Raw genomic sequence first — 72,089 nt, forward strand, 5'->3', positions numbered from 1 at the left:
TCCTCTTCGAACCTGAACGTGATGAGATTGGTACAGACATCATCGACTGGATGAAGAAGAGATTACAGCAGCAATGCCTACAAGGACAGTGGCACTCCTAGTTTGATACAGGCGATCGGGCAAGCAAACCTGGTCATTAAAAGCTGAATCAATTCTAGTCCATGTTTATGTTCTTTTACATAACAACGGGGATTGATATTTGTGAAAGCTAGATTATCATCATTTTGTATATGTTCATCCTATGGCAAATGGATTCAAAAATTTGATGAAGCAATGTATTGTGTGGCATGACTGCATGATGCGGCTTTAAGAACTGCTTGTATCCTGCCAAAGCCTGCTAAGATTTGGTCGCGATATCACGCTGCAAACTGTAGGCTGAATGCCATTTCCTGGTATTTTAAGTTGTGCAAATGGATGAAACCGAGTGGAGGGTGCTCTGCTGTATACACTTACCGTGGGATAGGCTTGGTGATTGGTACAAAGCCTTGTTTGGGAAGGTCGGAAGTCTAAATTCTGCTTGCGTGCTTGGAGTTTTTCTGAACGATTAGAGTGCGACGATATTTTAAGCATTCATAAAAGTGGGTCGAGATATCTTACCGTAATAATAAATTTGTTGAAAGTGTTGCAAGTTGACCGCTTTAAAGTTAATTATCCGTTTATCTCGAATTTTTTAGTATTCTAATTTTTAAAGTTTTTAAGTTTAAAAAGATATTTTGTTCTATTCTTATTTATAAGTAGTGGGTTTTCTCTATGTTTTAATGTTGGTGGGTTGTTGGGATATTTTCGCTCACAACGCGGGAGGTGGGATTGGTTGGAAGATATTTCTCCGTTGAGACAATGCACAGTATGGGAGCATCCTTCGTTTTTGTTTTTGGTACAGGAGTATGGTTCTTTTATAGCTAGGAGAGTAGCATGGAAATTAAATGCGCTTTTCACTATCTTGTTGTAAATTTTTTTTTTTTAATTTCTTTTACTAGTCATATAGCACGAGCAAATGCATGTGGATTGAATTAACGTTGACAAAAAAAAAAAAAAAAGAAGAATATTCTAGATATAAATTGATTGCAGTATTAGATTTGGAGAATGACAAGTTATTTGTTAAAATTTATATTGATTTGATGTTTTTCTCATTATTTATTTCTTTTTTCTTCCTGAAGGATCATTATTATTACTTCTTTCATATGAAGTAATCGACGATGCTGAAATTTAACCTGGTTATGCTTAGAATGAGCCAGGGCTTGGGCCCATATCTATGGAACTTGGCGAAAAATGAGCCCGGCCAGGCAATCTTAGTCTTAGAGCTCAAGCCCGGCCTGACATCGTTATTGGCTCCATTACATGTGGAAACGATCACGCTGGTTGTTCCTTAGAAACAAAATAGAAAACTGATTATTTCTTGGGAACAAAGTAACCATCCATGTGTGTATGTTTCTACATATCTATGTCTACATGCATACATGGCCAATACCAGATATGCATACATGGCCAATACCAAATCAAAAGATTAATTATACTTTGGCAACTTTATGTGAGGCAGACTTCTGCTTTGCGAAAGTGATAAATGTATATGTACATGTATGTATGCGCGCGTGCACTTGTGTGTATGAATTTATGTATACATGTATGTGTTTAGATTTTAGATCATGTTCACCTTACTTAACAAACAAATTACAATCGAGATGAATTTTGAGCTAACAATGAGCTGCTCAAGAACCTCCTGGAGTGTATATTTCCCTCTTTATTCTAATTGCTGCTCTTTGTTGGTACTATAAAAAAAAACTGATCTGGTGTAACCCAAAAAAAAAACTGATTTAGGAATGGTATGAACAACTTGGAGCACTGGATTTGATTACCACATCTAGCTATGTCAAGGGGAAAGGCAAAGATCAGTAATGTAAGTTGCTTGAGAAGAGAGAACGATAAGGATAGAAAGCAGAAGTGGATTATTTGTCAAAGTAAGACTATTTTAAAGAAAAATTGGGTAGCCCATATCTATTTTTTTAATCTTCGTTGAGAGTAGGTAGAGCTAATTTCCACATGTAGATAAGCTTTTTTGTTTTCTTCCTCCAAAAAAAGAATGATAAGCATATTTTTTTAAGAACAAGGAAAGCTGAGTGACCAACCGGTCACTTCGTTTGAAAGCAACTCTGCTAAAGAAATCCGAACAACATCCAACGAAGTAGACAGCAAGACCAGCCATTCGTTCTCATTTTGACTAATTGTATATGGAATATGGCAATCCACGCAGCCTAGTTGCGGGGGCGATCTCATTCCGAAACTCTGACAAGGTCGTGGCAACCTCGATCGATGAGCCCCGTTCTGCTTATAAATAGACCACAAAATTATCTTGATCTAATTGGTACGTTGGAAATAAATCATCCAGAATTGAATCCAAAATTTCTAGTTAATAAGCAGAGAGTTGTGATTACTTGGATGAGTCCTAGTTCATAATTTATCCAGTTCTATTCTATTAGAGAATATTAAAATTTTCATACTCTAACAACTATGGAAAGGGATATTAATTTGGAACTTCACAAAGACGGACACTTTTTTTCTATCTGTTCTTATGCTATAAGGAGGGACATTTGTTTTTTTATTAGAAAGAAGACGGGACTGATCCCAGGTCATTAGCATATATCCACTTTGTGACGACTTTACCAACTCTAAAATTGATACCTTCAGGCATTTTTCCTTTTTTTTCAGCAAGTGAAAATATTTTAGAAAGATAGGTTAAATAATTTTATCCAAGTAAACTAGGAGAAATATATAGTTACTCCTCTATTCAAATATCCCGATTAATCCACAAATTCTTCTATTACACCTGTACTATCTTCATTCTGTCAAAACACCTTTTCATCTTCGTGATGTTGAGAAAGTGGCGATGGGTCTCCCATCTTTCTACTGGGAGAAAAAAAAGGTGGGCAAGAAAAGACTCTATACTACAAAGGCTTCGACCATCTCAGCATCTCACCAGAAAAAAGTCCATTAATTTGTTGAAAAAGTGATGCCATTTGTTGTGGTAAAAGGCAAATCTATCACTAAGCTGTTTGTAAGAAACTAATTTATAGCCGCAGAAACATTCATTTGGATCCTTCAAGCAGATATCAAATCGCAAGACTAGCTTTTGCATAAAACTAGAATTGAATCAGAAGCTATGACAAAATAGACCATATGCAAACTACTTGCACTTTATTCTCGAATAAAAGTCATTAATACAATATTAATGACCAAGGATTTATTCCCACACACTGATATGGCATGGCATGCATCACCCCCACATATATCTTAAACAGTACTGAGAAAGAAAGAAAGAAATTGCACCATGTATCTTATTACTCACTAGTAGGAGGAGCAAAAGCCGGAGAAGCTTTCAGGACTTCTTCCACTTTGTTGGCCATGAATTCGAGACCAGTCAGCAGATAAGCAGCCAAGCTATCTTGGGTCCAGCCCTCCACCGGTCCGGACTCGAACGACCACTCGAGCTTGCACCCACCTTCTCCCTCCTCCTCGAGAACCTTGAACGTTGAGACGTACCGATCGAACCCCATGTTGCTGTCAGTGACCTCGTAGCCGTAGCTCCGAGCCACGGGATCGAAAGCTAGCAGTTTTTCCTTGGCCCAAATCTCGGGCTTCTTGCCATCGCCCGGCGCCGTAGCGCAGTACCGAATGCTGCCCGGTTGGCCTTCGAGGCCGGCCACCTTCTCGCACACGGCGACGTCGGGGAGCCACAAGTGAATGCTGAAGAAGTTGGAAACGAGAGGCCAGACTTGATCAGCCTTGGTGTTTGGGAGATGGATGGAGGCTTTGCCTTCCCACCTCTCTAATTGGTTCTGCTCCATGTCCAAGGTGGTGAGGCCCAATCTTATGTTCTTTTATGAAGAGAGGATAAGGGTAAGCTAATAAATGGTGGGAATATTTTGGACGAGTGTGAAAAATTCCAGGCCACCGATATTAGTAGCTGAGGACCACCACCAAGGGCATGTTTTGTTTTATATGTGAAGGTTATCATTTTCAATAAAACATAATTATGAGTTGGGCCTTGCCTAACTCCATTCATCAGAAGGTCAGATCTTTTTCTTTGTTGGAGGATATGGAAAGCTTATCTTTGGAACGACCTGCGCCCCTTTTGGAAAGTCACTAATGGTGGGAAGCATGGCATCAATACCAGGGCCGGACCACAAAAAAGATGAGCCTGATGAGATGAGCTAAAGAATCTCATGAGTGACGACATGGATACGGTAGAAGCCATATTATTTGGTTGAAGTACTGCACTTAGGACATCTGAAGCCGATTTTAAACATGATTAGTCGTGTTACCTCCTTGCTTTCGTTCAGAGTTTCCCATTTTTTTTGTGAAGCAAATCAGTCAGCGGATGGTTTAGGCAGTCTCCGTGATCCATTTGATTTTCATTTTGCTTCTTCTTTTCCCTTTCTCTTCCTATTGGGAGGCGCATGTTTTCTGTGCAGTCCAAAGATATGTAGCCTTCTCTCCCGGGTGGCCAGTCAGCTGACTGAAAGACCCTATGATACTGTGGATGTGTGATATGCTACCTGACCTACAAATCAAGCCAACGCTCTCTTGCCCAAGCAATATATCGAAAACAATTATATTTGATCCTCTCACTTTCAATTAGCAGAGATATGGAAATTCTTGCAGGGACTTGCTTTATCATCCTTTTAATCATCACCGTGTTGAGTGCTAATTTTTCATCTGTGGTTTAACTCAAAAAAAAAAAAAGAAAGGAAAAATCTGTGGTCTCTTACCTCCCGAGGATGCCTTTATTTATTTGGTTAGAGTTTTAAAAAAAAATTGCTGAGGAGTGAAAGAGAGTTTTTATTTGGTTAGAGTTTTAAAGAGAAAAATAACGTAAAAAAGATACTTTTCACGTTTTATGAAAAAAGCAAACTCATGGAGGAGATGGATTTGGAGTCTTTTCATGAGATAAAAATTAGTGATCTTTTTTTCTTTTTTAAAATATCTTTCTAATATTATCTTTATAAATAATAATATAATATTATATAAATACTATAATAATATTAGTATAATATAATATTTATATTTATATAATATGATATTTATATTAGTATAAATATTATAATATTTATACTAATGTGGTATCTTTATTAATATTATATCATATCTATATTAATATATTAATATTATATTCGATAAATATATATTAATGTTGTATTAATATAATCAATTATTATGATCTAATATTATATTATATTATATTAATATTAATATTATATTAATATATATACTAAGTTTGGGAGTAAAAATTTATGGTCTTATATCTTTTAAGAATATAATAGATATTTTACATAATTTTTTCATAAAAATAGATGCTTAACTAAATATAAACTACTCTATAATAATTCAGTTTTTCATAATCAATCAAACATATCAAAATTATGTTTTCAAACATAAAGTAACTTCTTTAGAAAAAATTTCTCCGGAAGAATAAGTTCTTCCTGCAAACCAAAGCATCCTAAAATTATCATTGTAGACGGGCAAAAACTTGCTCACCAATGACAGCTTCAATAGATATAAACCCTTTCATATTGCAATAAACCTTTTCATATTGCACTTTTAAATGATTTTTTTTTTTACCCAGAATAATCATGGTATGTATGAACTATGGGTCTACGACAGCCCTGTCATTAACAATAAACGCGAGGACTTGTGTTTCATACAGTTGAGTTATGGGTGCTGATATCCACATCTCGATTTTCATTGGGTGCTGCTGATTGTTTTTATTATTTTTACCTTCACCCTGCTAATTTATCGGTTTCATTATATATTTAGGGTCCGTTTGATTAGGATATGTCAGGTTACAAGATAATCTGATAATTTTTAAAAATTATTTATTTAAAAAGATGATTGCAAAGGTAAATAATTTTTACTATATTTGATTGGTGAAAAAATTATTCTGAAAAATAATATTGAAAAAAAATTACTACGTTTGGTTGAATGTAAATCTACATAAGAATATGATCAAATTTATAAATATATCTATTAAAAATAAAATAATTTTTAATATTAGAATAGTATTGTCATCTCCAATTAGTTTTTATGTAATGACTATAATCACATAATCATTTACAAAATATTATCTCCATCTTAATTTTTTGATAAAAATTTTTTATTGAATAAATTTGAAAAGACATGAGAATAAATTTAATAATTACATATGCAGCTTTATTAGAGATATTTTAGACAAGTATGAATTACCGCCATTCGAAAATTTATCAAATATCGATCATCCTATGATATTTATTTTACCTTTTCTCTCCGAAAAATAAACATGGAGCCCATCAATTTTTTTATCATTTTTTCTTCTCTCTTTTATATCAAATATGATAATCTGGCATGTAAATTATTTTCTTATGTCAGATTATTTCTAACCAAACGGTTCCTTAGATAAGGTAACTTCAGCCACAGCACTAACAATAAATCACCTTTTCCCTAGAACGAAACATTCTTTTTCTTTTTTTTTTCAAGGATTATTGGTTCCTGGGCCAGCGGATTTTGAAAAATTTTGTTTCTCTCCATCGTCGGTCTCGAACGGATTTATCCAACAGATAACTGACGACGACTGGCATCCAAACAGCCCCTAAGTGATTTCTAAGTACAACACAAGAACAGCTTCACCTGAGTCTAAAATTCCATATTTTACTCTTTTCGTGGTCTCTCATTTGAGCACAAAAAAATATACCTTCACGATGATTGACTGCCGCTTTAGCTTTTTCTACTAGCCTCGGCTTTTTCTACAAGCCTCCAAGTTCCCTTTTGTTGTAGGCTTGTAGCAAGTAGGTAATGCATCAAGGTAATAATACCTATCAGCATTATGAGGTGGATGTGCCTCAAATTGATGAAGGTTCCAGTCCAAATATGATGGGTCTGTTAATCGTTTCTGGGAATATACGTTAATAATTGAGTTAGAACGGTAAAAAAGGATGTTTGAAGTGACAGACACTATAAAGTTTCTGATAACTACCACCACACTTTGAAGGAGGTTCGCTTCCAAGACAGGTAATTCTTATTTGCCATGCTCCTACATTCTTAAAAAGATAAGATTCTTTTTTTAAAAATCAAAAGTTCTGCAGCATTTATTTTTAAAATAATATATTTTGATAAAATATTTTTAAAATATCATGATTCAAAAATTATTTCTGAAAGTATCGTCTCGAGGTCACGTAAGATAAATGTATGGGTTGAACCCATAACTTTTAAATCCACATAGACATCCGACACGAATTTTGATATTTAAATTTATAAGTTAAACTCATGATTTAATGATAAAATTAAATTTATGATTCAATCTATAATTTAGTGATAAAATTAAATTCATGGATTTAATTTATGAATTAAGCTGTTTAATTTTTTTATTTAAAATTAAATATTTGTGGCTCTAAGCCATATTTTCAAGTTAAAAAAAAAATAAAGAAAGGAAGAAAGAGAGAGATGGAGGGGGGGGAGCTTGGGCACATGCGAAGGGAGGAGTAGGGGTGGAGGAGAGATATATTAAATAAAATATATATTAAATAAAAAATAATAATATATTAAATAAAAATAAAAAAATATGTATTGAGTAAACAAAAAAATCTTGCTGCAGCTTCGTACTTCTCCACCTCTCACATATTTATTTATTAAATAAAATAATAAATAAAAAATAAAAAATCGAAGACGGCATAGAACTGCATCGCAAAATGAGATCGCGGGACTATGATGCGAAGAGTGGGTGATGAAGCTACATGGAGTCTCATGGAGTTGGGGCAGATGACGAGACGGACGTAAAAAAATCTTTTTTTATTTTTTATTTATTATTTTATTTAATATTTTATTTATTATTTTATTTAATAAATAAAATAAATAAAATATATGGGAGATGGGGAGGGTGTAGCCGCAGCAGAATTTTTTTATTTACTTAATATACCATTTATTTTATTTTTTATTTTTATTTAATATATATATTTTTTAATTTAATATATCCCCTCCCCACCTCCCCTCCCCTTTCTCTCTGTCTGTCTTTCTTTTGACTTGAAAACGTAGCTTGGGGCCACATATTTTCAACTTCAAATTAAAAAAAAAATAAACAACTTAATTCACAAATTGAACCTATAAATTTAATTTGATCATTAAATCATAAATTCAACTCATAAATTTAAATATTAAAATTTATATCAAATGTCCATGTGAACTCAAAAATTATGGATTCAACGCACGAATTTATCCTACGTGACCTCCGAACGGTAGTTTCTAAAATAATTTCTGAACAATGCTATTTTAAAAATATTTTATTAGAAAAAATATTATTTAAAAAAAAATCCAGTTCTACCGGTCATACATTTAAAAAGCTGTCATAGAACCATGTGTTTTTTTCTTAAAAGAAAGAAAGGCAAAATAAAAAGGAATATTAAAGCAAGAGCAGAAAAAGGAAAGATTTAGCATATATAGCAGCCCTTTACACTTCCAGCCAAAGACTAACAAACTGATACAACATAGATCAGCTAATGCACCTTTCTTTTTCCCATTACTAGCGAATACCCCTTCCCTTTTCCCACTACTGAGTCCACGTCCATATTTCGGAACGGCACTCAGGTCAGTGATCTCTTTTTGAGAAACGACTGAAGAGCAACATGATTCTGAATCTGCACCAACTTTTAGCCCTTATTCCGAACTTACATTGTTGTCAGATAATACAACATTATTGCCTGGTTCAGAACTGGTTTCGTTACTGGGGTATGGTTCGATCTTCGTGTCTTCATGGGCAATGCTGCTACTAGTTTTGGCTTCTGAAACACCATCCCCTTGAGACTCAACCGATTCACTGTTTAGAGACTGAGCTGTTCTGCTCATTATTGTGAGATGAATTCGCAGATTCATTACTGGATATTGATTCAGTCACTGTTCAGCTGAACCATTGCCATTATGTTCATCCTCAGCAACATTGATTATTCGAGACTCAGACTTCAGATCACTCGGCTCTCTGTTACCTGCCCTGTCTGCATTATCATCTCGAGATTCAACTGCCTCACCATCAAGAGTCACATGGTTTGGATTCTCTGAACTTTTCTGCTCACTGCTGTCAGAGGAATCTGCAGCTTCATTATTGGAGGTTGTTTCACTCTTTGTTTCTTCAGTAGAACCATTGCCATTAATTTCAGCATCACTGGCATTGCCTTCTTGGGATTCACCTGCATCCACATTAGTAGCCTCACCATTTGCTGGCTTATCGACATTTCTGTCTTCAGAAGCAAGTGATGAATTTGCAAGTTCATCATTGGACTTTGAATCACTGTTTTCTTGTTCATGCACATTCTCAGGAGTAACTTCAGCATGGGAAGCCTTATCACCACGGGATTCAACTACTACATTGTTTTGCTCAGAAGCAAGGGATGCATTGGCAAGTTGATCATCAGATCCTGTATCAGTCCCTGCATCTTCAAAAGAATTAGTATCAGTAATCGCCTCAGGAATACTGTTAGCCTGGGATTCAACTGCTTCTGTTTTAGGAGTCTCCTTGTTGGCTGGCATCACTACTTCAGTGTTATCTTCAGCAGAACTCAAGGAGTTAGTAACCTCGTCCTCAGATCTTGTGTCCTTTTCCTCAGTTTTTCAGCACCAGTATTGTCTTCTTGGGATTCAACAGTTTTCCTTTCAGGAGTCTCATTGTTGGTTGACACTGCATCATTTTCTTCACTGGGAAGGGACTGACCGGAATGCTCTTCATCTGATCCTACATCAATTTTAGCATCTCCAACCTCATTTCTGCTAATTTCAGCATCTGCAGCAATGGTGCCTTCAGATTCTACTTCCACCTTTTTATGGAAATCATCATTTGTTGATACATAATCATTGCTTTGATCTTCAATAAGAGATGAATTGGATGATCCTTCTGCTTCAGGCATTGCTCTATCACTTAATTCACCACCTGTTTCAAGATGCTCACTGTTAAGTTCTGCAATTTCACCAGTTTCAGTTTGACTGGTGGAAAGCTCCTCTTCATCTGAACTTGTTGCTTCCCCATTATCACTGGTTGCCCCATTCAGTAAGAAGGTTTCAACAACACGGTCATCTTTTGGAAGCACATTTTCTTCAATTGAGTCATCTCTTTTATCTCTATTTCCATTTTGATCAAAAGAATCATCAGTATCCTTTTGACTGGGAAGTCTTATAACTTCCTCTATGGCTTCACCTGTACCATTACCAGCACCTTTGTCTCCACCATTAATATGAGAATCAGCATTATTATCTTCACTGCCTCGTTGCTCCTGTTTACTTCCTATTGTCTCAGTATCTTTGATGTCTTCTCGAGATTCCTCATGTTCTTTGTTAGGAATGGCTTTTTTACCCTTATCATCAGGGTACTGATTGAGAGCATCATCCTGACCTCCTCCAGCTTCTTTTGTTTCAGATGTCTCCTCGAAGTTTCCTACATGGTTGTCTATGACAATCACATTCTCGGACCCAGCTTTTGCTTTACGCCCCAGATGAATGTCTCCAGCTCCACTGCTAAGCTCATTTCCATCATTTTCAGTGTATCCATTATTTTTATCATGTGAGCGCTTGATCTGGTAGAGCAACCATATGGCAAGAGCTAGAAGCACAGTTACCTGTACTATGTTTTTAACCTTAGATCCTTTTGATCTCTGGTGCCGGCTATTAGACTGGAGAAGCATCACTGACACCCGAACAATTTCTGCAATATTAAGAACAAATTTTCGAGGTTATTAAATCAACTACGTGGTCAAACTAGTTCAATAGGGGATTTAGTTCCCTGTTAAACCATTCTGTCTTGACAGCTGAACCATATATCAATCAATAGGCAAAAATTCAAAGATCTTCAACTTGTTTCTTGACCTTACATGTGTATCTGGGGATTAATGAAAACACCATGTATTAACACCAAAGATTTCCTAGTCTTGGAGAACTAAATAGTATACTAGTCTGAGGAATCAAATATTCCGTTGATGGAATCAAAATTGATTATACCATTGCAGAGAAAAGTAAAAGGTGGTTTCTGATTATAAGATTTACTAACAAATTCAAAATTTTGCTTCAGGGTCGGTAAGAATGATTTAGAGAATGGACAGATATTTGCTAAATACAAGCAAAGCATTAATAGCACTGGCAATAGAATGAGAAAAACAAATGTCTGAATCAATGATCTCTAAAAAGTTATATTCAGTTAGTCTCCATATCTTTAGGTTGTGGTTTTAACTGAGAGCAGAGACAAAAAAACTAGAATCTGGAATTCTATGAATCATTCACGTCCACCTCCCAAGGAGAACCTATTGTTCCATCCAAATCCTGAGGAACCAGAGAAGAGACAATTGGTCCTAATTTCCAAGTTCTAACATAAGTAAAATGCTTACCTAGCCTTATTTCTGTTTTCAGGTCCAGTTCTATTTACAAAGATAGCTCTCAATGGCTGACGTTAATGGTCATTTGATATAAAAAGTAACCCCTCCAACTTCTCCCTCCCATAAAATAGCAATAACCTCGTAAGCCATTTTATGAAACTCATTGTATTAACTTTGAAGCATCCCGGATACTTATTCTACTACTAAAGCCAAACTAGCTGAAGTGTATGCATTTGTGAGGCTCAATTGATTTCGACTCCACTTTTCCAATTTCCAAAATAACTTTTAAATATTACAAGTTACATGAATGCTCCTCCTTTCTTCAACTTTCTTGTGCTCGCATGCAGCTCCACAACATGGACCCACCATGCCATGTTTCTCACATGCATCACACATATTGTGCTCTATTGATATATTAATGAGACATGGACTTCATGTGGACTTTAAGTTCCGAAGACCTAAATATATGTGATAAATAAAATTATTTCGTCCAATCATTTGAGAGACTCCAAACTTCATATAATCACATATATCATAACCCCAAACAAAAAATGAAAGCTCAACTTATCCAATGTCTAGAGTACAGAGCCACTTTCCTCCTATGGACCTATGAGGAACTAATCAAAGAAATTGCCAATAGACAGCATCTGAGCTCTTAGGCAACCAAGCGTCATAATTTATCTTGCACAAATTCTTCCCAAAAATTCCTTCAAAGGACAAGATAACCTTTGATCCTGTAGTAACTATATTCAAGAAAATGTACATGGCAGAGCATACGTTCGGATCCAATATATCTTTGTAAGATTAATAGCAAATTAGATGTTACGAAAGATGCTTTCTTTCCTCCAAACTCCACCTTTTTTTTTCTGAGCAATAGGGAGGTGATCTACACAAAACAACCATGAAATCTTGAATGCACAAACGCTATCGATAAACCATTCCAACAAAAGTATTACTTAATACAAAGCAAGGAGATCTCGAGTTTCCCAAGAAAATCATAAATCAACGCAGTAAATCCTACATTATGTTCAAGAATCCCAGATCAAAAACAAGATCCGGAGGTTTCTAACTCATCAAGAACAAGAACAGTTCTTTTTCGCCTAAAACGCGAATTCTCCGACAAACTATAGATCTCGAACATTCATTTAATCACGAACACAGTCTAAAGATCCGGAGAGCTTATCGCAGATCTAAGCATCAATGCACCAAACACAATGTTAAAAGGATTGAGAAATTTGAAAAAAGAAAGAGCGCAAGCGTACAAACCTTAGATAAGCAATCCAGTAGCTTGAAGAAATAGAGATCGGATCAAAAAATAAAAAGCCACTCAGCTGCTGGGATGGAAGCGAGAGGTGGAGATCCCGGAAAAAGGGTCCTCCTTTCCTCCTTCCCTGCATTACTCCTTTTATATATTTAGGGAATAAAAAAAAAAAAAACCTTTTTTCTCTTTATAAGATATAAAAAAAGAAAGGAAGAAAAAAAAAAAACTTTCGAAGACGAGATCCACCGTCTCTAATCCCCTGTCGGTGAGTAAAAAAATTAATAAAATTGAAGAAAGAAATAGCTGGAGTTCAATAAGGAGGCGGTTAATTTTTGCCAAGGTTCCTAAAATGCCCCCGCTCCGTTTAGACCTTTGTGTGCACCCGGATCGATTATTGGTTGGACCTGGTCCATTGGATCAGATATTATTTAACCTTTTTTTTCTCTATTTTTTCTCCTTAACATATGTTTTATCATATGTTTAATATTTTTTTCTTTCTTAACAACAAGTGTTATCATAATATTTAATCTTATTTTTTTCAAACTAAGTATCATTTATCTATGATCCATTTTGAATCAGATCCAACCAATAATTTTTTGTGCACCTAACCAATACCTATTTCTCTCACCCTTATAAGTGAAAGTGAATTGGATCTTATTCCATCCAGCTCCATCTTCATGTCCGAATGTATTTGAATATAGATATAATTTTAATATCTGACTAATATCTATATAATATCTATAAAAAAATATGGATATAAATAGCTAACTAGTCAATCATATTCACATATTTAATTTTATATAATATTTATAAATTTTAAATATATATATATAATCATATTAACATATTATTATTTTGATTTATGATTTACTTAATAATATTTTTAATTTTATAATCATAAAATTTAATTATTTGATTTGTATCTATATTTATATTTGTGATTATTATATTTATTTTTATTTAAAATAAATATTGATATAAATTTATATCTGACTAATATTAATATCTTTATTTACATTTGTTAAACAAAAATAAAAAAATATGAACATATAAGTATCCCACCTGCGTCCGATTCGATTGCAATCCGAGTAGGAAGTGGAGCAATCCGAGTAGGAAGTGGAGCAGATGCACCTGTCGACAAGTTAATCAAAGTGGGTATGTGGCTATCAAAGGCTGTGATAGCACTAGGTAGGCCCCGTAACATGTGAGCTCAATGCGCTCGCAAAGTAAAAAGCCAGTCTTTATTATATGGCTTTGGATTTGCCGTGTGAATCCTCGCTTGCTGTTAGGATGGCGGAGATATAAATATTTCTCCGGGCTCTCACGGATTGTGCATCCAAAGCCCACAAACTTTCAGCTTTGCTACGCAAAGCAGTGCGGAATAATTGTGGACCCTCAGGTCTGCGTAGAATGGATGGAATAAATTTTCAAACACTAACATGTGGTATGATTCGATTCTGTACTAATGGAATTCGCAGAAGGCCCTTTCTGCCAGGTGCTTACAACTGACCAAATACATTCAATATTTTAGATCAAAACCAACACGCATTTTCCTTAAAAAAAAAAAAAGTGGGGAAGAAGAAGACTAAGAGATAGGTCATCTCGATCGGAAATGCTCAAGATATGCAAAATTATATTTTATTGATGGCTAGAATTGCACAAGCAATGCAGACTTCATACTCATCAAAATGCACCTTTCAGTATATTTGAAGAGACTGCTCTAGGTTTACCTACATAGTAGTAAGCAACGTTCCGCGTCGTTTGATGATGGCTGGTTTACAATTACTAAAATTGGATTCAATCGTATGGTTCACAAATTTGGAGAAGCCACTAATTTGCAAGACTTATTCTCTCAAATCGAGATAACCGGTATAACTTTTTGAATTGGATACAGGTTTGTTCGTATTAGTTCTAGATTGGCTCTTGGAATTGATGCAAATATTTTTTTTCAACTAGAGTTTTCTTACGGAAATATATGCATTTAGAGTTGAATAATTATATTGCTACTTCCGCCAAACCTTCATAAATTTCACACCTTAACCTACTAGTCGGGGCTCAACATAGAGGTGTCATGCGAGTTGAGAATTTCGATTGACTATTTTTCTTTTTACCTTTAAAGTAATGTGAAGGAGTACTACTCACAACCATTTAAACTTTGGAGCCATATGCATCAGGGAGTTGGGAGCTGGGAAAGGATCAGAGCTGATCATGGGCTAGACGTCAGATTTAGAATATACTTATTTTTACTCAGATTTCGGGTAGGATCTATTTAAAATTTGATATTTTTAACGTCCAACCCTAGCCTACGACCAGCGGAGGGCAGAGGGGGACATGGAAATCTTTATAAAGTATTTCTGAACATGAAATTTAATACTCTAGTTGGAGGCGTGGGCTAGACTCTAGAAGTGGAAAATACTTCAGCAACAGCCCATGTGCTTCAAATTGTGCACCGCATCACCTTTTTCACCAAAAGCATATAAGCTAAGGAATAAGTACTTCATCTGCTTCTGTTTGGAATAAGATGGACTTGAATCATTGGACAATTCTTGCATTAGGCTAGTTTTAAAAGAGGAAAGCAATTTTTAATCGCTGACTAATGTTTGTAGAGCTCTCTGAGTCGGTCATCGGAGAAAGAAAAACTTGGATTAGAAACTTTTGCAATCTGAAGCAAGAGTATAAAATGTAGCTCTTGAGTCACATCGTGACATTGGTGCCATTAGCATTTCTACGTGACACCTGCAAATATTTTCCAGATTACCGTAAGTGCCGGTATAACTTGCTTTCAAAATGTTGTCATTGATAGCGCAAGATGTTTTAAGCCAGTGATTTAAAGTATGAACGAATAATTCTACCCAAAAAAAAAAAAGTATGAACCAATGGTAAGAGATCCAACTAATAGACAACTTAATTTTGAGGACATGTGTATCCTGGGCCTTTGGGCCAAGAATTTAGTAAACATAAGAAAGCTGTATACTGGATGTGCGGTTTTAGTCGGTATCTAGGTGCGGAACAGAGATGAACCGGGCATTAAAGCCATCACAGGGATAGGTCAATGCACATATCTGTTTATTATTTAATAATTTTAATTAACACTTCGAATATCTACTTGTTGATCGGATAAGTATTATGTAGTGTATATATATATATATATATATATATATATATATATATATATATAAAATAAAAATATATTTTAGAGAAAGGTCCGTTTATTATATTTAGATCCACCTTTATGTGTGATGATAAATAATTTTTAACAACAACGATTAGCATCAATCGTGCATTTCTTTCTTTAATTTTATAAATGATAGTGATTTTTTATGAGAAAATGTTCAACATACAAAAATAAATGCGAAGATTATAAAAGAGATACAAATATATGCTATTTTAGGTCCTACTTGACCGGAATTGACTTGAAACTCTTCAATTCGTCTCAATGTATTGGTTAATCCTGCAGATTAAATCATATCGCTTTTTTTCATGATTCAGCTCCAGCATATCCTAATTTTCACAATTCAATTTGGCATTACTAGAAAACTAAACTAACTATCCTTAAAAGATTTACACCAATAATCATGATCCTAAATAAATCTCTATTAGGATCCTTACCTTAGAATCTGGAACAAATCAATTCATCATGTAGTATCCAAAATGAAAACCTGTTGGATCTGAACTCAGCCCAAACTGGATCAGCTCATGCCGGTTTTTTTTTTTGGTCAATCTCTCTGCGCTTGTCTCACCCTCACCTCAGGCCTCATCCGGTTGCGAGTTGGAGACTTGCAGCCAGTCCCCAGACGTGAGCTCGTTACTCCTTTACATAAATGGAGGCTTTACGAAAGTTATGGGGACCATCATCCTTGACTTCATCAAATGGGGTTTTGGTGTGATGGTGACGTGACCAAAGCCGGAGAAATTATTCAGTACATTGCCATGCAAGGCACCAATCACAGCCATCGTTTCCTATAGTGGTGCACTAATATACTAAAAATTATTGATTAAAATAAATCTAGCTAAACTTAGATTAGAGATGACTAATCATAGTTAATTATGTATTTTAATTATTTTTATTTATGCATGTTTTTTAAAAAAATTAAAATTTTAAATCACTAAATAATATGATGATATTTTATTGAATGATCCGAAGCCTATACGATAGAATAAGTCTAACCAATAATTTTTTCTAAAATACGTGTTTGATAAAAAGAGTTCATCGGAATAAATAGCCATAATTGGTGCCATGCGCCGATATATCACATGCACAGTACAGAGAATATTTTTTTTAATGATTTTATAAAATTCTAGATGAATAACACAGTCTAGACATACTCCTCGATCTTAACAAAAATAAATAAATTAATTTTATTGAATAAAAAAGTGACGATTACGGTGTATATTTTAGGATAAACTAGTGAAAACTCCTCATTTGAGATTAAAATTAAAAGTAGCTCCCCAATTGAGTTTCACTTAAAAGCAACTCCCCAATTGATATAAATGATCAAATTATCCCTGCAGTTATAAACCAACACTAAAACAACACTACGATATTAGAAAATAATACTGTCTTATTGTAATATAATATTATTTTATTATAAAATAATACTGTCTTGTTATGATGTTAAAGTATTACAAAATAGTACTTTTTTATTATAATACAATACTACCTTATTATAAAATAGTATTATCTTATTGCAATATGATACTATTATAAAATAATATTATTTTATTATAAAACAATACTGCCGTACTATAAAATAATACTGTGATATTAAAAAATAGTACTGTCTTATTATAAATCGATACTGCATTACGTATTATAAAACAATACTGCGATATTAAAAAATAATATTATTTTATTATAAGTCAGTACTGTATTATTGTAAAATAATACTATCTTATTGTATAATCGTACGAGAATACAAGGGTATAACGGTTATTTCAATTAAAAATGAGAAGTTATTTTTAATTTATGTTTGAAATGGGAAGTTATTTTAATTTAAATTTTAATAAAAAATTATTTTTTTAATTTAAAATATAAAATAAAATTTTTATCTAATTTATTATATATATATTTTTAATTGATATTGTGTGTACGTACATCCTATGACTGCACGCTACGGAATTGAATTGCATGATGTACGATGCAGAACGAAATTTTTTTGTCCTGCTTGGCGATCGGAAGAAGTGCGCATGCATGACACGAGCCCAATCCGATCCACTGCCAAAAGGTGCCAACAAATAAAGTCACCTCAGCGAATTAACATGGCCCGTTTAGGAAGCTACGGTACTGGCCTTAACCTTTATCGAACTTGAAGAGCAGCCAATTTTTCACAACCCCCCAACCCCTCCCAAAAAAAAAAAAAAAACTGCCATCTCCACATCCTTATGATCAATAGATAGCGATACCCAATTCCAACACGCGTCCCTGAAATGGCCCAAACAGAATCCCACCCTTTTTATTTATTTATTTATTTTTTAATGTCCGAGATGTTGATTGGACCAAATTATATCCTGCACTGTGCATTCAACAAGGAACCAGCATGCATAAAGATATTCCTAAAATGTTTGTGTGTGTATATATATATATATAATCATGTGCTTCATATGACGGTGCATCATACTAATCACATGCATGTATTTTTTTAAATAAATCATCAAGATGAGCATATAAGGAATGGAGCCCGTAAGAATACGCACATATAATTGATGTGATGCATACATGGTGCATGTGGTGCAAAATATAAATTTTTAAAATAAAAAATAGAGTGATATAAATATATTTATGCATGTTGGTTTATGATCGGACTGATTCACTTGCTAAACAGTGGATCTGATCTAGCCAGAAATTTATGCATAGTTAGCCTATAAAGTAAACCATTAGATCTTTTCTCCAAGATGGTGACATGAAAACTAAGAGAGGTCTCCAATGTTTCGAAGTAATCGAGTACAATTGTGATGTTAGTCAAGAATGGAGGGATGAGAGGTCCACATGGAGGGCTCGTGAGACATGCGTCCGTTAAAAAGCATTTCGTTCAATAACTTTTTTGCCGTCCAACTTGCCTAATCAATAATTAAGCCCTCTTTTTCACTCAGCCTTTTCCTTTTCATGGTGCCTGTTAATTGGCCTGCCATTGATAAATCTTAATCCACTCCACACAAAAGAGCGAGAATCACACAGACTTCATTTAGAGAACGTATGAGGGTTGTGGACCCTCTTGGTTTTAATGTGGTTCAGCTTAGGCCAACTGGATGTTGCTCCTACTTTGAAGCTTTATTAGGTTTGCCATCTTGCCCTCCAAAACTTGGTGAAGACGTTCAGAAAATGCCCATCAAGCATCTAAAGGACTCTCACTAACTTTCTTTCTTTCTTTTTTTCTTTCTTTTTGTTTTTTTTGGGATGAAATGGGAGGCATGACCATCCGGATTGTATTAAGTTAAACCAAAAGATCAATAACAACATCTGTGGCAGAATCATCTCAGCTTATAACTGCATAATTAAAGGACTCTCACTGTCATATGGCTTGTTGTTAGTTTGCAGTCATATCTAGTCCAATTTTCCTGCTCTCCTCTTGATTGAGTTTTCTTGGCTCCAAATGCTTGCAAGATGGCATTCTTAAACAATTTTAAATAATCTAGAATTGCATAATGAACATAATCAATTCTGTTTGGATGTATGTGATTTTATGTTGTTTCAAACCGGATTAATTTTGGACCATGATAGCAAGTAGGAACTGATTTTATTTGACCATGGACAACTTCAGCTTCTAATTCCTCGTATGATCAACATTATGGGCATATTTGATTAGCAGAAGTTGGACTCTAGAATAGGATCAAAAATGAGTGAATCTCATTCCAACTGCTTGGTCAAGAAAGATTTTATTTCTGTTCAGATTCCAGAGGGAAAAAAAAATATTCCAATCCTCCACAACCAATCCATATTCTTTAGTACTCCATATTTGCTTAGGGAGTATCGTGGCTAAGATACTTCGAGTTAGCCCCATCTGTTTGATCAAGAGGATCATCAAATTGATATGGATCATTTTGATCACTATGGCTAAGGTTGGATAGAGTTCAGGAGCAAGATCCGTCACATCAAAAAGTCATTTTGCAAGTCAAATATCTGAAGGCCATAATTTGATAAAAGGACGTCTAATTTCAATGATCTTTTTTTTGAAATTAGATAATTTTTCGAGATCTAAGATATGATATCATCTCATTAAAGAGATGATATCCTTAATGATTAAGATGAAATTTTTTCATTTGAATCCCAAAACGAACTGATCAGTCCAAAAATTTTCCTTTTAGATGAAACTTTGATCGAGCATAGCGTTTAATCCGAAAAAAATCTGATAGAGCAACAGAAGAAAGAGTTGATGTAGAAGTTGAGATCTACCTCCCGATAGAGTTTTAATTTTTTTTAGATTATTTTTACTAAGCACACCTATTTCAAATAAAAGAGTTCTTTTGGAACTAAAAGAGAAATATGATCTAATTTGTATGAAGACAAAACTCGTTATTAAAATAGAGGACATATACCTCATTTTTAATCAATAAAAAAATAAATAAAAAGTGAAAGAAAAGGGACTTGAATCTTTACTTTCGAAATTCTCCTCTTCTTTTATCTTTTTCTTTTGAGAGTTCCGAGTTGAGCAGGTTGAAAAAAATCTTTCTTCTTCCTAACCGAATCACTATTTATAATTTATTTTGTTATCTCAAATTCTATTCAATGTAATAAAAAGAGCTAGTGCGGGCTGGCCACTTCAACCTCCTTGGATCATTTGCACATAAAGGAACTCTATGGCACAAGAGTCTCTTGGTGGCACACTTAAGTGGACTATTGGTGTTGTTCGTTTTGCCCTTCTTTTTTTTTGTCGGCGCACTGGTGAACCGCCCCCAATAATATAGTAATTCTGGCGGGCCACTTTCACAAGACAACAAAGTCTATGTGCGGAACTAACAAAACTGTGCCCCAAGCTACAGAGTTTAGGGCATTTGTGAGGATTGAGATACCAAAAAAGCAGAGGAGTATCTTACCAGATCCAATATAAAGAGTTCAGGCAGATAATTTAATGTCACTCAGGTAAAGAGCAAGATATAAAGGAATTCGCCCTTGCATTATATATAGAAAAATTAAAGATAAAAATAATGCATGTTGATGTAGATTGCTTCACTGAACAGCTACAAGTCCATCTTTTAGAAAAGTGCTCTCGAGGAATAGTTTGTTTAAGATATCCCAAGAGATCACCACTTAGGAAGGGCATTCCGGGCTAGTATACTTGGAAACCCTAGTCCAGTTCACTTTGAAAAAAGAATCAAAAGCCCTCGGGTCCCGGAAGCAAACAGTTAGACACTAATACTGTTTGTATTTCCAAATTTAGTAGTTGGAGGAATGCTCCTTAGGACATGCCTTCTTTAATCGTTCATCCTTTCATTTCTCATAATGAACCGAACTACTAAATTTCATGAATCATGACCGGATATTCTAATCATACCTGAATATTTCTCACCAGAGATTACCAGGAGGAGCCTAAAGTTGAGGCAGCCTCTCTCCTTGTTATATAAAGTTCTGGTCTTCTAGAAGCATATAATGCATCTATGGTGGAGTTGTGGGATCACCCATCTAGCTGTGTGAGAAAGAGAGACTTCAATTGCTTATCCACTCAAATAGTTCTAAGTTAGAGGTACTGGCCTACGTCTCAAAGAGTGCTCTCTTGCTTTGTGTCTGTTCTGAAAGTGGGACAATAGGGTACGTCTTCCTTTTGCTTTAGTTCGGGAAAGAATGGCTTGCATAATACACAAGGTTCCGCTGGCACTGCTTTAGCTTTCCTAGCGGATAAACTTTCAGCAACAGTCCTGCAGATTCTCGCCAACATAGATCATTATTGGGGTTTATTATGAGTGGCACACGGAGAGCAGGCTAGAGGAAGATGATGATGAATAGCGAGTTCTCGATATGGCCTTAAACCATACCAGGAGCACTTCAGAGTGTGTTTGATTGGAAAGAGTTAGACTCTAGAACAAGAATAAGAATAAGGATAGAAATAAATGACTACCATTTTAATCATTTGGTTGGAGGAAGGTATTATTTTCATTTCGATTCAAAAAAAAAAAAAGAAAATGCTGCAATCTTCCAAAATCCAATCTCTACGGCTTTAGTATTCAAAATTCATTCCAATTCCAATTTTCATTCCAGTTATGAACCAAACATATTGAAGGATATGGCCATTCCAACTCCTATTCTACTCCATTCTAATTCTGGTTTCAATCGCGAGTTGAATATAACCTCAATAAGCTTGTTTTCAAGCGTAACTCTTTATAACTAGCTTGAGAAAAGCATAAAGAGTACAGTAGGTGCAAGACAAGGAATGGGCTCATATTTTATGCACATTACCAATCTATCGTTAATCACAATGAGAGCAAGTTGATCAGACATTCATCAGATCTTTGATGTCTAATGGATCTTGTGGCCTCACTTTTTTAAGCAAAAACGTATGTTTGCTAATGTGCATCTTGTGTCCTCACTTTTCGATGCATCTCAACGATGGCGCAATAGCCAATGTTGACGGTCAAATGGTCTGATTAGTGCCGGCCGGACCCAACTAGTTTCCAATCCTAATCAGCATAGGATCACCTCTGCAGTGGTCTATAGGGTTGGCTATTTGTTTTTTTTGGTAATATATAGGGTTAGCTATTTGATGACCAGTGTTGAATTGATAGTTTGCAAGTTCTATGATTGAAAGTTAAAAGATTAGGGTCCCAGAAAGACGATGAATTAGTGGCAATCAACTGAGGATATATAGAGACGGTAATTTTAGCCAACCCATAGGATATCTGATTTGGTCCAATCCAAATAAGATAGATTTTATCTGATCTCATTAGAACTCGGGATAGATGTAGATTTTAAAAAAATATTCGAAGCGGATTTGGTTCTGGTCTGGATAATTACATGTCTCATCCTGAATCCGATCTAATATAATCTTAATCTAAATTTTTATTTTAAAATTATAATTATTTTATAATATTTATATGATGGGTTTCTTTCCAATCTAATCCAATTTGATCTGATCCATTTTAGATAGTTAATCTGATTCGATCCGATCTGCATTTCTTCTTGACCCGACGTGAGATGAGTTTGGATGGACATGGATATGAAGTTTTTAATTATGAGACATATATGTATATTGATCATAATCTATATTTGATCCATTGCCATCCTTAAGGATAGAATATCAGATCCATTTGAAGGGATCATTGAGCGACTTATAGTTTATAACTATCCTTTTGGTGAATAGGCTCCTTTACAAGAGTGCCGTGGACATTTCATTTTTTTTCTTTATCATTATCCCATTAGCTTCTGTCTTTATCGATTTTCTCAGTTCTGACTCAGCTTCAGACCTGATTGTTTGTCTGCATCAAGAAGAGCAAGTTCATTACTTAGGTAGCTAGCTAGTTGTCTTAAACATTGAAATCTGGCAACATGAATTCTTTATGGAAAGCTTACGGTCATGATCGTATGGATACGTGTATGCCATTAGTTGGTTTACCTTTCAATTTTTAATCTTTCCTAATGATAGCTTTTATTGGCTGCCAAATTGTTGATCAATTCTTTATCAAATATTGTGTACAGCTTGTGTTCCGTGAGGGAGTTTCTAATAATAGGATCGGGACGATGGGCTGGCTGAACCGCGCTGGAGATCAAACAAAGAGGTCCACTTCAAGCAGCAGCTCAAAAACCTTTTCTTAAAAATTAAGGACACGCCAAGCTGTACACGTCACATTAAAAAAAAAGGGCCCACGTACCCTCCTCTTGCCACGTGGCCTCTTAGGTGTCAGAAATTCATAATCACGCACCCATTGACGCAGTCCAACCGATCTTGATTACCACAAAGCCCCATTGCTTCCTTTCTAAACATGCAAATGTCTCCATTAAATATTGTCTTAGATCAACTTAAAAATCCACTAAGCTTAATATTCCATGTTTATCCTCCACGTTTCAATCTAGCAGTCATTTCGAGCTCCTTCAGTCTCGGATCTTCTGTTGATTGAGGACTTTATAGTAATTTCCGAATCAATAATTGCCAAAGAAAAAAAAAATCTTCAGTCACCTTCTCTATCATCATTCTTCCCACTAAATATTAAAATAAACACCCCCATATTTTTCCGGTCTCCTTCCCTTTACGTCCTCTTTATATGCCCTCCCCCTTCCCCCCACTCCACCCGTACCCAACCAACGCATTAACTTTTCTCTTCTTCCTTCTCGTCTCTCTCTCTCTCTCTCTCTGAAAATTTTCAAAAATCCCCAGTATCAGAAACGGAGATAGAAGAAAGGACAGGGACCGACACGGTCGCAATGGAATCAAGCGTGGCCAAGCGGCTGTGGCAGATCGTACGGGCGGTGTACTACATGATCCGTAAGGGAATCTCCAAGCGCAAGCTGTTGCTGTTGGACCTCCACCACCTCCTCGACCGCGGCAAGATCGCCGGAAAAGCCCTCGGCAACCTTATGACCTTCCATCACCACCACCACCACCACCACCACGGCGACGCCTCTGCCTTCTCGGGGTTCTCTTGCCGGTCCTTGGATCCCAACCTCTCCTACTACAACCCCCGGGAGGTGGAGTTCAGCTGCAGCAACACCCCCGCCCATCCTTCCTTCCTCACCGCCAAGCGAAAGCATAGCCACCGCCACGACTTCTACAACTACGACGTCGCCGCCGTCGCAAAGGCCTTCGAGATCCTCAACTCCGAGGAATCGGATACGGAGTCGCTAATGGCATCACCCTCACCAGCCCCGATTTGGAGCAGCTTCGGTAGGAGCCCGGCGGTGGTGCGGCAGCTGAGGATAACCGACTCGCCGTTCCCGATAAGGGAGGAGGAGGAGGCCGACGGATACGTGGATCGGGCGGCGGAGGAGTTCATTAGGAGGTTCTACGAGCAGCTTCGCCTCCAGAGAAGCGTCGCGGCCACACCGGAGTATACATTCCCCCGCGAGCCGCTGGTCGGCCGAGCTTGAGATGGCCATGGATGGTTAATTACTTGAGCTGATTTATGTGAATAAATAAATTATAAATAGGGTACGATGCAAATCTATGTTGTTTACCTCGCTTCGCTTTCTAGTAATTGCTTTGGTTGTTGGAGAGGATGGAAGGTGCAGTTGTTCATGACTCAAGTGCTGAGCTTTCTATTTCTCTTGCACCTTTTTCTCTACTAGTTTGTTTTCTTTAGGGACCTTTTTCTCTACTTTGTTTGTTTTCTTTAGAGGCTTTATAAGATCAACCCCTATTTAGATGCTTATTTTCATGCTGGTCTTATGTCATTATTTTCTTAAATTCACTGATATGCACGCATGACAGATTATGTCGGTTTCACCAACTCCCTTCATCACTTCTATAAAATGATTCCAAACATTCCTCTGGTTTTTCAAAAAGAAATAAATAAAGTCGTAAGATAGAATCCTGATGAGATGCTTTAATGTCTTGGATATGCCATCACGGAAGCGCTGCTGAGAACAGCATGAAAAAACTTATGAAGCTTTATGCGTTGGGCTAAATGCAAGGTTTACAGACCTTACGGCGAGGATAAATAAAGAGACCAGGGTTTACCCAACCAGGCCTTCGGTGTATGGGACAAATCTCGTGGACATGGTTGGGTTGGTAGCGGCACAGACAGGGTTGTCCTGTACTGATGTATGATTTTGTTTCATATTTTTTGTTTTTGTTTTTGTTTTTGTTTTTGTTTTGATCACAGTAGAAACCAGAAAAGGTGGTATCTGGAACAGAAGGATCTCCTGATGTTTTGTTGTTTGGAGCATCTCATAGAAGTTTTTTTTTTTTTTTTTTTTTAAATAAAATAATTCAGATTGTCATGCTGGGTTTGTCGGCACGCTGTCGGAAGGGGGAGGCTGGCTTCCAATCAATTGGAGGCAAAACAGAATGTAAAGTGATGAGATGGCTGGAGGTGAAGATATCGGCGTGGACTCAGGCGGAGAAAAATTATTGGACACAGTTGTTGCTTGTAAGAGAGGAAGTCAAGTAATCGTAGGCTGTTTAACATTGGAAGAACAGAGGTCGCAAGTGAACAGAGTAGAGAAGTTGGGAATTCCAAGAGGGGCATAAGAATCCTATGAATGACCTTAGCAAGGGCTAAGCTTATAGAAGATTCTGGTTTCACAGTAACATTGCCGAAGATAAACCATCTTCCATCAACTACGCCTCAATTGACAAATCCTTCAAGTTTAAGCAAAACACCTTCTCAGAAAATTTCATCTTCTTATGCTTCTGTGCCATAATCCAACTTGAAAAACTCATTAATAGCTTGGCATACAACTGATTTTCCTTGGTTGCTTTATTTTTTCATGAAAAAAAAATCATGTGAACTGTATGCACCACGATCACGTTCTGTCTATCTATTATATATTTTTATGGGCCCTTTTTTTTATCGGTACATCATTTTTTTTTTAGGTTTTGGGGGGTGTACGTCAATTGGCCCTTGTCAAAGGAAAAATGTGTCACGCTCAAATAGTAAAATCCCTGGGTACGATCAACCTCTCATTCTCATGGATAATAATGGAACATGCAAGCAATCAATCATTGTTAAAATGCCCAATGATCAATAACTCGTGGAAATATAAAAATGGTGAGGTCAATTAAAGGCACTTAAAAATTCCCTTCGATTTTTCTTTACTTGCCACATGTCATGGCATGACTTGGCTAAGGCAAACCTCCCGAACCAATAAAGTAGCAGAACACCGAATACCGACCAGATGCGCTTCTTTGACACGTGTTTACAAAGGAAAACCTTGCAAATAAACAATTCATTCAACCATCCTCTCACACAATCCCCTGGTCATTCTCTTTTTTCCTTGGGTAGTAGAAGCAAAGCTTTTCCCACGTATCCACGTACCCCTACACAAAAGCCAGGTGACTTGATTTACCGGCAAAAAAAAAAAAAAGGCAGGAGACTCGCAACACTTTCTTCTCTGCTTTCCATGGCTCCAAAACTAGATTGCTTCAACGAGGCCATCTGGAGTAATAGTTTTTACTTTCCAAGAACTTTTATTAGGTAAAGTCGAGGTCTCTTTCCTTGTGGACGTGGTTCAGCCACTCACTCAAAGGGCTCACCTCCCTCGCGCAAAGCCGTCGCCGCCGCAGCAAACCCGGTCATCGCGCGTGATCGTGCCGTGGCCGTCAGCAACCTCTATTACACTTCCCCAAAAAAAAAAAAATGAAAACAGAAAAAAGACAATCGCTATTGCACGGTGCATTAAAGGATGTGATAGCTTTAACGCTCAAAAAAGAATGGCACAAATCTCTCTCTTTCTCAAAGAAAGAAAAGAATTAGACAAACCATCGCATCTGATAAGATCATGTCATGGATTATTACAATAACTCACAACCATAATTCAATGACTAAATCGCTGAAAGTTAACGATCATGCATCGAATTATTCTTAAATAATTGAATAATATAAATACACAACCAGAAGAGGCCCAGTGGTCTCCGGTCTCAAACCCTTTCTATTTTATTCATGTACACAATGAAAACTTGGATCATCTTATGCCGATGTCTGAATACTTCAAGTTTCTCAAAAGCTTCATCTTCCAAAACATCGATCTACACTAGCTTTCCAGCAACATCTTTGATATCTTTGGCATGATTAGAGAAAAATTGCAAACCTAGCACATAATGGCTATCGATATACTGCCATCCATTGGGCTCTGGTGCATTTGGAAAGAACCCATTAATCGTTTGTTCAATTTCGAAGCTTTGACAAATAGATAGCTGGCAAAACGAACACTCTATCTCTTAAGATTTGGACCGTCCTCTCAAAACACCGAGCTCCTGCTGAGGACCTCCAAACTATGTGCGCATCCAGATACAAGAATAAATAGATCATGAAGTTCACCTCATCCATCGGGACGTTATTCTTTCTGAGAAATTGAAGACCTCATGTTTATCTGGGATCAAAATGGGACGTCGAAAACTGAAGAGAAGACAAAGGCAAAACTCGTTCATGCATGCAAGCGCGCGTTGCTCTTGCATTTGCATGAGCACTAATTGCAAGAGGATTACAACCCTTGTTCAGTCTTGGCATGTAATCGTTGGTTACCACTCTGAAGGCATTCCACTATACCTCTTACAATATCCAACATTGGGTCCATCTATTCAATACCTTTTCTCTTCTCCATTTCTTATTGATGTATCCTTTGTCTCAATCTGATTCTTTTTTATGTACCTTGCATAATTAATAAATCTTGAAGGACATATCTTACTTCCTTTATTACATAGAAAAAAATTAAAAACACGCAGCCATCGTTCTGCTTGACTGATAGTGATCTTAGTCAAATGTCTAGGGATGGAAGATGAGCAGTTTGGGGAAGGAAAATCAAGTAAACAAGAAAATAAAGAGTAATTAGGTTGATTGAGAAGAAATGAATTTTTAAATCATTTGCTATTCAAAAGAATTCATGAATAATTTAGCCGTTATTATGTTTCCCCGTGACAACGTCCGATTTTGAACCTGCCATGATATAAATATTTTCAGCTTGTTGGATGGATCTTAGATAGAGTCACAAATCTCGGTTGCATGGAACACAAGCGGTTGACGGAACGAACCTATTGGTCAACGCGCTCCAGTCAACGAAAGCTAGCCGTTTTTTTGCCCGCCGGAGGATGACCAATTTGACCAGTAAGAAAGAGGAGCGATCCACGCTGGCAGGCTGGGGACACGCACACGTATCATACTGATATCAGTAATCTGGAACCTGACATGGTGACATTTGGCACACGCTAGGTGGGGTCCACGAGCTTCAAATAGCTGTTAGGTAGTCGACATGAGGTTTATGCCTTTAATTATGGGCTTATAATTAGTTTCTCAAACGTAGGGCGATTGATGACAAATATAAAATTTATGTTCTAGAAAGAAAGGACTGCGAATAAGACTTAGGTGAAAGCTAGGTGAGCGATTCTTTGTGCACCGCGCGCTGTGCAGAAATTCGGCAGCGCGCGGTGATTGGTCACCGCAAGGGGTGGGGGTGGTTTCCGCGCCAATCACCGCACGCGGTGGTGCAATAAGAATTTCGCTAGCTGAAAATGTATTGATGCTGTAGTCACCGCAGGTGGATTATTCACAGCGTGGTTCTTGGATTTGCTCGATGGATCTGGCCCATGCTGGCCTTCTCTCTTTATCTGTCAAATAGGTTAATTAGCTATTCATTTTAGCTGGTTTGTAATAAAATGTTTATGGGCCAATTGATTATGCTTAGAGAACAATTTTTGGGATGAGCCTGGTAATATCAGAACATAGAGTGGTGCTTGGATTTCAACTGTGGACAAACGTTACCGGATTCCAAAAAGAAAGAAGAGGAAATCCTACTAACAGAGGAGCTATGAGGAACTTTATTGAGTTCAGATAGGTTGCTCTTATACCAGCTTAGGGATCCTGGGTTTGATTGAAAAGGTGGAACTCACAAAGTAGGAGGAGCCTATTACATGTAATATTTCATGCTTAAATTCAAATTTGTATAGCCTTTGCGTCATAATAGTAATTTAAAGAGTGGGACTCTCCTAGCATAAATCGGAATAAAAATTTATAGATGTTTCAATCATGTTTGAGCGTTGAGTCGTGTTGCAGGACTTAAGGTCAGCTCATCCGATCTAGTTTGCAGCAAGTTAATTTTTCTGGATATATATGACTAGAAATAAGGGTGAAATATGAGTCAGTTTATATCAACAATGGAATAGCTGAACGGGTATAAATATTGATGAAGTTTCAGTAGCTCCTCCAGCGGTGCTTCATGAAAAAAAATCAGAATATAAATTATAATCACCCTGAAGGAACAAATTCAACATATATAGAAAGTTCACTTTTTCAATGTTGCACTTTTTTACTCACAATAAAAAAAAAAAAGCTGCACTTAGTTTTTAGAAACAAAGAAATTTGTTTCCTATATGATAGGTGCCTTGTACCCAAATAAGTAACTGTAACAGAATGATGGAACAGAGTTTTCTGATTCATAAGAACACTAACTCTAAACTAATAATGAGTCAATTTTCCTCTCTGGGTTATGATCTGTGCCTTAAACATGGATGACTTGTTTAATACCCAACTCGAGATGTTATCTCTGGCTCATTAGCTTTCAACTGAATACTAGGTTTTATAGGTACTCAGCATTTGTCGATTAGTCTGTCCTTGTATATGGTTAGATTCATTCTACTACTTCTACAGGGAAAATAAAACGTATATCATGCATTGCTTTTGCTTAATTAATAGCGAATAAGGACAACCAAGCACCTTCAGTAGTTCTTTGTATCAAACCTTGCCTTCTCCCTCTTTGCTTAGACTTGTTCCAGTTCATTGACTTAGAGTTGCTCTCTGGTTTCATAAACTTCATTTCTTCAAATGGGTCTTCTCAGATTTATGGCATTGAATATTTCAAAACCATTCCCCACTTACTTCGGTTTGTTATCAGCTTGAGAACCCTTAAGAACTTGAAGGATTAGACTCTGTATGGGTTTGGATATAACTTATGTTCTATTCTAAGCTACTGAAAATTGATTCATGTGTTGCCTTTTTTCTTGTTATTTGAATTTTTTTCCCTGGTTTTCTAGATACATATGATGTGAGTTTCTTTCCAGTGTCTCCATGGCATGCGTAGGTTTCAATGACCTGTAGTGAATACTCCTTAGGCCAACACCCCTCTCTTTCTTGCTGCATATAGTTATTTGATTGAGGCGCTCTTTTTCTCGCTGCATATAGTTATTTGATTGAGGCCTCCCGAATCCCTCCCCTTTCTTTGAGTCATGGATCCTCATTTAATTTGAAATTATTCACCTGTGGCAAAGTTTTAGACAAAATAGAAATGCAACCACTAAATCCTCCTAAAGAAAGGCAACTGAGCGACTACTCCTTTGTGTATTTTCTCATGAATTTAATCTCCTTGGATTCATTGTGAACTTGCTTTCATATGCACATCATGTAGGTCGTTTATCACCATCATTAGACTAAGGTCAATCTCATCTAAAGTCGTACTATTTATTGAATACATGTAATTTTCATTTTTTGTCCAACAGTTCTAGCTTATTTGACGAAAAGTGAGAACCATCAAAAGAGCACATTTTAATTACATTCTGGTGTCTATATTCTTTCATATACAAATGCTGTGGATTTTGGAAGTGTAATTCACAGTTAGTAGGATTTGTAGGATCCTGGTAACGCAATATTCTGTATGTTGTAACCATGCATGTCTAATGTTTTACCAGCCTTTATTGTGTCACTCTGAACTAGTTGATGCTTGCGAAAGGGGAAAAAAGAACATGTTCTGCAACAGGTTAGTTTGCAATAACTGATCACTAAGGCCAGTGATAAATCAAATCCGGCCAATCGGAAAAATACATGTTGTATCTTCTCCTGTGGATGGTAGAATACTTCAAGCAAAGTCATTTTTTACATTTCGAGGAAGTATTTTTTTTAATACTATAGAGGCACATTGATCTTCTAAACCTTTTGTATCTTTGAGTATTTTGTTGTCAAATGTGGGACAAACTGCATCATTTGAATCCGGAAAAAAGGCTAATGTTTGTCTGCTATCGGGGTTTCCTTGAGATCTCTCGTGAACCCTCTGCAACAAAGGAGTAGTAGTAAACCTTTAGAATATCATAACTTTGATGGAATGTTTAGCTATTTTTTGAAATAATATTTTTTTCATCTTATATAAGACTTCTCTCCAAACAAAGTGAGCATCGACGTCTATTGATTTAGGGAGGTTTCCTTTACTAATAGCTGTGATGAAGAATGCCATCCTTAGCGATCAAAAGATGTTATATGTTCTATTTTTTTCTAATGGCGTAATACCGGTGCATTTGTTTAATATTGCATTTGGTTTAGGAAAAGGAAAATAGGAATGGTAAAAGTTGGACCTCCAGGAATAGTTGCGCCAATTTTTGTTTGGGTCCACTCTTGAATAGCAAAAGATGCCATTTTGGAATGATGACTTTTTCGTCCATAAAAAAAGCAGGTGCAGAAAGTGTCTTAATGTCAAGGAATAGCTAATGACAGCTCCATTTGGCATAGTTATGCCAGTCATAAGCAAGTTTGACTGGCATAAATCCCTGCTTATGACAGCTCCACTTGGAATCGCAGGCATACAGCTTATTCCAAGCCTTATGCCTACTTTATGCCTAAACCAAACACAACCTAACTATTTACTAGAATATCACTCTTTTTTTTTTGGGGGGGGGAGGGGGGGTAAGAAAGATAATCTTTATTCACAAGGAAACTTCAGATACAATTAATATAAACATAGCCTTGGCACTGACACAAAAACAGAGAAGGAGCAAGAGTTTCAACTCCAAGACATAGGGGAAACACTGACAAGGTAAAGCATTAAGACTATGGAACCAGCAACTACACAGCCTAATGAAGTATACATATTGTTGAGAGTAGTGCAAATATTGTTAGAAGCTGAAGAATATGCAAGAAGTCCAACCATATGGAGCCTGCAGCAGGGATTACATTGCAACCCAGAAGTAGTAGAAAGCTGAAACATCTCATGTGCTGGAAAGTGAAATAATATAGTACAATCAAGTGTGACCAGCAGGGAACAGTAAACCAATGCAATGAGAAGCTTATGTTGGCCTTTGAATATCCATTGCCAAATGAAATTTCCCTTGTGAGATAGATCTATGAATAAAATTACCGTCGGAGTAGAGTTGCGTAAAAGTTCAGACTTCATGAACCTAGCATGTGCAAGATCTCCTTCAACTGAAGTAAAGCAGACAAATCTGAAATCTGAGCAGAGAAAAGGGAAAAGCTGCATCCACTACCAGCATTTGAGCGTTGATTGAGCAAATATATATGATGCAGGATCTGTCAAGAATTTGGGGCGTAATAACACTCAGATATGATACCCACTGTCCTAGAGGTTGTAGGCAGGATACTAACATGTAGGCAAGAATGCAACTTGAACAGCAGGTAGCATGGTGGATAATCATAACCAAGCAGTAAAAGAAGAACCATTTTAATGAATAAAAGCAACCGAACAACAGATGAACTAGCAAAATACTGGCGATTTAAATGATGTAATCAGATTTGACAAAGCACAAACAATATCCAGGCTGAAAAGAAAGGAGACAGCGAACTGTTATGAAGTAGTGTAAGTCCATGGGATATAATAAAACCCAGCAAAGCCAACTCCGCAAGCAATGCTCCCAGTTCGTATTAAGCCACAGTAAATTTGGGTATACCAGCCACTGAAACCCATTTCGAAAGGCATAAGCACACCAGAGATGTCTTTCTTCTTTTTCTGACTGAAACAACAAAGCTGATAGCAAAAAAGACATCAGAGAGGAAGACAGAATAGCATTAGCCATATCTATAAATTAAAAAAAGAAAAAAAAGAAAAAAAAAAGCACACATTGTTTATGTGGATCATATTATACCGAATTCTTACATCTGCACCTTTATTTCAAGCAATCTCGTACATAAATATTATAATAATTGGTTGGATAATTGGTTTCAGGAGTGAGCGATTTTTTTTTTTAAATGATTTATTTTCCAGAAATATAACTTAACAAATGGCTGGATTTAGATGGGGTTAATGCATGATCATGCTTCAAGAACTGTAAAACAAACACAACTGGTGTTTGCTTGTTGTACCCTATGTACATGCATATTTTACGTACTATGGTGCCAACAAGTTGTGCTTGGGTGGCTTTACCCAACATACGTGCAAATTTTAAAGTATAAAACTAGTGAAATCTATAGATCAAAACTATGGTGCCAAAGTTGGTGCGCTAATGCTAGATCTAAGGCACATTGCAACAATGTTTTCGCTCTCTCTTATGTAGAAAAAAAATTTCAAATAAATATATACATATTGTAATAAATACAACCTTAGGCATCTAGAAACTAATTGGCTCTTAGGCCTCGAGAGAAAAAAGTTGCCCCACTTGAGTATAACAAATCTTGGGTGTCGAGGTGCTTGCTTACGTGGTATGGTGGGAGTAAGGCTACAAAAGATACTCAGTTTTTTTGATAAACCAATCAAACTTTTTCTTATCTAAAAAAAAATCCAGTTGGAGAAAATAATCAAGCTTAGGTCCAAAAATAATAATATAGAGGGTTAAATTTGGACATGACCATGACCATACTATTAGTGAGATAAACAAAATATAATAATTTTTGCATGTTATTGTCATGTCTTCCTAATAATTTTTCTTTTTTTTTTTTTGGAGAAAGCTAACCATTTTTTTACCAAAGATTTTTTTTTAAAAAAAAACTTATTTAAATATGTATCTCCAAAGCATATTTAATAAGGACTTTTGCTATGGCACTCCAAAAGGCATTTTTGTCTTTTCATCATTGCTTTTTCTCCGATTATTTGATTCAAGGTGGGCGATTTGGCCACTTTATCCATCAACAATCGGTTGCGGTAAGTTATATGCATGGCTGATGCGATAAATTATTTTAAAATTTACGATCATTTTTAGTATTAAAATAGGTGGTAGGTCTGACAATTATTTTAAATTTTAGATGTTTTTTTCCAATGCTCTTCTTTCTCCTCTATCTCGATGCTTGCCTTGCTATCAGAGAGAGAGAGAGAGAGAGCGGTGGTAGTGCCATGGCAATAGTAGGCTTGACTATAAGAAAGTGACGATGAGTTTGACTGGTACTCTCAAAAATGAAGGAAGAGCAAGTACTTAAATGGAGGAGAGGGAAGATGAGGAGGGGCTTGGGTGGTTGTCTCCATGGACAGGAAACAGGTTGAGGAGGGGGGAGAGGGAAAGAGCTGGATCATTACTGAAAATGAAAGAGGAAGATAGGGAGGGGGGTTGGGCTGTCCTCAAGGGGCTTGGTTAAGTCATCGTGAAGAATAGATGATGACTGATTTGTAGCTAGGAGCAACGGAGGAGGTGAAGAGTGCTAGGTTATCGCCGCCGCAAATGAGGAAGAAGTCGAGGAAGAGGAAAGGTGATGGATGTCGTGGATAGCGATAATGATGACTGGATGATGGAGGCAACTTGATCTTGGATCATTCTAAAAAATATTAAAAAAAATAAGGAATCATATAAATCTATAGTTAACCTGCGGTTAGCAAGTTAAAAACAAAATGTTCTAAATACCTTGAAATGAATGGTCAAGATATCTCTTATCAATTTAATAAAATAATATTAAAAGAAAGCCCATGTTTCTCGTGTTTGAGTTTGGACCTTGTTTGAATTCAACCGAATCCAACTCATTCAGGTGCACCCTAGCGTGGAGGCTCATGAAGCCTTATCTCATCCACCCTTTCGTACCCCCACTTTTTTATAAATAATATATATATTCGTATGGAAGGCAGGCAGGTTGAACCAAGCCACCCAACACCCCACACCCTTTCTATTCAAACGTATAGTCCACCTATACGAGTACAACCGTATGATCTCCAATAGCCGCCACGTGTATGATCGTATGCGCAGAGGTCTACCATCAGTCCACCAAGGATAATCATCGTCGTAGCTTTACCCTATCGATGAACTCTCAGACGTCGACCCCAACCCTGCGCCCTCTTCCTCCCCGCTTCGCCAAAAAAATCTCCCCTCTTCCTTTTGAAACCCTCGCCCTTGATCTCTCCTCCGCCAATCTATCTCAATCGAAGCCGGAATTCTCCCAATCTCCCCTGACCTCCGGCCGCCGATCGCCGATCCGGCCTCTCCATCCGAGTCACGCCATCCCGAGATTCCCCTCTCACTGGGCGTTTCTCTTTGAGGCGATCGAGCTACGGTTTCGAGGAACAGGTGTGGAATCTAGGGTTTTGACGGGATGGGATTGGATGGGTGAAGGATGCCGGAGCTCCGCAGCGGAGTGCGCAGGGGCCGGGCACAGCCGAATCCGATAGTCCAGGCCGAGCAACCGGCAGCCGGCAGGAGAAGGAGGGCAGCGAGGAACAAGCAGCAGGCGGCGGGTGATGAGAACGTGGTGACGAGGTCCGCCGAGCGGAAGGAGGAGATCAGGTTTCTCGAGGGCGGAGGGGAGATCGGGGAGGATAAGAAGGAAGGGGTTGGGGAGAGGAGGATGGATGAGTTTGACAGTGGTGGCAGGAGCGCCGATAAGCTCGCTGGCGGGGAGGATGAGGGGAGCACCGCGCCGGTTCCAGAAAAGGTAACCATTTCTTGTTTGAACAGAAATTTTCTTTTTGATTTTTAGTAATGATTTTCGTGGATCTGGGAGAAATTTTGCAGGGGGAGGTTTGGTTGCCATTAAAAATGCTAACCTTTCCTTTTCCAAAGAAAGAAAAGATGGTATTTTGTTTCATCTTGTGTTTCGTTTCTCAGTTGTATTTTGTTTCATCTTGGGGTTCGTTTCTCAATGGTATTTTGTTTCATCCTGTAGTTCATTTCTCTATGACTGAAGACTCCTTTTTCAACTAATCAGGCAAGAAAATTATTTGTTTTTCTGCCTTTTGTATAGTTTTCCCCTCAATCTGGCTTTCACTTTTTTAATTTTGGATTCTTGGTATCAACAAAATATGTTCTTCTAACTTTGGCAACCATCTGAGTCCAAACTTTTTGAACCGAATGAATACCGTTTACATGAAAACTAGACCTCATTTAACATTTGGTTAACATTTATGAGTTTTAGTCTATCAGGTGAACTTCGAAAATTCCTTAAACTACTTCTGTCTTATAGTCTTCTACCAGAAGTATTTTTGGGCTCTGCTTGATGCCCCATTTAAGATCTCCTTCTTTAACAAATCCAGCTCAACCGCTTGTCTTATTTTGTGACCATGTACTGTCTTTTTTCGCCGCAGAATATTTGTTTAAGAATCTTGTATAGAATTAATTTTTTATATTGTTTAATTATTCAGAATTTGATAATAAATTCTAACTTCTGCTAAAGTTATAATGTATAATCTGATAATTGTGCAGAGATTGTATACGGTTTTTGGATCCTTGACTTCTCAGTACCAATGCATGTTCTATCTTTGAATTGCTCATCACATGTCCTGGAATTTCTGTATCATGGCTTGATATATTTCTTCTTGATATGTGATTTGTGACTCTTGTCTATTTTCCCTTTTCATTCTATAATCACCAATTCTTGTAATTTTGCCAACGAAGTGAAAAAATAATCTAGAATCAAATAAGATATAGATAACTGGTTAGGTAATACTTTTTACTAAAATTTTATTGAATAATAGGTAAGATTATCTGTTTATGAAATGCTTCTACTAAAATTTTATTGGATTATTGATTATTCTATGTACTGAAGATTTTTTTTTAATAAAAAATGGAGGAATAATATTGTCAATGCAATGTCTAACTGAATTTATTATATGATTGTAGTTAAGGTGAGCATGTAATAATGGTGGGGCTTATGAGAATGGATACTAGAATAATGCAAATAAGATTAAGTGAAGGCATGGATTATAAGGAAAATTGAGGGATTCCATAGGTGAGAAGGAAGGGGAGCAAAAGGTGTCTATGACAATCCTATCTGGACACCTAGCAAGTGTTCCAAGTACTTAGATTTTGTCCAGTGCTTAGGACTTTATCTTCCAAATGACATGGGTTCATTTGTGTATAATAATGATGGCATAAAATGTAGTTCAATTTTTGTTGGCATTTAAAAGGTGGTTATTGAGGGTGAGCTTTGGCACACTAGTAAGGTTGCTCCATGATGACCTGGAGGTCATGATTTTGAAACATAGAAACCACCTCTCTGCATGCAGAGGTAAGGCTGCATTCATTTGACCCTTCCTAGATCTCATATTGGGGTGCCTTTTTTATTCTAAAAGGTGGTTACAAACTTACCATAAGTATCCAGCCAAGGGGCCATTCAAGACATATGCAGTATTAGGCTGCATATGTGAATTGGGGCTTGTCCTGGCGGTTATACTTGTTTTCTTAGCAACTAGATATTTGAGTTCGATTCTTTGATGGTGCACCCTTGAAAATCTGGACCTGAGTAATTATAGTTGCGTTGAGTCTTTCTCTTTTTCTCTTTAAAAGAATAAAAACAATAAGCAAAAAATTTAAATACAGTAAAAGAAATGACAATAATAATAACATTTTTTGGATGAATAATAGCAATGCTAATAGCAATATCAACCAACAATTGGTGCTTGTTCAATGGTACCTAAAACATAATAGTAACAATTATAACATAGCATCAGTATTAGTAATACTCATATCTGGCTTGTTCAAAATTTAAAGCCAACCTAAGCATCAGCTTGAACATGCTCCATCTGCATGAGACCGCATAAAAGTGGGTGTGCATTCTTGTTTCCAAAAAAAATTTGAACAAAAGGTCAAAGTCCGTCTTGTATCATTATCTCTCGTTTCTGACCTCGAATATAAAGGCTAGCAGAGTCCTTGCAGCCACTCATGATGAGTAAACCTTGCAAAGGATTTTGAAGGCATTTAATGAGTTGGCTTACAGCATCTCGTTCTTTGAGTTGAACCTTGGTTTTGACAAAAGTTGACCTCCACTTGTCAATAGCTTCGCTTGTTTTCACTTCCTGCTTTCTATGCTATTGCTCTTCTCTTTCCTATACAGACGCATAATGCCAAGTGGACTACCTTTTTGGGTCATTTGTGGTATGGTTGCATGTAGACGTTGCAGAGCAGTCAAGCAATTGCATCTGCATATGTGGCTAAATGCATCAGCATATGTTCCTGCATGCATCACATTTCAAGGAGAATGAATTTTATTGCATTTTTAGATTTTATTTATGTAATTCTGAAGTGGGCTTCAAGGTTTGTTTTTAAGTAGGAATAGTGTACAAGAGTCCTACTTTAGGTGTATGTTTGGTTGGATAATTTAACAAGTTATTAAGATTTATTTAAAAAACTTGGTTGTTTTAAGTATCTCTCTCCCTTTGGGATTACTTGGGATCCTGTATATATTGCATTTCGTGGAAGATCTTGGCTGTTCATGTAGAGATTGGTTTTTGGGTTTTAAATGAATTCTAATTCACTTGTAAATCAAGTCATGTAAAAGCTAGAAAGGGCCTTTCGGCTGGCCATTAGATGTACTGTGAACTGTTTGAATGAATGAAAGATATCGGTTGGTCATGTGTGGTCCTTCCTATCCTTTTTCTTTCCCCCTCCTTGATCACCCATATCCACTCTTATTATTTCTGATCTTTACTAATGTTATCTATCTTTCCCCTCTTCCAAAATGTACTTTTCATCTAATTTCATAGCTAAATTTCTTTTATGAGATTATCATAGACAATCACCAACTGATGTAATTTAGAAACTTAATTCTTCAGATTTGCTTGTCCTCAAAAAGCCTAAACATAATTTCTTTAATTGGCCTTTATAAGTTTTGAAATTAGTTAAAAACATCTTTCCTTGGTTTTCCTAGGAAGATGATTTCTTCACCTAAATCCTAGTCCCTTTCTCATGCCCACCCATGCCTTCACAAGCCATCATCGAGTACTTCCGCATCAACTACAATCTGTAAAAGGAAGGAAAAAAGCATAAATATATTAAAATATGCTGATGACTAGTTAATAGCACTTTTTTTTTTTTTTTTGGAAAAACCTTTTATTTATGCCATAATAACTTAAATGAAAGAGAAAATAGCTGTTTTATTTCACTTGAAAAGTCAAGACATATCAGAGTAATATTATTTAATAGTAACATCATAACAAATTCTAGTGTCACTAATTGGAACAAGGTGTTCTTTGATAAGTCATTCCCGAAAAAAGTGCCGAGTACCTATGCTTCTAGCTGACATAAGCAGGATACTTAGGCTATTTAGTGTCATTGATTGTTGTGTGATGTCATATTCAAATGCGTAGAAGTGCTATTGCACTCCATAATTCCCAGTTAAGAAAGATAATTAACATATATCCAGATTAATTGGGTTATATGAGAGAGAGGCTTATGAGAATGGAGCATTTTCTAGACCTCAATTATATTTGGAAAGAGAGCTAAGACGAATGCCTATTAATTAGGACCTTCATGATAGAATGGAAAAGTGTGTTAGTTATTATGAGGGTATGTGGTCTCTAAAGGTGGCTCCCAAGCATCTATAGATGTGAAAGATGTCTATCTAAGATGATAGGTCAATTGGTTTCAAATAATTACTGATGAAACTGATAGCAAATTCAATAGAAAAATGACAGACCTAGAGTTCCAACTCACTACTAACATGTATATACACATGCACACTCTCTTCATAAAGAGAACATTTGATAGGTAATAATGAGCATACAATGGGGAAGAGAATTATTAAATACCTTTAGGAGTGGCGTTTCAGATTTGATGAATGGATTAAAGGGGTTCATGACCCCCGAGCCCCCCCTCTTAGTCCCAGCACCACCACCACAACAAAAAGGAGAATGGAGGGTTGCAAATCAAGCATAAAGCAATAGAAGTGCGTCGGTAATGTACTAGCATAAATTATGGTGCTTGCACATTGGACTCAAACCAGAAAGGAGCAAATCTACTTGTGAAAAAAAAAACAAATCTATGGATTTTTGGATTTGATCGTGGAAGTTGGCTATTGGACCAATATTGGCATACAAATCATAATCGACCATTAGGATTGGCCATTTGATCCGACTTGCTAGGTACCCGATCCAAATGGGACGGATTTTATCCGACCCGCTTAAAATCCAAGGTGGATATGCATTTTACAAAAAATATACAAAGCGGTTTTGGGGTGGGTACGGATACTAATATGCCCCGACCCCCCCCCCCCCCACACACACATAAATAAACACCCAATAAAACCCTAGCCATTTTTGTGCTCTCCTGGTCTCCCCTACTACCACAGCTGCCCCCCTTCTCCCTCAACCCCGACGATGGATGACCCCTCCCCTGCTCGGACGCTCCTTCCTCTCTCACTCTTGGACCTCTTCCTCTCCCGCTTCCTCTGCCAACCCCCCGACAACCCCATTGCCTTCTCCACCGGTCTCACCGAGGCCTTCCCCCTCCCTCCCTCCGACGACCCTGCTGCCTTTCCCCCTCCCATGCTGACGTGCCTTGCCCAGCCTCCTACCTGATGGAGATTCCTGAGGATGGAAGAAATAAAGGAAAAGGGCCCGGGGGGGGACCCTAGTTGTTCGATTCGGCTGCTCCAAGTCTCCTCCCACCCCGATGGAGACTCATGAGGATGGAAGAAATGGAGAAAAAGGATCAGGGGGACCCTAGCCCTTTGATTTGGCCACTCCAAACCTCCCACCCGGCACTCAATCGAGACTCCTGAGGATGGAAGAAAACACCAACGAAAAATTGGGGGAAAACGAAAAAAATTAAAAGGTAAGACCTTTCCTACATAGCTTGATCATTGTTTTTCCTTTTCAATTCTTTTTCTTTTCATTTCGTTCTCTATTTTGGAGATCTATGATTGAGCACTGAGGGAGATCGGAGCATCTTAGGGATGTGGGAGCACCTGAGGGTAGATTGGAGTGAGTTTTTAGGTTTTGAAAGCTTAATCTTGGTAAAAGGGTGAGAATTTTGTGAGATCCGACCCAACTCGACCCGACCCGAGATGGATATAGGGTGGATATGGATATGACTTCTATCTTGTCAGGGCAGGTATGGGTATTGGTCGTCCCAACTCATACCCGACCCATTGCCAACCCTACCGACCATTAGAAAAGGGAAACTATATAAGAAGACCAAGTGAGTGCATTGAAGCCCGTCAGATTTGGTAGAAAATTGCCCAATTTTCAAGCAGTTATCTGTGGTTGATTCATTCCGTTGCTGGTCTGGGGGATTGTTCTTGTCTTGCAATGACATGGCATAAAGAGAGGGATGGACTCTTCATATTTGCTAATGGGGATGGAGTTTATATGGATTGTTATTCTCTTTACCTTTTCTAGATCGTCCAAGAAGAACTTTTGTACCATATAAGAATACAAGAAGTGTTTTAAAAGTAGCAACAAATGTCTCCAACTAACCACCCACAGCATTTGTGTATAGTAGTGGTGGATTTAAATAGTGTCAAGCTTATCACAATGCAAGAATTTCAAAGGACAGCATTTGAATCTGATGTATGGTACAAAGTTGCATAGAGCAAAAAGACTTGAAGTAACCTTTTATGTTTACTTAAGTTGCTCCACTGTTCTAGTTATTTCTACTTTGCTTCAGAATATGTCCCTTTTATCCATTAACAGAATGTTGGTTCCCATGATGAAATAATATCACTTGAATGGTATGTAAAAACCTAAAGAGCACTCAATTGCAGCAATCATAAAATGCTTTCCGAGACTTGCATTTTGCTCATGCACTTATTTTTCCATCTTTTCACAGGTCCAGATTGGCAATTCACCGGTGTATCGAATTGAAAGGAAGCTTGGGAAAGGAGGCTTTGGACAAGTATATGTTGGTCGCCGTATATCTGCTACCAATGCAAATGATCGGACTACTGGTCCTAATGCTGTAGAGGTATGCATACTTTTCGTTCTGGTTATTTTGTATCTGGAACATATTTGCTTTTTGTTACTTCAGTTCACCATGTCTATGTACACCTTTCTGTTCATATGTGTTAGGTGGCATTGAAATTTGAGCACCGGAGCAGCAAAGGATGTAACTATGGACCCCCTTATGAATGGCAGGTCTACAAGTAGGTGACCTTATTATCCTTTTACTATTTATTACTATTTTCCCATAGTTTTCTGTATGCTTCTAAGTTGTATCTAGAAATCTTAAGTTAGCGTTGTGTTTTTCCTTTATGATTCACTTTAATTGTGACTGTGCAGCATTCTTGGTGGCATTCATGGTGTGCCTCAAGTCCATTACAAAGGCCGCCAAGGTGACTATTATGTCATGGTAATGGAAAACCTTCTCTACAAATCTACCATCTTCATCTATATGCTAGGGTATTCAAATTATTATTTTTCCCTGCATCAGTTTTGATATGCTTAAGATATGATACCATAATTCGTACAGGTCATGGATATGCTGGGTCCAAGTCTATGGGATGTTTGGAATAATAATTCTCACACGTGAGTAGTCAAATTGCTATTGGTCATTGCACTTAATGTTGTTCATCTTCATTTATATAACTTGACTGTTTGTCCTTTTGTTTCTGAGTCATACAGAATGTCTATTGAAATGGTTGCATGTATTGCTATTGAAGCAATCTCCATATTGGAGAAGATGCATTCTAAAGGGTGGGTCTTTTTCTCTTTTGGGGCATGAGCTCCGATTATTTCCATATTTTCTTGGAATTTTGTTATCTTCTTGCATCATATTATTAGATACTTATATTTTTTCTTTATGGTATTAATATATAGCTATGATCCCCTATTTTTTGACAGTTATGTGCATGGAGATGTGAAGCCTGAGAATTTTTTACTTGGCCCTCCTGGAACTCCTGATGAGAAGAAACTTTTTCTTGTTGATCTTGGATTAGGTAATTTTTTGGCATTATATAGCATTGTTGTCTGTCAAATTATTGTCGATATGGAGATTTTGTATATCCAGGTATTATGTATCACTTAGGATGCCGCATTTTTCAATTGTTTCAATTTCAGCCACTAGGTGGAAGGACACTGCTACGGGTCAGCATGTTGAGTATGACCAAAGGCCAGATGTTTTCAGGTATATAATGAAATTAATTGTTGATTTTAGTATAGTTGTGGTCTTCGATAAAATGAAAATTCATAGTTGTAGTGCCATTTGTTGTGATCCTGTTGATCATATCCTCACTTCTTAATCCTTTATCTCAATATTGCAGGGGAACAGTGCGCTATGCTAGTGTGCATGCTCACCTGGGAAGAACTGGGAGCAGGAGAGATGATTTAGAATCCCTTGCTTACACCCTCATTTTTCTCCTCCGTGGCCGTCTACCTTGGCAGGGATACCAGGTATAGCTGTTTGAAACAATATCGGAGTGCTACGACTCTTTCCTGCTCATCTCATGTATTTTCTTTCCCTGCTGTTTGTAGGGCGAGAATAAGGGCTTCCTTGTTTGCAAGAAAAAGATGGCTACTTCTCCAGAGTCTTTGTGTTGCTTTTGCCCACAACCATTTAAACAGTTTGTTGAGTATGTTGTCAACTTAAAGTTTGATGAAGAACCCAATTATGCAAAGTGCATCTCCCTTTTTGATGGCATAGTAGGTCCGAATCCAGATATTAGGCCGATCAACACAGATGGTGCTCAGAAGGTACATTGATGTTCTATCTTCCGTACTCTTTTCCATTAACTCATTCCATTACCTATCTAACCTTTAGTTATATGTTATGAAGCTTATATACCAGGTTGGTCAAAAGAGAGGCCGGCTGATGATCGAAGATGAGGATGAAGAGCAACCAAAGAAGAAGGTCCGAATGGGGATGCCCGCAACACAATGGGTTAGTGTCTACAATGCTAGGCGTCCCATGAAGCAAAGGTTGGGCCTTCAGTGCATTATGCTTGGTAGAGATTGTAAACATAAAGAAGAGTGACTCGATTCTCTTCGATGTTGCAGGTATCACTACAATGTTGCAGATGCAAGACTCGCACAACATATTGAGAAAGGAAATGAAGATGGATTATTCATTAGCTCGGTTGCTTCTTGCACAAATCTGTGGGCCCTGATTATGGATGCCGGCACTGGTTATACCGCTCAAGTTTATGAACTCTCACCATGTTTTCTTCACAAAGTGAGTACCCAGGCATTCTTGCTTGTGCGGTTTATTTTTGTTATTAGCACTTCATGCTGTATCGTCTGGGATAATGTCATTCACATCATGCACAGACTGGGATGTATTTTTCTGCTAATATAATATTGTTATGCCTGGTGGTTTTGTGTAAAGGAATGGATAATGGAACAGTGGGAGAAAAATTATTATATTAGTGCACTGGCGGGGGCAAATAACGGAAGTTCTTTGGTTGTGATGTCAAAAGGTAATTTCCTTAACATCTTATTATTTTGAAGTTTGGAAATGTTAAGCAACTGTGCTCATAGCTCATAAGCTCTGATGGTTTCTTCTCCAGGTACACAGTATGCACAGCAGTCCTACAAAGTAAGCGATTCATTTCCATTTAAGTGGATAAACAAAAAATGGAAGGAGGGATTCTATGTAACCGCCATGGCCACTGCAGGTAGCAGATGGGCAGTTGTCATGTCTCGAAATGCTGGTTTTTCAGATCAGGTCATTTTTTTCCCCTGCTGTGTATTTGTATTTTGGTGTGAGGTTTCTGCAGGAATCTATGTTTTGGTGTTTTCTTGCTGATTTCCTATACCGTTTCACCAGGTTGTGGAGCTTGATTTCTTATACCCCAGCGAAGGTATTCATCGGAGGTGGGATAGTGGTTATCGTATAACGGCAACTGCTGCAACATGGGATCAGGCAGCTTTTGTTCTTAGTGTACCCAGACGGAAGCCTGCAGATGAAACACAAGAGACTCTCAGAACCTCAGCCTTTCCTAGTCAACATGTGAAGGTAGGTTGGATTTTAATCTTTTTTGTTCAATATCTGAACTTAAGCCTTTTGGCTTCGTTATGAACAAATCTATTTACATGCAGGAAAAATGGTCAAAAAATCTCTATATTGCATCCATATGCTATGGCAGAACGGTATCATGAAGTTCCATTTTCTAGCCATGACAATGGAGAATTCACTTACTGATACAACAGCAATCTCATACATTTTCTTGTCCTGGAGATGAGTGCCTTTGGGCTAGAGAATTTTGATGTGCAAGCTTTTCTTAATTGTAACCCATCTGACATGTCAGCTGCAACTTAAAGGTGGTGCAGTATCACTAGGAAATACTGGAGATGTGCTTGCATGAGCTATTCAAAAATGGATTGCAAGCATCCATATTTAATGTATGTTTGTATAGTGAATTAACATGACAGGTGACAAATGTATGGATCTTAATGCTTTAGAAAGTCATGCCAATGTGATATTGACCTGCATTTTATCTAAGGCACTGGTACAATTTCTTTTTACATTTTGCATCTATTGTTAGTGCACAAGGTTTATTTTGGCCATTTATTCAATTACTGGCTGGATTGAGGCAAGCCTTGACAATTTTATAAGAATGTTACCTGTGCCCCGTCCCACGATCGCCATTAATTAGCTCTGTTTAATGGTCAATATTGTTGTTCTGTTAAATATGTATGTGGGAAGTTCATTGCGATTAAGTTTATCTGTTGATCTCAATGCATGGCTGTGATCTTCATGCTTCTCGCTCGTGAGATTCCTTGTTCATTTTTTCCCTTTTGTGAAGAGCACGTGAGATGTTAACTTGAACTAAAAAATTCTGGCATTTTTCTGCTGGTATGTTGCTTTCCACTTGCTTTAAGCCGTAGAGGAAGCAAGTTTGTAACGTATATGTATATTGTCGTCGTGGCTATCAGTTAGCTTTGTTCATCGAGGTGATTGCAACGTGTTGTTTATATTTATATTATGCCAGTATACCAGTATGAAATTTGTCTTGCATTGTGATGGCTTTGTCTAGGAGGCTGTTGCCTCCATATTTCATGTTAATAATTTTTTTTAAATAGACGGTTGTCGGTATTGATTGCCTTTCTAAATGTCAATTGATGATGACCTTTTGGTGGAATTTGTAGGGAATGATCGGTATATGACTTGCTAGATTTGCTTTCTAGAGTGAAAATTTGACAATTTTTTGATGGTTCATGTGCTCACCTTTGCACAAAGTCGGGTGAATGGAGTTCGGTCCATTTTGGACCGAAAGAAAACGGTCACGTTGAGAAGGTGGCATGGCGTCAGCCGTCTACCATCTGAATCCGGGTTATTGGATGGCTCACCGCGTGCACGTGGTCAAATCCTTGTAGGCGGCAACGAACTGGCAAAATAGTTCCCGTGGAAGACGCCGTCAGCCTAACCATGCACACTTTCTTCAATTTAATTTTGACACGCTCGATTGTGCCAAAATTTGCAATCGTGTCCCTCGGGTTCAACGTACTGAAGCAGTCGGCACTCGCTAGGGTCATTATCGAAAATTTAGTTGAAGTGCAGGTCCTCAAACGAGATACAGCAACTAGTCGGACCGCTGCACAGTTAACGCCGTCAGTTGGGTCGGTTTCGAGTTTCCTCGTTTCCTTCAGGAGCCGAAGCTCTCCGTAGACTATAAATAGCACCGAGTCGTTCGTCCATTAGAAGGGTAAACAAGAAAACAGATCGAGACAAATAAGGGAAAGGAGAGAACAAACGAACCAAAAATAAGGCACGGAAGTTTCGTGGCTCCAAGAAGCCCGGCATTCTCCACTTGTCTCGGGCTCCCCGCATTCCATTCTCCTCCCCTCCCCCTCCTCTCAATCTCCTCTTTTCGGTCTCTAATCTTGGCAGTCAAAGAGGGTGATCTTTTCTTTTCTTGGTTTTATATCGCGAGCATTGTTCTTGATCCTTCTCTGGATCTTTGAGTTAATCAAAGATCCTATCTGTTCCACGCCTTAGTTCCTTTTAGAAAGCCTTCTGTTGGCAGTTCGAAGGGTCAAAAATTTCAAAGCAATCTGCAAAGAAGGAGCAAAAGATTCTGATTTCCATGTAAAATTGCTAGCGAAATTGCTAACATTGGTGCAAAAATGATCGCCCCAGACATTTCTTTGAGATTTCTTGCTTCTTTAGAAAGATCGCTCATCTTCTTGAACACCATTATCCATAGGTTTGCCTCGCGGCGAAATTAGTTGTCGGAATAAAAAATGCCTCCTGGCGAAGATAATGCGAACCTTGATGCCGACATGGGTGAGGAATTCTGACTTCATTCCTTCTTTCTTTCCTTCCTTTCTTTTCTTTGTATAATTTTTGGGGTTTGTTATAATACGAAGAACCACTTTCTTTGCGGTTACTCAGCTAAAAAGCGATCGGAAGTAATAGAGTGGCTCAACGGCCTGTTCCCAGACTTTAGCATGGCTCCGGATGCATCAGAGGAGGAATTGAGGGCAGCTCTGTTTGATGGTGCTGTGTTTTGTGCTATTATAAGGAGACTCAGTCCTGGCAGCGCAGAGGAAGTAGAATCATTGGCTGCTCAAAGCTTTCTGGTACCTGAATCAGATATAATATGTGGTTTTATGCTGCAGGTTAAGAGTGGTGGTTGTTCTCCATCGAGGAGACGCTTGGGAAATATAAAGAAGTTTATTTCAGTTGTAGAGCATATGGGGTTGCCCACTTTCAAAGTGTCAGACCTAGAACAGGTATTTTCACTCTTGACCCCACAAAGAAGGCAAGAAATCTTTTATGTTTTGAAATTACGTACAAGAATAGATAAGTATGGACCTTTTGTACCCATAAATTTTTTCACAAATTGTAAGGAGAAATGTCACATCTTACAGGCTCCTGTTTCTTCTTGCTACGGTTGATACTTGATACTGAATGGATTAGTATCTTGCCTTTTTAAACTAACATTTGATCTGTTTATTTTCTTATTCTGGGTTCAGGGACGTATCTCTGCAGTAGTAGTGTGCCTTTTGTGCCTTAGGGATCATTTTAAATCTGATCTTGGTGAAGATAGAGATACAAATGCGCCAGCCAAGTGGGTAATCGAAGCAAAGAAGAAGTTGGAGGCTATAGATGTTTTGCAGGGGGATAGCACTCTAAGTGGGCAACAGTCTCCAGTTTTAGGAGAGGAAAGGAGACCGAGCCTCATGGAAGCAAAGCTTCAGCGAGTTTTAAGAAGTCCTGTTATGTCTGGTATGGCCATTTTTTGGAACACTTGTGCAATTGTGGCCCAAGGTTGCGAACACTCTGGATAAGATTACATAACATGAAGTGGCTTGTGATTTTTTGTTTCTTTTTAAAGTTGTGTTATTAGTTAAACTAATATACAAATAAAGAAGAATAGAAAGAGACATGCTTGGTGAGTGGTAGATCAACAGTTCAAGATAGGATACCTTGAATTAACCAAGACGATAGCCAGCCCAAAGGAGAAATTATCATGCTAGAAACAATAGATGACCATATTCTCACTAACTCAATTTTCTTCACTTTATGTTTCTTTTCATTTTCTGAATTTCACAACATGGTTCTGTGACTGAAGACCTCTAAGTTTCTTGCCTTGAGAAAGGGGTCTAGCAAGCAATCAACCAATATGTATACCTGTGGACAAAATGCCAAACCAAACAACCTAATAGGTTCCGCATGAAATCACAATTAATAAGAGAAGACATGGTGTCTCCCAAAACCTCACCATGCACATCATAGCCATGATTGTAACTAACCATGACCACAAAATCGTATCCTATGGGTTAGTTTACCTTTATGAACCTTTCTTCACTATCAAATTTCTTAAATGGTTTAGATCCCTTCACTAGCGAGGTTTTATTGATCTTTTATGATTTCCATTCATATCATTGTCTGGCTGTTCCATCCTCTTTTCCAACTTCCCTCACATTTTAGGTGTTGTCCTTTATCCTTTCACCACAAGTCCAAGCTGTATTATTTGTCATCACCATGATCATCTGTGTTTCACTAATTCTATGTTGTTGAACATATTGATTTATGATGCATGTCTCGCAAGTCTTAGTGTAAGAATAGTGTTGGCAATGATACAAATTTTTCACCAAATCCCCTGCTTGCTGGACATTTGAATGTGAGATTCTGGTCTGCTTTCCTTCCAAGCCTGAGACCAACTAATGTGCTGGTTGGCTAGATGGTGAGTGTGCGAGCCACCTCAACAACTTCAATTTAGCATAAAATTCCCTTCTTTATGAATCAATGCTGGCTGCAATTGCACTATCAAGGGCCTATACCAATCACTAGCATTTAGTTTATTAATGAAGTTTAAGGAATGAGATAGTGGGATATGAGATTGTTAGACTTGTCTTACTATAGCTAGAATGAAACAAGTTGTTGTTATGTGTAATGTTGTGAATTTTACTTGAAGATATTGTTAAAAATTAGGATGATGTTTATTTGTGATCCTTACCCAAGAAAAGGTAAGGGGCATCCATAACACCACAAGATGCTACAATAACTTCAAGCAAAGAAGCAAAAGTAGGGAACAAGTTGAATACACAATTTGTTTGTTTAGGCATGAGAAGACAAGATAATGCTAGTGGTTGTGCTTTTTTGCTTTAAATACAATGAAGAAAATGAAGGAAAAGGATGATGAAGTAGAAGTTATAGAAAGTAAAAAATTACAAAAAAAAAGGAGAAAAAGGATGATAAGATGAAGGTGAGAGAGAGCTGGCGAAAGGAATGGCACTGCTGTGCTTGGATGATGTTAGACAACATGAGAGTGATGCTTGATAATGATGATAGGATGATGGTCAGTCAGTGGTTAGGGATGTGAAAGTGCTGTGTTAAAAGCTATCTAGGCTTGATTATATCATTTTGATAGAGTTATTGGTGAAGACATTGAAAAGCTCAGATTCAATGCATACTTTGCCAATTAACATCACAATCAAGGTTTCTTGTACTGACCCATAATGCTTGGCACCCGCTTTACTGTACAATAAGGTATTTGTACCTTACTGAGCTTTGATATGGACTGTATTAAGTAAGACACCATATGGTTGCTGTCTCACCACCAGCAGCATACCATACATTGATATAAAGGTGTATTGTACCAATGCCTACCATACAATAAGCTATTGGAACAGTGCTTGGTATCGGTACAACCAAATCTTCATCATAACCATGATAAATGTGAAATTGTTTGCAACATAACAAACAAAGGGAAGATCACAATGGTGTCTATATGTTAGCTGCATGATTTTTGTGATGTAACAATGCCAAAGGGGGTTACTCAGAGGAGTTTTCAAAATTTTGCACCAGGATTCACCTTGTAACATACTTCAGCCCCTCAGTCATGTATCATTAATGTAATGGGCTGCACCTTATTCTTTATCCCAAGTTTCTTATTGTTGCATCATAAGATTCTATTGTTGCATGGGACCTAATCGAATAAACTAGTCATCTGAAAATGGCTTGAAATACATCTTCCCATCTTCATCTTCTCCTCGACATCTTCTCCAAATCCCTCAAGAAGAAAGATTCTCCATCTCTGCATGAGCTACAGTATTTTAGCCTTATAATTCCTTTCAGCAACTCTAGATGCGCCCTCTGCAACTAGATTTCATTTGTTGTTTTGCTGAAACTGCTTATTTATCTGGAATGCTTACTCTTCTGGTAAGTACCCATGGAGAGGTATCTACCACCAAAAGCATAACCATTAAATATAATCTTGTGCATTCTTTTTAGGGTGCTTCAGAATGTCTGTCCAGGTGGCATGGATGGAAGAAGTTGTAGATACTAGATGCAAATTCATCCCAATAGGATTTGGTTAAGACAACCTCATGACAGCAGTTCTTTCTTTGATAAATTCACTAGCCCCTCTTCCCCCTTCTCCCTCTAAAAAAAAAAAAAAAAGCAAAAAAGAGATAGTAGCTCATAAGATGGTAGCTCATGCTCTCCACATCTGCTAGCTTGTTTTAGAAAACATGTACTGATTGTAACGATAGCAGTGATCTGGGCTTATCATGTACTTTGACCTAGGATGGTTGGATGCACAAACAAGCAATGAAATTTTGAGTATGTCTATATATTGGCATTGTGTGTTTTTCTTCTTCTTGTTCTCATCTCTTGTATGGCACTTAATTTTTCATATTACATTGTTCATCTCATCATGTTCTGTAGTAGGTTTGTAGTTTTAGGCTCAATAGAGATGCTGCACATGCATTTGTTGAATGACATGAAAGAAGCATTTCTAATATCTTGGCACAACTGATTGGTTATTTCAAAAAAATGAATAATTATGCAACACTTTTAGATATGGTTGCTCTTATCTCCTGTTCATGGTGCCCATATATTTCAGCGGCCAACAATATTTTAGGAAAAAAAAAGCTTCATGCTGTTTTTCTATTCATTGAGTTAATCAGCAGTGATCTTGTCTACATTTTCTTATTATTTTGTAGAGCCATCGTCTGCTGTGGCACATAATGCTGGACACAAGTTTCATGAAGTTTTCCAGTTAAAGCAGGGGCGTTATTCTGATCTTCCTCCTGCTAAGATTTCAGAAATGATGAAATCAAACAGTTTAGATGTAAGCTCACTTGTATATTGAACATGAAATTTAGTTTTTTCTGTTTCAGCACTTTCATGCGGCTGATTTCTTAACATTGCAAGATCCTTTTCTAGCAGAATGCCCCAACCCAGTCACTTTTGAGTGTTGTGAATGGGATTCTTGATGAAAGCATTGAGAGAAAGAATGGGGAAATACCTCAGGTATTCTACTTTGATAATAGTTGGTTTGGGCTAAAAATATCTATCATTATGTATCTAGTCTTTGATTTCCTTTTATCTGTTTAAGCTCTTGATAAGCTGTAGAGAAAAGTAAGATGCGGCCCTTCTTTTTCCTCTCCTTAACTTTTTATATCATGATTGTTCCCCTAGCGTGTAGCATGCTTGTTGAGAAAAGTGGTGCAAGAGATTGAACGACGTATTTCAACTCAGGCAGAGCATATTCGAAATGTAAGATGCCATGCTTTTGCAATTGTTTTTAGTCTTAAGACATTCTATTATGATTGTCTTATCTGTTTACAGCAAAATAATCTTATCAAAGCACGTGAAGAGAAGTATCAATCAAGAATCAAATTGCTTGAGACACTAGCAACTGGGACAAATGAAGAAACCCAGGTATTTGATGAATGGGCAGTGATCATATTTTGCAGGATTATTTACAACAAAAAAGGAGCTTTTTTTCTTGACATGACATGAATAAATTTTCTGCTCTTTGGTTCAGATATCAATCAACCAGGTACAGCAGATAAAGATCTATTTATTCTCTATAAGTCCACTATTCTATTTTATAGGACTATTCATATGATTCCTCTTTGTATTATTATTATTCTTTCTAGTGTCTTTTGCTTTCATTATTTTCCCGAGGGGCGGAAGCCATCTTTCTGAATGTGAACTCCCCCTTTTTTTTCATTCCTATTAACTCTGTCGTTTCACATGAATGACATGAATTATGATCAACAAAGAAATATAGCTGCAAATTGTACAAGTCAAAATCTCAGAATTATCCTATCCCACAAGGATCATTTGCGTATAACCATGCAATATCTTTATGAAAGATCAATGACATCAGGGCATTTATGTACAAGATTGTAAGAAACATTCTCTATATATTCTTTTACCTGTTACATACTCACATAGAGCTGTACATGCATATTGTATGTGTTAATTTCTGGTCATAATCTTGGAGAACCACTTCTCCACTTGGCATCTACAGGCTTAATGCTTTAACTTATGCAGCAATACTTTAATATCCATGTTTCTGGTCATAACCACTTCTCCAACAGTCACTAGGCATCTACTTGCTTAGTGCTTTAACTGATGCAGCAATACTTTAATTTCCATGATCCAACCTAATGACTTCCTAGGTGCCTTTGCTTGAACTGAGTTGATATCATGGATGGAATGTCTTTCCACATTGATTTTGAGTTACAACGTCTGCACCCTGCAGAGTTAGCAAAGGTAATGCTTCAAAATAGATATCACTGCTCCCGTTGATGTCTCACTGAAAGCACAGGCATGTTTAACTGAAGCCTCATCTTGAAAACTGTAGGAATTTCTAGTGAACTTCTATCGAGGTTGTTCTTGATCCTGTGGCTACCAAAAACAAAAGGACATGCACAAAAGAACAAAAATCAATAAACAGTCTCAATGACTTGGTGTATCATGCAGTAATTTTGGTATAAAAGGGTTAAAGTTGCCCACAAAGGCTTGAATTAGGCATGGCTTCCATAGGCCATATTAGAAATAAATGGTTTCATTACAGGTTAGATCACATAGTGCTATCCAAGAATTCAAATAAGTGTCCAATGGAAAAAAAGAAAAAAAAAAGAAAATGCTTACCTACTTCTGTTGTTTCTGTGACCTGCAAGGACTACTAATTCCAATCATATTCTAGTCATAGTTATGTCATGCATCTGGCATGTAAAGTTATAACGTGTGTTTTTCTCTGCTGGCTGGACTATTACTTTTTCTCCTTCACATATCGAGAGGCTTAAAAATATCGAATGATTCTTTTCTAATTGAGCAAACAATACAAATGCCATATCCACCAAAAATTTCAAGGATTCACGATCCACCAGTAAATTTCTTCCAGATAATCGTGGCAGGTGCTAACTTATGTAAAGATAGAAGTAGAACAAGTTCAGTTGTTGATCATGTTGCATATTTAGATGTTAAAATTATGGTCTAGCATAAGTTCCATCAGTTTTAAGTGTTTTATCATTGATCTCATAATATGATGTGCTATGTACATCAAGCTGGCCGTCAGTATTACTAACATATTTGAAAAAGGTAGATTGGTATTTCTGTGATCCATCAACTGGGGGTTTGAACTTTTTACTTCTTGACTATAAAATATAGCCCTTGTAAAGTTGGATTTTCATGAACTGGTTGTGTAATTAAACTAGTCAAGTGGTTTAACATGAAATGAACTCACAGTGCAATGTTGTACCTCACACAAGTCCAAACACCATGTATCCAAACACTACAGCTTATATAGCTAATGATGTTTTAGCTTTGGTTCAGTCTAATATCCATTGTTAAAATCCACCTTCCAATCAAAGGAAATTTCATGTTACCAACCTCTTTTCTTTGTGTAATTTTGGTTCAAGCAAAAAGAGCTACTAGTCATAAGTTCACATTGAAAGCAGACTGGACAATATTTCTGTTGAACTATGTTATGGAAATTCATGTCTGAATGTCCTGACTTTTGGTACATGAGTGGTCAACCAGTCATGCCAAAGAATCATATAAGTTCTCTCAGGTTAGGTCTTGCTGGGAACTCCAATCATTCGTATTTACTTGGTCCACTTGTTTGAACACCTTATATTAACAATTTTATCCTTGTTGGTTAGTTTATGTTACTCTTTAGTCTTTTGGGTCTATAATAAGCCCAAAACTTAGTTGTTCAATTGTTGAATATTATTTGTCATACACATCTGGACTTCTGGTGTGACAAGAATACACGTGAACATAAGATGATTATTGCAACGAAAGGACAAACTAGATGAATCAAGATTCAAGAGTAGAACTGATAGAGGATAAACATAAATTGGTTGTTATGGTTTGGTTGGATGGACATAACTCAAGTAGCTCTAGTCAGGAGGGAATCCCAAATTGAGGTTGAAGGGTGTTAGCAGGCCTTATGGGGCTAGTTTACTTCTCGTGCTAAGTCATTATTTGACCTTTAGCTCAATAATGTATTTTTAATATTTTTATTTACATATATCTCTTATTTCGATTTTTATTATGAGCGAGCTTCCAATTGCAGATGGAGAAAAGCAGAACTGAAGAAAGAAAGAAAGTCAGTGAGGAAGATGTGGTTAGGTTGATGAAGGAGAAGGAGGATAGTGATAATATAGTTTCAAAACTTAAGGAGGACTTGAAAACAACAAAAAGGTCATATGAACAACACTGTCAGCAACAGGAAACTAAGGCTAAGCAAACTCAAGAGGAATTAGAGCGGAGAGTAAAGGAGGTTGAATTTCTTTTAGCAGAGTCAAGGAAGAGGACAAAAGAACTTGAGGCATTTTCAGCATCAAAATCTCAAAACTGGAACCAGAAGGCACATGTTGTCCACAATTTCATAGGTTTACAACTGCTGTCAGTGCAGGTATTACAAGCTTAATCATATTAGCAGTTTTTCTTTTTATGGTGCTCAAAAAGAGTAAGCATCCATACTTGTCACAGGAGCTGAGGATGTCTTCTGATTCCATCAAGAATGAAGTCACAAGTACTCAAAAGAGATGGTCCGAAGAATTTACTACATTTGGTAGGGAAGGTTTTGCTGATTAATGGATTAGTTCATTTTCATGTTTTGATATTTTCATGAACTTTGTGATACATATATCTAATAATTGCGTCTTTGGCAGCTCAGAAGCTGAAAGTATTAACAGATGCTGTCAAAAATTATCATACAGTTCTTGCAGAAAACAGGAAATTGTACAATGAGGTTCAGGAATTAAAAGGTGAATCTAGCATAAGAATACCAGCCTATCATGTAAAGTTCTGGTTTTATTATTACCATAAATAGCTTTTTTGACTCAGTTTGATGATGCTTCTTGGTTAGGCAACATCAGAGTTTATTGTCGGATAAGGCCATTTCTTCCTGGAGAAAACCGAAAGTCAAATACGATAAATTATATTGGTGAGGATGGTGAACTAGTTCTTGTAAACCCTTCCAAACCGGGAAAAGATGGACAAAAGATGTTCAAATTTAACAAGGTTTATGGTCCAGCTGCTTCTCAAGGTTCTATTTACGAACTGTGAAATTCTGCACTCAAAACTTATTTTCATTTTGTTTTATCCATTAACTTACGTGTTCTATATATATTGTCATGAAATTTGTTGCGTCACTATGACAGCAGGTGATGGTTAGCAGTTTGAGGCTTGATTTCCTACTGATAGTCTGTATCTAACTACTATTACCTTTTTAATATTAATAGAGGAAGTCTTCTTAGATACCCAGCCTTTAATACGGTCAGTTCTTGATGGCTACAATGTATGCATCTTTGCATATGGTCAAACTGGATCAGGGAAAACCTACACAATGGTATGCCATTTTGTTTTCCAAAATTTCCTTAATCCATAGTGGCATAATGTGGAAATTTCCCCATAAGTTGTTATTTGTCGACTGGAATTCTTCTTTATCTGTTGTTTATGATGCAATTTGCTAATTTTATTATAATAATGAAAATTTATTTCAGACTGGGCCTGACTCACCGACTGAGGAGGAGTGGGGTGTAAACTATCGAGCTCTGAATGACCTTTTTCATATTTCTCGAACTAGAAGAGACACTTTCATGTATGAAGTTGGTGTTCAGATGGTTGAAATATATAATGAGCAAGTCCGTGATCTCCTCAGCAATGATGGTTCCGTAAAAAAATATCCTTTCATGCCTATCTTTTAATATAGCTTCCTCTCTAAGAACCTGTCTGTTACATTATGAAGATCATGAGACTTATCAAGTGATGTGAGTCTGCTGGTTCCTAAATAAAATCTTCTTGGTTTTTTTTTGGCTGGTCTTTAATCATGCATTGGTTAACAATGAAAACACGAGCTTTCTTGACAAAATTGTCTTTTCTTTAACTTGAGCACGCTTGGGATTGTAAACACTTCTAAACCGAATGGACTTGCAGTGCCCGATGCAAGTATGCGTCCTGTTCAATCAACATCTGATGTGATGAATTTAATGCAAACAGGACTGACAAATAGGGCTATGAGTGCTACTGCTCTCAATGAAAGAAGCAGTCGGTCACACAGGTTTTTGTTTATGATCAGTTACATGAAAATGAATTGTCAGATGATTTCTCAATGCTGCTTATATGTCTTCTGTTACAGTATTGTGACAGTTCATGTTCGAGGAGTGGATTTAAAAACTGGAGCTACTTTGCGTGGTTCTCTTCATCTGGTAGATCTTGCTGGAAGTGAGAGAGTTGATCGTTCTGAAGTTACTGGAGACAGGCTCAAGGAAGCACAACATATCAACAAATCTTTGTCTGCTCTTGGAGATGTCATATTTGCTCTATCACAGAAAAGCCCTCATGTACCATATAGAAACAGCAAGCTAACTCAAGTCCTGCAAAGTTCTTTAGGTATAATATCTATCCCTTTGTTTTCTCTTCTCATTAATGGGCTTACGTTATTTCTGCCAGTTCATCTTCGGAGTAAGGTTGAACTAGATTTCTTTCTTTATTATGTAGGTGGACATGCAAAGACGCTAATGTTTGTACAGATAAATCCTGATGCTGGATCTTATTCAGAGACTTTAAGTACCTTAAAGTTCGCTGAAAGAGTGTCTGGAGTGGAGTTGGGAGCTGCTCGGAGCCAAAAAGATGGCAAGGATGTCAAAGATTTGATGGAACAGGTTTTTTTTTTCTTAATTTCAATTATGATTACCTTTCTTGTTTCACAGTTCATTCAAATTTGATGAAGTAAAATAATTACTAAATGCCCTGGTGGATACTAGGAGCAGAACTGGATGTTAAAGAAGCACAATACTTCCTCCTAGACGGCGGTTGCTTAAACTTGAATAGGATACATGGTGATTCTGTTGATTGTCAGAGGATACTCTACAGCTAGCCTTGTCTTTCTACTTTACTGAAAAGAAATACATGTATTGAGCATGAGTTTCAAGTCTACATGGACCCATTTGAAATTACTTAACCTTTGCCAGTGTGAAATGTTCAATTCGGTGGCTTTCTAGGGAAGATTTACTAAATAAATATCCTTTTACTCATACATGTCTGTGCATGTGTATATTGCAGAGTCAATCCATCTCCTCTTTCATGGTTGATGATAATAAAAGAATTAGCGGTCCACTGGATTGAGAATTCCAGTTCCAATGTGAAGAGAACGTAGTTAAAAGTTAGGAGCTGAGCATTTCCTTTGTCATGTTATATGCTCTGTGTCACCTCATCCACTGATGCTCCTATATTTGTAATTGACATGCATGACCATGCCCACTGCTACCTCAATAATTAAATATGCATACTTCAGTCCAACTTTTATGCTTTAATATATTAAATTCCACAAGGTGCCATGTTGTCCCTCACGTTTGACATTGTAGGTGGCATCTCTTAAAGATACCATAGCAAGGAAAGATGAAGAAATTGAACAGTTACAATTGCTCAGAGATACAACGAATCAGTCTCCCAGTGTAAATAGTGAAAGACAAGGTGGTAACACATTAAAGCATTCATCTTCTGCTCCTGGAATTTCATCACGAAGTGGGACTGTGCAACAGGGCTGGAGATCGTCAGGTGGAAAAGTAGTGATTTCTAATATTAAAACAGCTTCAGATCCTGAAAATTATTCAGACCACAGTGATAAGCAATCTGAATCTGGTTCACATCAGTCCACAGATGATTTGAAGCACCAAAGGGAGGTTTCAGGCCAACAAAAGCTCGCTGAAGGTGACCCAGGTCAGAGTTCTGCAGATCTTGAGCTTTTGAGCTTTGGTGATGCCGAGTCAGAGGAACGATTAAGTGACATATCAGATAGTGGTCTTTCCATGGGAACAGAAACTGATGGTTCGAGTAGTGTCATTGAGTTTACTCTCTTTCCTGAGCAATGCAAACCAGCAGAGGTCACAAAAGAGAAAACAACGTGAGTATATCTATAAAATGCATTTCCTAATATGGATATAATCTTGTCAAGTTGTAATAGGATAAGGGTTCTCTCTTAATAGAATTCGAGGACATTTACAACAATTGCTGTTTAATCTTTCCACTTCCTTTTCAGATGGTCCGGTTTGTGAAGTTTCTAGGATAATTTCATAATTTTGAATCTTGAAAACTGGGAACCATTTCTTTATCACTATGCTTTCTTTCAAGCTCTACATTGCATGAATTATTTATATATGATAACCTGAGAAACTTTTAATGTTACCAAAAGTAATTGGGTGATTACATTTTTCTGTAGATAAAATAACTTACATTATGGTGGATAGGCATTCTCTTTTTTTAGAGGGAGGTGTGCTATTGACAGGCTTGAGAACTTGGAGGAGAATTTTCAACTAAAATTGCATATGTATACATTTTCAAATGTTTTGGTTTCTGTGACTTCACCAAATAACTAGAATCAAGCAAAAGGCACTAGTTTCCTTCTACAGTATAGATATATGCGGAAAGATGTTCTCATACATTCTATCTATCATGGCACTTAGACCAAAGTTCTCAACTATTACTGCCACTACCAGTAGTTTTTCCTTTTATTGTAAAACTGTTCCTGAAAGATATTTCTAAATGGTCAATTTTGTTCCTTATAAATGCAGGCCAAAAGTTCCAACTCGAATACCAAAACCACCTCCACAAAATATTGGGCAAACAACATCAACACGATTAAAACTAAAAGAGACTCCAAAGTCACCAAGTAAGTCTGAAATTAGTCAATGAAATAATTGATTCTCAAGTATACCTTTCTTGGGCTTGTGATTAAATTCTCTGTCTCTTCATTTTCAAGTCTACCCATATGCCACTGGATGCCTTTATGTTTATAAAACCAGATTCTTTAAGCCACATGAATCATTGAGTGGGTTGGAAAAAAATTTCCAACATATTCCTTGCATGTGGCAATGTAAATGTGGTGATCCATATTCACCACATGTTAAATAAGATTGATTTGGAAGTCAGTCAACTGGAATTGAAGCACGTTTAACTAGTTCTTTAACACTTCATAGTATAACCGTTATCACAAGTACTGCCAACACAGTTTACTCCATTTGAGCTTGTATCATGCAAAAAACAGCACATGCATTTGACAAGGAAACACTGTTTCAGCTTGTCTATGATGATCCTAAAGGTTGTTATTTTGAACTGAAGAAATGCTTTAATCCACTTTGTTGTCTTTGCCAGTAGGAAATTCTCTTTATATCTTCTTAGAATCCATATCTTCTTCTTCTCAGTATCTCTTCATGCAACTTGTCTTACAATACCAGGTTTAAGAAAAAGCATGGCCAGCCAAGTGACAGCATCTCCAGCCAAGTCTGCAAAACGTTGGCAGTAGAGCATGTTTTTTTGTGTGATTTCCTTTTTCTATATCAATACAATTTTGTAAGTGATTTACACAGCATTAAAGCATGTTTCTGTAACAATCACAATGTTTTGGAGCTTACTCTCTGATTCCACAGTGCCAGGTGTGATGCCCTGTATTATTATGTAGTCTATGTACTTTATAATTCATCATTAATTGATCATTATAGATGATCTTTTGTTTTTGCATATCAAGATATTGGTTTGTTGATGTTAGCATGAGAAATGTTCCATTGCAATTTTGTTCAAGGCCAACGCCAATTATTCTCCTGGATTAGAGTCTGTAGCTCCCAGGACATCATCGATTCATGTAAAACCAGATGAAATGATGTAAGTTGTCTTAGAAAATTAATTGGTCATGGAGGTGTTTATGGGTTGACTATTGACAATGAAAACATGGATATTACCAAAATAAATTTGATAAGAAATGGAGAGAGCTGATCCCGGTGGCTTATGGTGTAAAACAATCTATGAAAGGCTAAGGGATTGAATCAGTTGACTTTCTTCAGACTAAGATGTCTAGGTTAATGATATCCAGGTAACCTTACAAACATTGTTTCTTGAATTCTTGCAATTTTCTGATATCTTGGCACCCAATCATTATGGTGTGTATGGGATTTGGTGCTGAACCATGAACTTATCTGACAGCTCTCTCTGGATTTGTTCACAAACTTTGCTCCTCTATTGTTGAAGCAAAACTCTCAGTCCAGATCGATGACTGGCTTAACAAGGATGAACAATATCTTGCTTTACCTGAATCCTGAAAGATGGAAGATTAAATGGGAGAAAGAAGATTTTGATACAGATGGCTTTGCTGGTACCTTCTCATTCTGAACTCATTTCAGATTTTTATGCTGTATTTTTTTGCTAATTAGTTGTTCTGTTTGATTAGATCAAAGATAAAATTCATGATAGAGGTTTGTCAAAAGATCTTGGGTGCTTGTTTCTGATAAATGGTTATGGTGATGCTTCGATTTAAAATCGGGTCAATGTAACATTTTCTACAGATTTTGTTCTTTATTTTGCAGGAGATAATCGATCCTTTGCACCATCTAGACGGTATGGAAAAGCCAGGTATTAATGAAGTTATAGAATGAAATGATGGTCTTTCCAGAAAGAATCTGATGGAGGTGGGTTCTGAAGTGCTTCCATTTTTGATAACTCTCCAAAAAAATATTGGTTTTCTACCGGCAATGTTACGAAAAAAAATATAAACCCAAATTTTTGGACCATGTCTAAACACTGCTTCCAACTTGTGTTTCCAAGAGGTTTTTCAACGATCGCAGCAGGATGTCCTTGTATCAACTAATGACTCTAAGGCTGATTTCAGCTGAATGCTTGATATGATTACTGTCCTTGTTTTCTTTGTTCATATTGATGAAAGCTTTGTTTGGGGAGTGTTGTTTCAATGCCCTGTATAGCTGGGTCTTTCTTTTGAACTCATGAGTTTGAGTGTCTGGATTGTGACTGTCATTTCAATTTCTCAATGATATTGCTGCAGCTCAGCGTGAGGCTGCGAATGATTAGTCTGCTCCTAATTGGAACTTATGGTCCTGTACTCCTAATGAGAATTCAAAACTGCATCTCTAATGACTAGAGCCTACCACATGAACAATTTGACTTGGTATGTGTCACGCCCTCGATCTGAAATTATGAACCAAGGATCATGACAACTACTACATACTTATAAAGAATTCTCCCCAGGCATTCCAAACATGATATCAATATATCACAATGAAATCAATTTAAATAACTCAAAATCAATATTTAATTAATAAATTCAACTAATAAATATGTTTGAAAATGTTTACATCAAATATAGATCTTCACTAAAAATTTTAAAATAAAAATAATAGATCTAAATCTAAATAATATTGATAGCGCTAAATCTCACTTCTCATCTCACTCCCAAGCAATATCCATGTCCAAAACTAAGCATTTGAATTTGAAAAAGAAAAGGAGGATGATGAGTTTGATAGTCCAAAAGTAATAAATACTTTACCTAGATAAATTAAATAATACATTAATTCAAAATTCAATTCAAAATATACAGCACTAAATAATACATTAATTCAAAATTCAATTCAAAATATACAGCACTAATCAAAATAAGATCCGTATAAATTCATTTTTTTCAAAATCCATTTACATTCATAAATAATTTATTTCAAAACATCATATTCATCTCGACAATCATAAACTTTAATGACACTTATATCCTATGGCTAGGTCAGAATAAGCTTAGAATAGTTAAAGTACCAACGTATAATCTCCACTGATAGGATATCGACATGCCAACATATAACTTTCACTAAGATATCAATATACCAATGCATAATCTTCATTGGCAAGATACTATATATCAGTATATAATCTTTATTGGTAGGTTATCGATATCTCAACACACAACCTCCACTGGTAGGATATTGATCTATCAGCGCACAATTTTCATTGGTAGGGTATCGATATATCAGTTCACAACTCCCACTGACAGAATATCGATGCACCAATATATGACCTCTATTAATAGGTTTTCAATACATAGTCAATTTGTGAGTTAAAATTCATATTGAATTAAATCTTTTTTTTGATAAAATTAGTTTCATATTTAATCGAACAATATATAAAACTATCCGAAATCGAAATTAATCAATCATAACTCCATAACAGAATCAATACATCCGATAATGCATCAAACAATATTCTACGATGAAATAAATTTAATAAATAAATATCATGCTTCATACTCATTTATTACAAATAATATAACTTAAAGTTTAATGATATAAATACTATACGATTTATCGATAAATTTAGAAAAAGAGTTACATTACTTGTAGGCAAAATCAATGACTCCTTCCTACTGAGGGATACCACCAACTTGTTGAGGAGTACCATCATCTTGTTGGTTTGATATCTTTTTAGTAGTATCTTAGCAACCATTTTTATTCGATGTTGAGCTATTTTAATCTTGCACGAACAACAAGCTTCCCAAAATTTATTTTTAAAATCTAATATCTAAAATTATATTTTTATCAAAATTTAATCATGATTATTTTTAAAGCAAAAATCCGTACATAACTGGCTAAGCAATAATGATCAACATCTCAGTCAGTTTGATCTAAGGCATCTAATTGATCAACTATAATTCAAGGGCCATACAAAGATGCAATCGATAGTGAAATTTAATGATACTTGGACTTATCAAGATAGAGATCGACAAATTATTCGATAGTAATAGGTAAGATTCCTCTATCAGGATCTATCAAGACTATTAGAAAATCTTTTTAAGATAAGAAAAGATATTTTGAGAGTGATATTTTTAGAGAAAGAAATTTGAAGAAGAGAGAGTGAAATTTTTTAAGAGAAAAAGTAGAGAGAGAAATTAGAAAGAAAGTGGGAAGAAAAGAAAGGTGAGAGAGAGAAAGAAAGAGAGAAACTCTCTCTCTCTTTTTTTCTTTTCTTTTTCTTTCTCTTTTTTTCTTTTTTCTCTCTTTTTTTTCATTTTTTTCCTTCTTTTCTTCTTAGCAAATAAAGGACCTATCATTCCCCTTCTTTCTTGGAATGCAGCAGCCTCCACTAGCAGTAGTGGTTGTTGTTGATGATGTCGGCCATGATGGTGCAATCAGAGAATCATAGACCAATGGTCAATGGTGAAAACCATCACAGAAAAATCAAGAAGGGCAAGCGGAAAGCCAAGAAAAAATTAGGAATCAATTAAGCCTCCTTTTTGACAAAATTGATAATTCGCCAGCTAGAAACTAAGATTTAAGGGCTAAAGAAGAGGAATAATACGATGACCAATCAACACAAATGAAAAGAGGAAGAAGAAAAATCGAGTGATGGGACCATCGCATGATTTTCTCATTCCTCCCATCGCCAGAATGGCATTGTGAGAGAAAAAGAAGAGAAAGAAGAAATCAAGCACGATTTCATCCTCTCATTGGTTGTTTGGGCTAGCAGAATCATGATAAGAAAAGAAAGAAAAATCACGATGGGCTGGATGATTGGTTGGATCACGATCAAAATAAAAAAAATAAAAATAAAAAAATAAAGAAAGAAGAAATCAAGTGCGATTTCTTCCTCTCTTTAACTATTTTGGCTGGCAGAATTATGATAGGAAAGAAAGAAAAATCATGATGGGTTGGATAATTTGGTCGGATCATGATAAAGAGAAAAAAATTAAAAATTAAAAAAAGAAAGAAAGAAAGAGAGAAAGAAATAAGAAACTAATCATGATTCTTTGGCTGGATGACTTCACTGGTAGGATCGCAATCAAGAAAAAAAGAAAAAAAATTAAAAACATAAAGAAAGAGAGACCACAGCCATCGTGAGCCTAGTCTCTCCATTCCTTTTCTAGTGGATTTTTCACCCGCTGGCACCAATTTTCTCTCAACCATTTTTGGAAGATGGATGTGAGGAGATTGCAAGATTGTTGATCTCCTCCTATTTATTCTCTTTTGACCAGTTGCTTTGGCAATCAATCTTCTTCTCTCTTCCCCTCTCGATCTCTCTCTCCTTATCTCCACTTCTTTGTTAGGTCAGCTATGCCCTATTTCGACCATCAAATCCACGATTGTACTGCTCGCTGGAGCCTAGATAAGATTCAAATCTCTTTCCTTATGCTTTTCTTCATTTGATCCTCCTTCTATGGTTGAAATCTGACAATGGATCGTTGGAAAATAGCCTCAAAACTAATTCTTTATTCTTCTCTTTTCCGACCTTGCTGTCCTCCATGGTAGCTATCTTCACATCACTGTGCTCTTGTGATCGACATGCTCATTGGATATGATCATAGTTAGACCACTATGCCCTTCCCCCTCTTCCTCTATTCTGATAAAGGGTGGGCTCATGCCCTCATTTTGCTAGAAAGAAAAAGAAAAAAGAAAGAGAGAGGGAGAGAAAGAAAAAAATGAAAAAAAATTGATTCTATCTATCGATTGATCTTTCCCTCCACCTGATCTATAGATCTCGCTTGAAGATCGTATTCTTCTCAGTAAACCCTCGGGTGGATCTTAATTGAGGATCTTAGATTGGTATTATAAAGACTGCTTGGATTGATCTTTTCCTTCTTCCTCCCCAATTTGTATCTAAAACCAAATTGAGTCCATTATGGGTCCCCTAGGATTTCTTATTTCATAATTAGATTTCTAAACAGTACATATAGATTAATTTATCTTTTAAATTAACCTTCGATAGGTGAAACGGATTTGCCCATTTGATTTAGCAATATCCGGACGAACCAAAGTGAATGATCTTGACACAAATCTTACCGATTTTAAAATTACTAGACAATTTCAATAAAGAATGAAAACATGAATTTAATTTATATTGACTTCATTGGTTCTATATTTTTAAAAAAATTTATGATCAAGTATATTATTGATCAATGATTTATGTTTCTTTATAGTATTATCTCATGGATACTTATACATGAATAATTTCTCAATTGTGAGGAAGTATATTTTCCTACAAGAGTGATATATATAGAGGATCCAATTATGAATTATTAATTTTATGACATAGTTGAACTGCTCTAAATGAATTTATGTTAGTCTTATTCATAAAGATTATTTATGAATTACAAATTCTATAAATTTATTTAGTATTTTAGTCATGTATGATTTAAAAATTATGTTTTAAAAAAATATGACTTAAGAAAATATGACTTAAAATATATGATAATCTCTCAGATAACTATGATCATCTCTATTGGGATCAATTGATACTTTGGAGCTAGCATCCAATAAAAATGATCCTCTGCCTCTGTGAGTACTATTAATATTAAAAAATAAATAATATGGCTAAATGACAAGTACTTGATGACCATGATTGTTTTTAAATTGTACTTGAATTCATCTTTACATATGCATAATTGATGCAAACATGATTGGATTTCTATTATATATTTTGTTATATTATTATGACTATAAAATGCTTTATTTTATAGTAGAAGTTATTTCCTAAATGATACACCAAATCATATAAAATTTGTGCTTGGTCCAATAAAATGGTGTGTGGTTACTTACTGAGCTTGGTAGCTCATTCTTCTTTATTCTTTTCAGATGAATAAGCTGCTAGAAGCGGGAAGAGATATGTTAAGCAATTTCAAGATAATAAGCTATAAAGCAAATAGCAAGCTAATAAATAATTTATGACTATGAAATAATGAGTTGTAGCTTTAAAGATTTATGTTAGACACTCTTCACCCGTGTTTATTTTCTCGATAAATGAAAATAAATTTTGTATCTTATTTATATTTGTATAATCATTCATAAAGGTTATCTTTTTGGGGCTTCATGTTATTGTGGGCAACTCTTATGATAGTACGATTGTGTCATATTTGGGTTTGGGGTGTGATAGGAAAAATAACAGTTGAGATTTGCCAGCCTATTACCTTGCTTTTCGACAGAGATTTGGTCATGATGGTGATGGGCATTGTCCGACAAAGGCAAACAAATCATCGGTTATCCTTCTGGTTTGGAGCTCCAATCTTCATGGGAAGTTAGGAAGAGCTCTTCCCTTTAAATAGAGCTAGAGGGGAAGAATTCAACTCTTCCCCGAATGTCGATCTTTGATTCTAGTTAGGACTCAAATTTTTTTAGCGATGCTTTAAAATCGTGCTAATTCTTTTTGGGTTGTTTCTTTTGTGGCTGGACTAGGTAACATGCATGGCTCTAATCTTTGTTGTATTGTCTCTTTCCTTGCCCTTCTCAAATATGGTTTCATACAAAGACTAGCAGCATGGCAGGGGAGATAGGCTATAGTGAGTTGGCTGTTGCAGTTCAAAACACTGCCATTCCATTAACTTATTATCTCGAGGTATCAACTAAGGAGGTGTTGGGCCAAATCCCCAGTGCACCTAGCTTTGCTTGAGAGCAAACCTGCAAAACAACGTCCACACTGATCAAAATTATTTTCGATGGGATCCTCCGATACTTAAGTTAGAAGTGGAGAGTTGGTCGAACAGTAGTGAATTCAAATTAACAGAGTTTCTATCTTTAGAATTGGCTTACCATCCTCATTCATTTACCTCCCTTTTATAAGCAAGCGATCGGTAATCGTCTGTGAAGGTTATGCACATGGGTCCCGCTTATTCTGATGTTGTGATGTCGTGGAATGGGCAGTTAATGCTACTTAGTGACAGTTAATGGCCTGATTATAGAAGTAACTATTATGCACTTATTGCACTGACGATTTTAATAAGCTGATTGGGAGTCGGTGATATCGACTGATAGTCAGTGTTGCCGATGTTATGTCAGAATCGTCGAGCGTATCATCGATAACATAGTAGATACCGATCGGATGTCAATCAGGCCTACTGATGCCGACTTGATGTCGGATATGTTGATGGCATCGTGAAAGGCCGATCGGGAGTTACCAATTGGTAGTCGACCGTTGGACCATCGGTAGTCAGTCATTAGACAATCGGCCTGACCATTATCAATTGGTATGAATGATTAAAAGCCATGGCTATTCAGTGTTGGTGTCGCTAAGCAATTGATGTGTTGAGTCGCTGATCTCCTTGACCATTCGGTCAGACATCGATCGGCGACACTTAGTAGGATGCCACTATCGAGTCAGAGATATCATCATCGAGTGTGAGTCAGGATAGCAGAATCGGTTGCCCCCCACTTCAAGTTTAAGATGACTTGACTTGTTGGACAATGGGAGTATCTTCTGTTATGATTTGGCACTAGATTCTACGATCACTTTAGCTACTAGTGTTTATGATTTCTTTGAAAACTGAACCGTCAGCCACTTTATCATTTCAAAGGTCGTGTAATTATCATTGGAGTGTCATTTCGAGGAAATGGTTATTTAATATTGTAGTCGACTAAACGGTAGAAAGATATGATTGATTTAATTTCAGCTAGTCGGGCACTGCCACGCATCGGACGATTATTTGCTCCTGATGATTCACACGGATTGTGCCTTGTATCACGATCTGATGGTCAGTGTGTCGAGAAGTCCGAACACTATGTGATTCAGATGACGCCATGTGTCAAAATTGGATGAGCCTTGATTTACATGAAGTCATCTTAGTCGTTGAGGGGCCTATATAAAGTCTGTCGTCCCTATCATTTGGATCTTCTACTAAGACTGAGAAGCATCCTTCTGCTGCAACAGAGAGCCGAGTGCTATGGGTGTAGGGAGCTATTTTTTTCTTCCTTTTTCAGATTTTTTGGAGTCCAGTCTTGCTTTCAAGTTCTTTCATCTTCCCTTCCTTCTTTGTTGACTTTCTTTTTCTCTGATAATGGCTTCCGACAGGAGTAGAAGGGTAAGAAACTGATAGATGGGTCTGCAGAACCTCCTCAGGGTAGTTGGTTGGGTGATCTGGTTGATGATTCCCTTTCAGATCCGAATGTGAAAATTTCTTCCTTGTCCGAATCTGATGTCGTTCGGCTCTGGAGGCAGTACTGCATCTCGAAGCAGTTTCGACTTTCAACGCCTGGTCCAAGTGGTAGGGTGAATTCTCCTCTTCCCAGTTAGATAGCAGTTTATATGAAGGACCTTCGAGTAGATCTTCGCTTCTCGATTTCGAAGTTCGTCCGGAATCTGTTCAATTATTATGAGATATGTTCAGCTCAATTGGCACCGAATGGTATTCAACTTATCATTTTCTTTGCTCTACTCTACCATCTTATCCCAACCAACCCTCGTCCATCACTATTTTGGATATTTTTTGTTCTCCGACCCACTCTAAGGCCAAGAGTTGGTGATTTTTATTCTGAGACAGAGTCTTCAACTTATCTCCGACCTTCCTTCTTCCATCCATAGATAGAAGAATGAATTTTTCTTTGCTTCTTCTTCGTCGGCTTGGGTTTTTTTCTTTTCATGGAATATCTAGGTTAGGCCCGAATGATAACAACTGGGTAGATGTTGGGGATGGAGAAGACTTCCTCCGATTGAAGGATATGGAGGTCCCTGAACAATGAGAACTGTTGACAGAGCAGTACTTGTATGACTCCAGACTTGATCCAATTCCTCCATAGGTATAACTTAGTAACTTTTGTTGCTTTTCATTTGTCGATTTAATTTCATAATTGTCACTAAGTCGTCACTTTTGTTTACAGACATGAGGCTGCCGTCAGCAAAAAGGATCTAGAAATAGACTATCGTAGGGAAGAGGCCTGGTGGTGCGGGTCCATCTCGAAAACTGAAGAAGGCCCGCCCGACACATCCTCGATAGTTGGCCCTTATGAGATGCGAGTAGATCCTATCGTTGCCTTGCCAGTTCCTGAAGTTCCACCGGTTGCCGACATTCCTTCGGCAATTCCAGCAACGGTCAAGGCTTCAGTGGGTGTTCCGTGGGTAACATCACGGTCGTTGAACCGCCCCCGATGCCGATGATGTCTCAAGCACCTTCCACATCACGTCGATCTTCCACTTCCGACTAGTTGTCAGCTCCGATCAATCGGCCATCAGCTCAAGATCGCGGGAAGGTGCCACAACTTTCCGATGGCGCAACTAGTGGAGATGTTCCTGAGGGCTTCATGAAATATGTCGACATCGGATGTCCGAAGGAGAGTCAGCCTTGAGCAACCCAAGACTGGCCAGGAAGCTCGTAGAGGCTGCACTTCCTCCAACGGACAATGTCCGAGATATTTTCTTCATTTTATCATGTTCTCCTCACCGTAAGTCGATGTTCTCTTATCCATCCATTTTTCGTTCATCGATTTTTTATGATTCTAATTTTTTTTTCTTTTCAATTGATGCATGATATGTCATTGCTGGAGCGAGGGTATCGAAAGTTTGCGAATCTCCATCGAACGTGGTCCAAGAAAATGACAACCAAAATGTCGAAAAGGATGCCGCCATATGGGTGGTGGCTCAACTAGAGAAAAAGCATCAAGAAGAGACCTCCAACTTGAAGGTCGAGTTGGAGTCGATAAAAGCTGAACTGGAATCTATAAGAGCCAAATTGGAGACAGCTCAAAAGTCTGCCAAATTTCACGAGGCTCAAGTTCAGCAGAAGAGAGAGACCATCAAGCGAGTCCGGAAGGAGCGAGATGACGGTCTCCAGGAGTTGGAGAAGCTGCAGAAGCTGCATCGAGCCACCAAAAAGTAGTTGGCACTAGTCGATGCGGAGTCGGCTGCTGCAAAGGAGTTGACGAAGGCTGCTCAAGAAGCCTTGAATCAGACTGTCAAGGATTATAAGGAGTCCGAGGACTTTGAAGAAGCAGTCCTTGAAGGGAGCCATCAAGCTTATTGGGTCAGGTTCAAAGATTGTCGAGAGGCAATCGTTGTATTTTATCCGAACCTCGATTTGAGCAGCATTCAAGTTGAGGCTTTGGAAGACATTGTTCTGACCGCTGAAGAAGAAGCTGTGTCTACTACTGAGGTAGTTCTAGCATCCGCTGAGGAAGAGCTGGCCATCGAGGCCCCAAGAGATCGATGTAGCGGAGGCAACTGAAGAGACAGCCGATGGAGTTGACGAAAGGGAGTCGATGTCACTTTTCTTTTATTTTTATATTTGGACCTTAGTCCGCTTTTTGTAATTCCTTTGACTTTTTACAGTAATGAAGGTAAATTTTTTCTAAGTGTTGAGTGCTTACCTTTTTCTTTCTTGACTCAAACAATTGATTAACTGATTATCTTTGACGGACTGGAGTTGGTGCTTAACCGACTGGAATCGATGTTATCAGTCGGTGTTATCCAATCGGAGTCGATATTTATCGATCGGAGTCAATCTTTTGCTGATCGGAGTCGGTCTTTTGCCATCCGAAGTCGATCTTTGGTCCATCGAAGTCAGTGTTTTGCCGATCGAACTCGATCTCTTATCGATCGAAGTCAGTCTCTTATCGATCAAAGTCAGTGTTTTGCTGATCGAAGTCGATCTTTTGCTGATCGGAGTTGGTCTCTTACCAATCGAAGTCGATCTCCGATTGAAGTCCATGTTTAAGTAACTTGTAGATAGGCGAACATTCAATCAACGACGTCGAAAGCCAAACATGTTACTTCAAATATTTGTCAAAGACATATCTACTGACAATACATGCATAGGGCTTTGAGACTTCCACTTTCTTGAGGATCAAGTCTCCAGGATGAAAGACTTTTGGTCTAACCCTCATGTTGTAGCATCGAGTGACTCTTCTTTGACACTAACCCCACAGTCTCTTGGTCAGTTTGTGATCATATCGATCACCCTTGCAGTCAGTCGATTGAAAATTTCTGCAGTCGGTGATGGAGGTCACTCCACAGCAACTTTAGGCCATCGATCTTGGACATATTTTTTGAGATACCCTCTGTTGGTGCAAGAATCCGCTTGCACCGGAGAAGCTGGAGTCGGAGAAGTCGCGGTCGCCGCTGGGACCTGCAAAGGAAGTCTAAACCAGAGATGGGGTTGCTCCGGCAAGACCCTCCGACGCTCAAGTCAGTTCTCTGCCTCAACAAGAATGGAGTGCTCGATCGGAGAATTTAGCAGAGTTTTTGGATGAAAGATTAGAGCTTATAGAATAACGTATCTGGGGTCCCCTTTTATAGGCGGAGGGGGCAGTAGTCTGATAGCGACATCCGTAACCGTCTGGCAGTGAGCTACCCAGGGTCAGGCGGAGTTTGCTGCGAAGAGTAGTGGAGTGGACCCGTGGCTATCACCGGGGTGTGCCACGTGGAGTCTGCCGCGGGGAGTGGAGCGGCGTCTGTTGTCGCGATTTGCCAACGGATGGGAGAATCGCGCGGTATCCATCGCAGGAAGTGGAGCAGGATCGTGGCCGTTATTATGGCCTGCCAGGGAGTGATGGAGCTGCGTAGGGTCCGCCGCAGGGAGTGGAGCAGTATTGTCCGTTACTGTGGCCTGCCAGGGGGTCCAGACTTGTCGGTCGAAGTTCGGTTGGAGTCGGTAGTGAGGTCCGGTATTCGTAGGAGTTTGGGCGAGGTCTACCTGCAGTTGAAGTCGTGGGTGGAGTTCGGCTCCCGTAGGAGTCCGGACGAAGTCTGTCTGCAGCCGTTGGCGTTGGCGACGAAGCTCGGCTCCCGTAGGAGTCCGGGCGGACCTCCTGGAGCTGATCTTGCTGA

The 72,089-nt window shown here is 37.3% G+C and overlaps 5 protein-coding genes and 1 pseudogene across 12 annotated transcripts in view; 4 read left to right on the plus strand and 2 right to left on the minus strand.

Moving 5' to 3' along the window:
• Positions 1-274, plus strand: part of LOC105040542 (uncharacterized) — a 14,435-nt gene extending 14,161 nt beyond the window's left edge. For both annotated transcript variants that reach the window (XM_073254633.1, XM_010917106.4), the window contains one exon: positions 1-274. This exon is cut by the window's left edge and continues 334 nt beyond it. In XM_073254633.1, coding sequence (XP_073110734.1) covers positions 1-101 — 101 coding nt within the window. In that variant the 3' untranslated portion in view covers positions 102-274.
• A 2,896-nt stretch (positions 275-3,170) lies between these two features.
• On the minus strand, positions 3,171-3,893 carry LOC105040541 (lachrymatory-factor synthase). The gene has a single exon (XM_010917105.4). It carries the CDS (start codon positions 3,837-3,839, stop codon positions 3,333-3,335), a length of 507 nt encoding a protein of 168 aa, XP_010915407.2. The 5' UTR covers positions 3,840-3,893; the 3' UTR covers positions 3,171-3,332.
• A 4,526-nt stretch (positions 3,894-8,419) lies between these two features.
• LOC105040540 (uncharacterized) lies at positions 8,420-12,775 on the minus strand (annotated as a pseudogene).
• Positions 12,776-23,826: 11,051 nt separating this feature from the next.
• Positions 23,827-24,999, plus strand: LOC140856638 (uncharacterized). Its single transcript, XM_073254634.1, has one exon. It carries the CDS (start codon positions 23,978-23,980, stop codon positions 24,638-24,640), a length of 663 nt encoding a protein of 220 aa, XP_073110735.1. The 5' UTR covers positions 23,827-23,977; the 3' UTR covers positions 24,641-24,999.
• Positions 25,000-35,158: 10,159 nt separating this feature from the next.
• LOC140856639 (casein kinase 1-like protein HD16) lies at positions 35,159-45,505 on the plus strand. Its single transcript, XM_073254635.1, has 16 exons — positions 35,159-35,766; positions 41,877-42,011; positions 42,116-42,189; positions 42,326-42,395; positions 42,516-42,571; positions 42,668-42,739; positions 42,887-42,981; positions 43,103-43,169; positions 43,306-43,435; positions 43,517-43,735; positions 43,818-43,960; positions 44,039-44,213; positions 44,367-44,457; positions 44,548-44,705; positions 44,808-44,996; positions 45,080-45,505. The coding sequence occupies exons 1-16, from the start codon at positions 35,449-35,451 to the stop codon at positions 45,137-45,139; spliced, it is 2,052 nt and encodes a 683-aa protein (XP_073110736.1). The 5' UTR covers positions 35,159-35,448; the 3' UTR covers positions 45,140-45,505.
• Positions 45,506-46,697: 1,192 nt separating this feature from the next.
• On the plus strand, positions 46,698-60,260 carry LOC105040537 (kinesin-like protein KIN-14K). 7 transcript variants are annotated; one of them, XM_073254642.1, is made up of 19 exons: positions 46,698-47,267; positions 47,376-47,533; positions 47,603-47,716; positions 47,960-48,212; positions 51,437-51,564; positions 51,663-51,746; positions 51,915-51,992; positions 52,065-52,157; positions 54,811-55,152; positions 55,230-55,311; positions 55,412-55,507; positions 55,609-55,788; positions 55,985-56,091; positions 56,246-56,424; positions 56,638-56,802; positions 56,881-57,134; positions 57,243-57,406; positions 58,109-58,647; positions 59,978-60,260. In XM_073254642.1, exons 1-19 carry the CDS (start codon positions 47,225-47,227, stop codon positions 60,159-60,161), a joined length of 3,243 nt encoding a protein of 1,080 aa, XP_073110743.1. In that variant the 5' UTR covers positions 46,698-47,224; the 3' UTR covers positions 60,162-60,260. The 7 variants fall into 7 exon arrangements, with proteins under 7 accessions (XP_073110743.1, XP_073110738.1, XP_073110740.1 ...); XM_073254637.1 differs by adding an exon at positions 59,315-59,412 and having other exon boundaries at positions 47,376-47,716; positions 56,638-57,134; XM_073254639.1 differs by having other exon boundaries at positions 47,376-47,716.
• The last annotated feature ends 11,829 nt before the right edge of the window (positions 60,261-72,089 follow it).

This window comes from Elaeis guineensis, chromosome 3 (assembly GCF_000442705.2).
Source record: "Elaeis guineensis isolate ETL-2024a chromosome 3, EG11, whole genome shotgun sequence".
NCBI lineage: Eukaryota > Viridiplantae > Streptophyta > Magnoliopsida > Arecales > Arecaceae > Elaeis > Elaeis guineensis.

Excerpts from the sequence above, each read along its gene's own strand:
- LOC105040541 (XM_010917105.4), bottom strand. The coding sequence starts at position 3,839 with ATGGAGCAGAACCAATTAGAGAGGTGGGAAGGCAAAGCCTCCATCCAT.
- LOC140856638 (XM_073254634.1), top strand. The coding sequence starts at position 23,978 with ATGGAATCAAGCGTGGCCAAGCGGCTGTGGCAGATCGTACGGGCGGTG.
- LOC140856639 (XM_073254635.1), top strand. The coding sequence starts at position 35,449 with ATGCCGGAGCTCCGCAGCGGAGTGCGCAGGGGCCGGGCACAGCCGAAT. Across the intron at positions 43,170-43,305 it reads CAAAGGCCAGATGTTTTCAG|GGGAACAGTGCGCTATGCTA; the intron begins GTATATAATGAA and ends TCAATATTGCAG. Across the intron at positions 44,214-44,366 it reads CACCATGTTTTCTTCACAAA|GAATGGATAATGGAACAGTG; the intron begins GTGAGTACCCAG and ends TTTTGTGTAAAG.
- LOC105040537 (XM_073254636.1), top strand. The coding sequence starts at position 47,225 with ATGCCTCCTGGCGAAGATAATGCGAACCTTGATGCCGACATGG. Across the intron at positions 55,789-55,984 it reads TGGTCCAGCTGCTTCTCAAG|AGGAAGTCTTCTTAGATACC; the intron begins GTTCTATTTACG and ends TAATATTAATAG. Across the intron at positions 56,425-56,637 it reads AATGATGGTTCCGTAAAAAA|GCTTGGGATTGTAAACACTT; the intron begins ATATCCTTTCAT and ends TAACTTGAGCAC.